The sequence below is a fragment of the Centropristis striata genome, chromosome 17 (genome assembly GCF_030273125.1).
Source record: "Centropristis striata isolate RG_2023a ecotype Rhode Island chromosome 17, C.striata_1.0, whole genome shotgun sequence".
Taxonomy (NCBI): Eukaryota; Metazoa; Chordata; class Actinopteri; order Perciformes; family Serranidae; genus Centropristis; species Centropristis striata.
Window position 1 is genome coordinate 15,697,170 of NC_081533.1, and position 72,089 is coordinate 15,769,258.

The 72,089-nt window shown below is 36.6% G+C and overlaps 2 protein-coding genes across 3 annotated transcripts; one reads left to right on the top strand and one right to left on the bottom strand.

The window, feature by feature from the left end:
- Positions 1-5,489: 5,489 nt before the first annotated feature.
- On the bottom strand, positions 5,490-25,506 carry rab39bb (RAB39B, member RAS oncogene family b). 2 transcript variants are annotated; one of them, XM_059354625.1, is made up of 4 exons: positions 25,153-25,506; positions 18,340-18,624; positions 10,978-11,158; positions 5,490-9,606 (listed from the first exon to the last, which is right to left on the bottom strand). In XM_059354625.1, exons 2-4 carry the CDS (start codon positions 18,552-18,554, stop codon positions 9,361-9,363), a joined length of 642 nt encoding a protein of 213 aa, XP_059210608.1. In that variant the 5' UTR covers positions 18,555-18,624; positions 25,153-25,506; the 3' UTR covers positions 5,490-9,360. The 2 variants fall into 2 exon arrangements, with proteins under 2 accessions (XP_059210608.1, XP_059210609.1); XM_059354626.1 differs by lacking the exon at positions 25,153-25,506 and having other exon boundaries at positions 18,340-19,323.
- Positions 25,507-28,399: 2,893 nt separating this feature from the next.
- On the top strand, positions 28,400-43,681 carry zgc:162171 (uncharacterized protein LOC565931 homolog). Its single transcript, XM_059355036.1, has 4 exons — positions 28,400-28,915; positions 33,196-33,326; positions 38,152-38,301; positions 43,215-43,681. Exons 1-4 carry the CDS (start codon positions 28,723-28,725, stop codon positions 43,416-43,418), a joined length of 678 nt encoding a protein of 225 aa, XP_059211019.1. The 5' UTR covers positions 28,400-28,722; the 3' UTR covers positions 43,419-43,681.
- The last annotated feature ends 28,408 nt before the right edge of the window (positions 43,682-72,089 follow it).

Here is a 72,089-nt window from a genome sequence, read left to right on the forward strand (position 1 = left end):
AGAAAACCCACGCAGCTGCTACTTTGCTGCTTTACACAACAAAACAATAAAAATTAACGGATTTCTCAAAGTTGTCTACATGTTCTCAAAATTAACAGTTTTTTTAAAAGTAATCTAAAATTACAAAGGTATCAGGGTAACCGGAGCACCCGGAGAAAACCCACGCAGCTGCTACTTTGCTGCTTTATACAATGAGTGCCATTAAAAGGAAAGCACCAAGTATACTTGCACAGAAACCCACGACCTGGAGCGCATCTTTCCACGTACAGCGGGTGGAATCTTTCTTTGCCAGATAAGCAGACAGCTCTGTGATGTGTATCTGCAAAGAGTGGACGATGGCTGCGTCGACAACTGGTTCCTCTAACAGTATAACAGACTCCAGCAACCTCTTACCACAGAACTTCTTCTGGAGGTCTTTCAGCACATCCTTGCACACTTTCTTGATGTTCTTGACTTTGGGGCAGAAGCCCTCAGTCACATTGAGTCCCTCCATGGTCTGGTTTACCAGTCTCTTGATGTGGGGGACCCACTCCTCCTGGCTTCGGTTCTGGAGAGCGTGACACTTGGTCATCAGTCTCGCCATCAGCAGGGATACAAACAGCCGGATGTTGTCCTTCTCCGGAACCATCTCTGGTGTATCTTTCTCAGATACGGTACTTGTTTGTGGTTCTTCTGCCATGTTGAATACGATACTTACCTCAGTAATTGTCAGTAGTTCGGTCGATTGTGAAGTGAAATCTGATTCTGTCTGTCTGAGACTCTATACTAAGACTTTGGCTGCTTTGATGTGATGTCATACCTTCATCTACATCACATCTATGATGTGTCATACATTCTAGAACACCAGAATTCTCAACTGAAGCTCCGCCCCCTTAGTTACTGTTGCTGTTTTTGTCAAGTTCCAGGTCTGTGGACAGGCGTGTTAGAGATTCTTTTTGGAGTATTACCTCTGCAATATCTTTGAGATATCACATGCTGTATGTCAACTTTTTTGCTCATAGCACTGGTGCTACAGAGGTTGATAGTTTTGTGCCCAAAAATCTGAGATATTTGAGAGAAAAAACAATACAACACCAACTTTTTGGTGAAATATTGGATCTTATGGACAGTTGTCCTATTAATATAGTGTGGGGAAAAAGTACTACATTGGCTGGGGAGAGGGACGTCTGGAATGCCCTGCTTAGCCTGCTGCCCCCGCAACCCGGCCCCACATAAGGATGTACAGAGTAGCATAAAATCAAAAATACTCAAGTGAACTATCCCAAAGCTGTACTTCAATACAGTGCTTAAGTACATGTAACTGGTCACTTTTAACTATTTCATAATAGTTATAACCTTCTTACAGCCACAAAAAGTCAGTCAAAACTTCATTTGACCCCACTATCCCTTAAAATAAAAGTGCCAATACCACAGTTTAAAAATAATAATAAAAGTCCTACATTTAAAATCATAGGCTACTTAAGTAAAAGGACAGACATATTGTCATTAAAATACTATTAAAAACAGTATGTTTGTGTATTATCAAATAAAAATCCTCCAGTTTTGGAGGAAGAAGGTATTGTTGCCTCAAAACAATTAAAAAACCTAATGAACAGAAATTATATTCTTATAATAATGTCCTTCCTCTTACTATATAATATACTATACTTATACATACCGATACCAGGATAAAAGAAAAATGACCTTGTGTAAATAATAATAATAATAATAATAATTTAACATAATAGCAGTGAGAAGTCCAGTCAGTTTTTCCAGTCACATTTTATTTATTTTTTTAGTACATTTGAGTTTGTTAAGAGATAACTAGAGCAGAGGAAGAGAGACTGTCCGATTTAAGGACACTGATATACAGTATTGTCTGTACAGCTCAGAGGGTGGAAAAGAAGTGTAACATCATTTCAGTTGTACCACGGCTCCTGTGAGAAGAAGGGTTACACTCACAGATACATGCTTTTGACGGCAAGGCTGACACATTGATGACATGTTCCCTGTCAGAGTGGCAAAGTAGAAAAGTCAACTACAGGTCAAACACAAGTCATCTGGTTTTCCCTTTATCCCCTATAATAAACAGTGTGCCTCTGTGCAAAGTCAAAGGAAATAAGAAGTTGGAAAGTGAGGTCTAACATGTGCAATTTGTTTGAAATTTTTAAAAACAATAATTTCTCATTCAACATGTACCCGTTTCAATATAACCAGCTTACGAGAAGGAAATTGTACCCTTCGAATTATTTTCGCTCACCGTATTTGACCAAAATCGTAACATTTCCCATCCTTATTAGAATCCATTGCAGGAACAGTGGCATTATTCATTGCAAAAGTTGTGAAGGAATGATAAGGCTTAACTAAATTTCACAATTCAAGATTTTGACGTTCTTAAAGAAATGTTTTATGGTGTAGAAAATGGTTACTTTCAGGCACAAAAAACACTTGGTTAGGGTTAGGGGAAGAGGCAAAAAACAGTGCAGGGAGCAACAGGTTTTTGTTTTTCAGGATAATGGGCCCCTGGACAAATGGGCTTTAGGGCCAATAGGAAATTCTATTGGGCTGTCAGAATAATGGCATTGCACCGTATTGCATATTGTATTACATTGTATTGTAAAACAAGACTTCAAAGTCATAAAAGTCCTCAAAGACTCTTTTAACCGTAACGTTAGATCCCGGTGCTGGGGTCTTTGCTGCCTGAATTCAAGTTACTAATACAGCGACAAAGTTCCGTGTACGTCATCTTTTCCTTGATGTGTTTCAAGAGAAACTTTTTTGCAATATTTCAAAAACCTTTTTGAAAATATGGCAGTCCCACTCAGGTGTTTTTATGAGCAAATTTTAAATGTGCATAACATGTGGATGGACACTTAATGTGTCATCTTACAATTAGTTTTTCTTTACGGGACGAACAAGATAGAAGTGCAGGTATATGAGGTGAGTGGATCTTTTGATCTCAATTTCTGCCAATAATCTGTGCAGTTTTGATGATAGCACTCTGGAGTCCATGAAAGCGCCAGCAAATTACTTCTTCATGATGTCACGACGTAAAAACAAAGCAACGTTGAACCCTGTTGTCAACTTCCCTCTAAAGTTCTGGCTTGTAACTCTGTGCAAGTTTTGTTTGATGATGATAGACCAAGTACAACCGGAAATAAGGTCAAATATATTTAGTCTCAAAAAATAGAACCAGCAGGTATCCTCATTTTACCTCTTTTATGTAATATTTTCAACCTGCATTGACATTTGCAACTTTTGAAATTCTTCGGAGAGCATGATTGTGTTTTGAAAGTAAAAATAAACATTTTCTAAATCAGACTTTAGTTTTTTGGGGGGCTAAAATGTTAATCCAGTAAATCAAAATGAATTAATAAGTATCAGGTCATATAGGTGAGGTAGTGCTGAAAAAAATGATACCAAGACTGCATGGTAGGGGTGGGCGATATGGATATACAATACCACGATATTACAGGCTCTTTTTGTGATGACGATATTCTTGACAATATTAGGAAATACTTAAAAAGATATAGAAAATATGATTTATTTATTTTTTAGTCTATATAAATAAATAAAAATCTAAAATGTAGTTTGAAGTGCAAATCTCAACAGTTGCCAAATAAAAAAAATGTACTCTTGAATCTTGAGTATCAGCAATAATAAAAATAACCATTCGGGGGTTCTGGGGGCATATTTTAATGAAATTTTGTAAAAGAGAATAAAGGTCCTTGTATGTTTTATTTAAGGAATCTTATTTTGACAGTCTTCTTGTAAATTATGTGGTGGATTCTGTTAACACACTGTGCTCTTATTTTGAAAGCTGCACGTGTTTAGCAAGAGGGAGTAATAGTAGCTTTTTATGATTAAAACAACTTTAACCACTACATCAAGAAGTAGGAATGTTGCCAATATCATGATATGCATTTCTTTAACCATAAAAAAAAAAAAAAAACGATATTATCGTGAACGATAAGATATGGCACACCCCTACTGCATGGTAAACGGTTTTTAAGTGGAAAAATCATTTAAATTTGTATTTAAAAAATGGAGAAAATAGCCCAAAACTCCAAAGGCTTAACTGACAGCTGAAGTGAGTCCAGCGGTCTGTATTCTTGGTGTGAAAGCCTTAGTGAAACCAAACGCTGCCAGTAAAACGCCCTGTACGTTTCTCTGGAAATGAGCCAAAAAGCAGATTGCTTTGCTGTCAACCATTAAACTACTTTCCATGATACAAGTAGCTCCTTTCAACGTGCCCTCGGTTGATCTCTTCATTAGTCCTGAGGTGACTTTAGTCAGCAACTCTGAATTTTCACATCTTTTGTTTGCACCAAACTCTAATCCTCGGATAAAAGACTGAAGCAGCTTTGGGGGAAAAGTTGACGGATCGGACTACCAAGTTGCACAAAAATGCTCCTTTAAAGTTCAGTAACGTCATGTGACTTACCGATGGGAAACAAACTGGCTTTTCTTGTAGACTTCAGTGTCAAGTGAGGCCAAAAACATTAAGTGCCACTCCCAGGATGTTAGCAGCTGATTGGGCTTCGTGGAATGAAGGACGTCTCTCGTGTTTAATTACTGGCTGCTTATTTCAAACACTGATCAAATTGGATTTCACTGGAATCAGCTGATGGTCGATTCAGGATTCAACCTGATTTTTACTCTTAAAACAAGCTTGCCAGTTTTTTTGGTCTTGCTATATTCAGTTAATATGACATTATTCAGCCAATTTTCAACACAAATATGCACAGTTGTTTGATGACATCTTATTACTAGATAAAAATACAAATCCGTCACTTAAGATGTGATGAGAGCAATATTTTTTTATATATATTCAACCAGCTTTCTGTATTTTCTCACCAAGGAAGGTTAATAAAGTTAATTAGTAAATAACATGACTATAATATAACATTTTTGCTGATGTGGTCGACAAACATCAGAGACAGATTAGGAAATGTCTTGAGCATTTCTTCACTACAGAGCCCTTGAAAAGCCATGAGAGGATTTCTTTTGTCTGAAATTATTTTGCATTCCCTAATAAGACTTTTGTTTGTGCTCCTTTTGCATCAGTTTCTCCATTATGCAATATACCCCCCAAAATTATCTTTTAATCTATTATAATAAATCTATTAGATTGAACAATAATGGAAACAAAAATCAAAGGTAATACTAAAAGTTTATGGGAAGATTTTTCGGAGGGAGTGAAAAAGTCAATTTCCAAACATGAAGTTTTAAAGACTTTGTATTTTACTATAGCTACTTCAATGGAGAGTTCAACCTTTTGGTAAGTATGCTTATTTGCTTTCTTACCGAAAGTTAAATGAGAAGATCTTACCACGTTACGTTACCACTCATGTCTGTGACCAGCGGGTTAGCTTAGCTTAGTTAGCTTAACAGACCGGATAAAGTTAGCCTAGCTCAGTCCTACGGTAAGAAAATCCTTCTACCGACACCTCCAAAGCTCACTAATTAACACATATGTATCTTGTAAATCTGTACTAAAAAGAACATGGTTTTACAGGAGGTTACAGAGTTTTACGGTGAGTGAGTTTGTAGCGACACTAGCAAGCTAAGATGCATAACCATCAAGCTACATTTTCACGTTGTTGGAGTACTTGAGCGGTTAGAAAATGCCAAACACTAGAGCTACCTTCTTTAAAAAATTTGTTTTTTTAAATCCTTATTTCAAACTGTCAAAATAAAACTTAAAAACACAACGAAAAGAAAACAAATCTAACACAAAATTCATAAATTATCCCTTGGCCGCTATTGTCTGTTCATGAACGTAATTGTCACCACTGCAGTGTATTGTGGTATATTGACGCTGCTGTCGTGTCCAGTGTTTGTATTCTGTATTATTTCACTGGAAATAATATGCAATTTGCGAAACAGACTGGTCTCTGGTAGTCATGTCATTGTGGTAACTACTTCACTTCCGGCATTTAGGTACATTTATTTACTTCTTAAACGTCTTCTTAAAAGTCTTTTAATGCCTTACCAGGATTTTTTTAACCTAAATCTAAATCAGTGGTTTTGTAGCCTAAATTTAATGAAACTGCTGCCTTTTTTTTTTTTTTTTTTTTTTTTACAACAGCGAACCTTGCGTTTATGTAGTAGTCGCATGGTCCTCGTAACTACTTCACTTTTGGGCCATTTTCTTTACTTTTTAAAATATCTTTTAAAATGCCTTAACAGGAAGCTCTTTTCCCTAAACGTAGATCAGTGGTTTTGCTGCCTAAATTAAACAAAATGGCAACCTTTTTTAGTATAATGACGTGTGCACTATTTTTAGAATGTGCTGTTCTGTATTGACAAACAGCCTGTTCTGTCATAAAGGTTGGAGATCTTGTTGGCTAAAAAGCACTTTGGCTTGGTTTTTTGGACACAGCCGCAGTGTATTGGGGATACTAATTTTTTTTTACTGCTGTACTAAGCAGTATGGTTGTATGGGTATTGGAACGCACCCATACACCAGCAAATAACTCTATCAAAGCCAAACTTATTGTGCAGAATAAACAAGATTTAACATGGTAATTTGTGAGCTTTAGAGAAACCAGTAGGGGGATTTCAATTTTTTGGGACAGAGCCCTTATTTACGGTCTTAATTCATCTTCTTGTCTACTCTCACCAAGAAAGCAAATACGAAAATTTCCCATAATGACTAAGACAATATTTTAGAGTGAAATGGAAGCAAGCTTAAAAGAGCTTAGAGATACCCAACTGGGTGCTGTACAGCAGAGCAGATCTACCAGCTGGCTGACATCTGGTGAAAGAGTCTTGGCGGTTCCACAAGAAGGAGCTGCACCGACACAAGAGATCACATCCACACCCGCCCACACAGACCTTAACACTTCTGAACTGTCAACGACGTTCACTTGGGAACATTTAAAAGTGTTTCCGTAGAAAGCACTTACAGCAGGCAGAGAAAGGAAAACATTCTGAAACCTTCGATTTCAATGTAAATCAGAGGGAGTGGACTATAATTTGAATAATTTGCAATCATTTAAATCACCTTTTTTATCCAAGCTTCTGTAAGAAATGGGGGGTGTTGCTTTGACTCATTCACACATTTCTTATATGACAAGTCGGTGTAAAAAATCTCACCTATTCTGTTGATACATTCATGTCAAAATTAGATAACGGAAGCAGAGCTCTTTGGAGGCATGTAAAAAGAAGGCATATGTGAGAAAATGAAGCACTTACAGTTTCCTCACTGTACTGATGAATTGCAGGGGGAAGGGCAATGGATAAATTAATTTACTATATATAGCAGAAATAATAACAAGGATAAACACTGGCATTCATTTAGGCCTTATAAAACAATAATCCTACTATAAAAAGATAAATTAAATAAGGATTCTGCAAAAAGAAAAAAATGTGTATGTATAGAAAGTCCAGGTGCTTTAGGTCGATAAGGTACATTTAATTGCTAACAATGGTAAAAGTCTCCCCTTGTCAGTTTTTAAATGACAATTTATTGACTTACAGCCTAATATTTCAGTTAATGTGGCTCCCCAAAACATAATATATTTGGTCCAATGCTAATCTCATAAGCACCTACTAGTTGATAACTGGTGAAATCAGTCAAACAGACAAATCGCCACCAACACTCGTGACTTTTTATGTTCCTTGAAAACACAAAACATTTTTAATTTGACGATCTCCGATTTTTCTTGCCATTTAAAGAAACGTTAGTAGCTGGCCTGATATCTGAGAATGTTAATGTAACAGTAAAATAAAAGCCTGAAATCCACTCTGAGCCTCAAAGAGCTAATACTACAATTTAAACCTTTAGAAGCATGTTTCTTGTCTAATGTTTTGCCCCACTTACACTTGCAACTTCATGTGTCTTGCATCAAGATAAAATCCAGATGCAGTTTAATACAGTAAGCCCTACCTTCATGATGGTGAATGTTGTTTGAATGCATGTTTTACAGTTTTTAGTCTCAGAAAGCTACATCATCCACACAAAACACATGTAGTTTCTAAGTGCAAGTGGTAGGAACTATGCCAGGTACATCAATATGTAGCACTGGAGTGTATCAAAAGGAAAATAAATGCTTGATGAGATATTAAACTTGCGCACACACATAAAAAAGGCATATTAACATATTTTACTTTCTCCGGACAACATGTTACCTTTAGTTTCCCTGTGACTGTATCTGTGTTGGGTTGATTTAATGCCTGCCAATTGGACTTTCTTTGCATGATTATATTGTCGTGCATTGTGAATGATGTGATTGTTTTGTGGAGTCCGTGGTCTGGTCCCTCTGTCTTTGCTTTGCTTTTCAAGAAATCTCCACTGTGTTTTATCTGCAACTTTCAGAAGTCCCAAATGAGGCTCCACCGTTGAGGTGGACTTGGCTGTTAAGGTGCTTTGTGGCTCCAACACTCCTACTAGTCCACCTTAACAAGTCCCCAGTTAAAGGCAGACAGTGAGGCGGTGTTGAGCTAGTCCGACAAGTCCACCTCGGTCAGTTAAGCTGTACACGTGTTCTCTTCCTGCTTCAGGAGTCCATTAGGAACTGGATGGGTGATGATGGTTTGTTATAGTGCGGTATTTAGCAGAATGATAGTGGATATAACCATGTCGTCAATGTCATTGAGCTCACTGGAGGCCTAAATTCAAAGAGATATAATGTGGTCTCTAGCAACAAAATCCCGGCTCCAGGAAGGAAATTAGTCTTCCCTCATTAAACTTAGGACATCCAGGACTCCTCCATTGACCTCCAATAGTGGAATGTGAAGCAAAATATCAGCACAAGAGAAACACGACTCTTGTTAAAGCAGGAGGTTAAATCTAAGGGTGCAGCAGTTGATTTTTTTTTGGAATGATATGTGCTTGGAGGATGTTGGACACCAACGTAAAAGTGATCGTTTCATATGTGATCATGTAATTGCATATTGGAGGAGAGGAGAAGATTAAGAAGTAATGGGAGTGGGGAAGAGATGATGGGAGGAAGAACAACTTGTCTTGAGTTTCATCGTATTTTGGCGAAGAACCAAAATTAATCCTCTTTCTAAGGCCTGTCGAGGATGTTCAGGGAGGGGGGTTTTTCAAGCAAAAAGCCCAAACCAAAACTAAAGGAATGGAATCATGGGAGCCCTCGCAAGTAAATGAGCATCTGGGATCCTTCCTCTCCGAGAAATAAAAACGGAAATGGGCACAACCTTTCACTTATGCCACCCAGTTCAAGGTGTTCTCCCTTTGCCTCGTATCTTCATTAAAACTCCTCCAACGTCGCCCTTCTGTATCCAGTCCGAACAAAGAAAAAGAGGGTAACCAACAGTTTCAGTCAGAGGGCTGACACCTCAGTCCGTCTGCCTCTGAATCCTTCCCGGATCCCTCCCCTGTTCACCTTCAGTCCCAAGGCTCTTGCCAGATCAACACAGACAGCGACGGTCACTCTTGGTCACTTCCTCCGAGGAGTGAACCACATTGGGGACAAACCCGCTCTTCACGCCCTCCCAGCCCTCCTGGATTGTGATCTCGCCAGACCGCACCAGGGCGAAGATGTCTCTGGTCAGCTCGGTGAAGGCGTGCTCCACGTTGATGGCGTCACGGGCCGACGTCTCCACGTAGCGCATCCCGTACGCTCCTGCCAGCTTCTCTGCTTCCTGGCGGGTCACCTAGAAGATCAAATGCAATGAAATGAAAGTTTGTCATGTGGGAACTTTGCAGACAAGAGCTAGAAGATGTAACAAACCCTCTGAGAACCTCATTAGAACTGAGCTCTTGAATCCAGATACCGTATTTCCTCAAATAGTAGCCGGGGCTTCTTTTCATAAAAAATCAGTTTGGGACCCGGCTAATAATCGGGGTAGGCTATTATTTGAAGGAGGCTTTTTAAAAAAAAAGAAAATCAGAGCAGCTCTGATCGGCATTTTTTAGAGTGTTTTACACAGTGCATTGTGGCCAGTTAAAATTAAACACCGGAAGTAGGAACTGAAGAAGGTCCCGTCTGCCCAATTATCAAGAAGGTACCATATTTTGCTTGACCTACACTAGTGCTCAAAAGCCTGGGGTCACCCAGAAAATGTCAGTGTTGTTTTCCATGTTTTATTCATGAAATAAGTTACAAAATTAATCAAAAATATAGTTAAGACATTGACAAGGGTAGAAATAATAATTTTAACCTGTACAAATCTCCAGCTTTACCTCTAGACACTCAACCAGCCTGAGGAAGGATAATTTTATTTATTTTTATTTTTTATTTTTTTATTTTTATTTATTTTATTTTATAAAACAGTTTCAGCTGTGCTAACATAATGCTGAGGTGTTTTAATGATCAATGAGCCTTTCAACACTATAAACGGGGAGTAACACAGGACTGATGGTTGCTGACAATATATAATAGATATTTAATAAGAAAATCTGCCATTTCCAGCTTTAATAGTCATTTACCAAATTAACAATGTCTAGACTGTATGTCTGCTTTTCTTTAAAAAAGGACATTTCTAAGTGACCCAAGTCTTCTGAGCGGTAGTGTAATTCATTCTCCTCATAGCTGCCATTGAGTTCATTTAACTCAGTATGCAAAGTGCATCTGACTGCAGGAGGTATTGAGCTCAAACTTTTACCTCGTAGTTGGGTCAAATTGAGGTCGGGTCGCGTTCCCACCACAAACAAACTGCTCCATCATTTATTTTGTGACCACTTCCCTTCCCCAGGATCAGAATGAAGTGGCTGAGACGGGAAACCTTACATAATTTCCTGATTTTACTGTTGTGCCATGTTTTGCAGTGTCATCCTGTAAAGTCTACATTTCAACAGTGGTATTTTTGCTTCCTGTCTGCCAGCTGCCCCAAGAGAATTGAGCAAACAATGACGGCTCGCCTCTGATCCAAATGTGTGCTGATCTAAATGTGAACACAAGGTTATTTTTAATGCTGCACACTTTGAATTTCATATTACATAACAGTCAAATCAGTCACCGTCCCCAGCAACACAATTTTACTCAACCGAATGCTTACTGTTGTTCACTTTTACACTTGACCCACCTGGCGCTGTGCCTCCAAGTCACACTTGTGGCCCACCAATAGGAAGACGATGCTGTGGGGCTGGACGTGGCTGCGAGCCTCCTCCAGCCAATCGTGGACGTTCTGGAAGGAGCGGCGGTTGGTGATGTCGAAGAGGAGGAGCCCGCCCACAGAGTTGCGGTAATAAGCCCTGGTGATGGACCTGCAGAGGGTACAAGATGGAGGGGAAGGTAAATATAACTTTGGAGGCCCATGGCTCCTTAGTGCTGTACTGCTGCTACACCTGCCAAACTTCTTTGTAGTTAACAATGAAAATGGTGGCAGACTCACTACCTTAAAATTCTTGGTTAGTCTTCAGAGAGTCCTTGTTTTCTGACATTATATATATTGGAGGATATTACATACAGCCAGAATGTGGACCGTGGAATGTGTAAAAAAAAACATACGGACCCGAGAAAAAAGTTTACGAGATTAAAGTGGCAAATCTACGAGAAAAAAATGCACCAATTTATGAGATTTAAAGTGTTGAATCTGCGAGAAAAAAGTTGCTTTTTCCCCCCACTTTTTTCTCGTAAATTTGCAACTTTTTTCACACAAATTTGCCACTTTAAATCTCTTAAATCTCCAACTTTTTTTCTTGTAGATTTGCCACTTTAATCTGGTAAATTTGCAACTTTTTTCTCGAAATATTACTATTATATTTTTTTTCTAAATTTTTCACTTTTACATAGGAGGTCAAGGTCAATAAAGTTACTATCATTATATTATTATCATACTGATTGGTCAGATGTCATGGTGTCACCGTAAGATCAGCTGTTTGTATGGCTGCTTAACCCTGAACACACAAGACCGCTGTTTAATGCTTTATAGTGTCTTTGACCAAACTAACAGTTAACGCATTAAATTAGACCTGGGCGATTATATGATCACAATTAGTGATTTTGATAAATTTCAGGTCGATTACGGTGATCAGCTGTATGCATATTTACTCCATCAAACATGTCGGAAATGTGCGTGACAACAGCCAATCAGAATCGACCTTTTCCTGCTCCACTTCTGTTTGTAAGTTGCTGGAGAAGTAAACATAAAGACCAAACATGAAGCTAAACGAGGAGCTAAGGGATTAGGCAATAAACCAGGAAAGGGACAGGTGAATGTTAGGAAATTACAATATGTCTGCCGCTGTGTCAAGGGAAAATAATATTCACAGCACGGCAATTCACACACAGGTATGGTGCATTCATTAGCGTTGGAACGGCTATGGTGCGTTAAAGAGCGTGGGACATATGAAAACTTACAGAGAAACAAGTTATTACTGAATGGGACTTAGTTAAATAAACAAAACAATAAAAGCGTGGGCTTAATATAATAAGTATTGTATTATTATTATATAATTTATATTTATCATAAAAATATATTGTGATCTTTTTTTTTTTTTGCCATATCGCCCAGCCCTACTTTTAACACTAAGGTAACACTGGGTTAGGTTAGCCGGACATGCTAAGGTTTGTAGCTTACAGCAGACAAACACAGATTAGTAAATAAATTATTTTTTGCGCCTGGATTTTTTTGTTTTGGAGAGCATATTGTCTCTGTTCAGGAGAGGCATATTGTCTCACTTTCAGTCAAAGGGATAATAATGTGATAAATCCACAGGGTAAGCTAATCAGAGGGAGAAACTGATGACAGGAGGTGAGAAAGAAAGAAAAGAAGCAGAAGTAATGGAGGTGTCTGGCGGAGGAGCTGAGAAGTTGGGAACAAAATTAGATGGCAGAGATGTTGCAGTGTGAAGGGTTATGCCTTCAAATACAGTATCTGTTTGGGTTATTCTGTGTTTAAAATGCAAAAAAAGTTGGTTTTTTTTAGTTTTCATGCAGGAATAAATGGGCAATTTACTTGTATATTTTAGATATTTTAGAACAAGGAACCTATACTATTTCTTCTCATTACTGGCCATTGTTTAGAACAAATTACCTCTGTTTTTTATTTAATTATTTCGATTTTTATTGCATTTGTGGTTTCATTCATGACCAATTTAATCTTAATTTAAACTAAATATGAAATGGAACAAAACGGCACTGCCACCAGGCCGCTCATCTATAATAAATAACTGTTTGAACAGTGTTTACTTTCATCAATATCGACCGTTTAAAGTTAATATCATCCGAGCTAGAGTGGAAACTAGAATTATGGTGTTTGATTTCACAAAACTGACACTGCAGCTTCGACTGGGAGGAGAATAGCTGCTAGATTTTGACAAGATGTGACACCCCGCATGCACACAAACACACACCAACCCCCTTACAAAGCGTCTATCTTCAGTGTCCTCACAGAGAGAATGTCAACATAAATATAACAAGGAGGGAAAATTACAGACCGGAGACGTGTCATGAAAGAGGAAGAGGGGAGGATTAGTCGACGGAGGAGATACAGTTTGAGAGGAGGAGTAGGTGGCAAACATTCAGAACCAGCAAGTGACTCATTTGTTTAGACACACATACTATATATACCGAATATTCATGGAAGGAACGAACCACGTAGATGAAACAACAGTGACTAAGATGAGATCTGCATCGTCAAAAAGGAGGATGAGGTGGATTCAAGACACAAGGGAAGATGTCCACTCATTTGTACGAGCAGGAGAAGCAAAAAAAAATCAACTTCGGTGTCATAAAATCTAAAAATATGTAGAAATGTCAGTGCTAGTGGATCTTAAATACCTTCCCAAAATGGAAACCTGAGTGGAACTATGGAAGGATAATCCTTGGGAGCTTAAAACTAAATCACATTCAGGAGATATGGAGACACAGGAGGGACAACTTTTCAAACATTTAAGTTAAATTGTCTCTACTTTCTAACTTAAAAACAACTAACAAATACATAGTATTTAATGTTATAAAATGACAAAATGAGTAGTTTCCTGAAACAGCTGTGGCCCAATGCATAGAATTATGTGTAGATTTCCGACTTAAACTGCCTGTTCCCACAAAGACAGTAATATACCTATGCATTCTTTTTGTCAGGTTTGAAAAGACAAATGTATGGCTAGTTCTGTACTATAAATGTCAATCATCATGGATTTTTTGATGTTTAAAACATTCTGAATAAGATCTGTTTCTGATTCGGCCTCGGTGGGGAACGTGTCACTGTTGCCATGGATACACGTATCATGCTGACAGGTGAGACCAGTCCCCTTCTGTCAAGATGATGAGTGTGTGTGTGTGTGTGTGTGGGTGCAAGATGCATTTGAGGCAATGAGATGTAAATCATTTTCTCTGTGTTATATTTAACCTTTCAGCGCAGTGAAAAGAAGTCTTCAGGAATTGTATTAAATTTGGCAACTCATAATTGCTCTTTTGAGTTATCCGGCAGAGCGGAAACAGTCATGAGAGTTAAATGTTCGCTATGTCAGAACTTACACGCATTAACTATCTTTTTCGAAAAAGACAAAAAACCGCCTCAATCGAGTGTAGAAACTTTTATTGAATTTTGGTGTTTTCCATCAAGTTTTTCTCATGAAAATCTTCAAAATATGCAAAGAAATTATTTGATGGACACATGACTAGTGTTGAAAGCAGTGGTCCTCACGCTTGATAAATGATTTTTATTTTCAGCTATATAATGTACATCTTGAAAATCAAATTTCACACATTTTTTCTCCATATTTTAAAACCGAAAAAAAGGAATAGGCTGAAAGCACATGGCTTATTTCTGCCTATCCTATACAATCCAAGGAAAAACCCAGAATATCAGCAATCGAAATTAAAAAATGAAACATCTACATTATAGCCCAATTCATAATCCTTGATTATCATACATGTAAATCTATTTAAAATGTTCAATGTCATGTCATGGAAAAAAAATTAGACCACACTTGTTTTTCTTCAATTTCTTGTTCATTTTAATGCCTGGAACAACTAAAATAGCTCATAAGAGTTTAATTTGAGAGCTGATATCTAGATATTTTCCATGATTTTCTTGATGATAACCAAAATCATCATCAAGAAAACCATGGAAAATGTCTCGATATCAGCTCTTCAATTAAACACTTATGAGCTATTTTAGTTGTTATCATTATTTTTGTCCAAACAAATGTAGCTTTAGTTGTACCAGGCATTAAAATTAAATAAAAAAATAACCTGCTGCCCCCGCGACCCGGCCCCGGATAAGCGGACAAGAATGGATGGATGGATTATTACACAACAAAAAATGTTACATGACCAATCATAAATAAAGTTGTAAAAAAAAAAAAAAGTTCCATGACTGTATTTTGGTTGAAAATGTAGATCCTTAACATTATCTATGTTGTTGTTTTTTATCTGGTGACTGGGTTGGATCTGAAAACTTGTTATGCCACTTATGGTCTGTAAGTTTCTTCCTGCAGTCTTTATATTATTATAATATCTCATGTTACAGATATGCTGCACTAATAGTCATCTGTGTGTTTATTTACCCCTGTCATCATCCTCAGTCCTCACATTAGAAACTAACACCTTAACATAACCTCTAAAGCATGGGTCTCAAACTCGCGGGCCGTGGGCCAATTGCAGCCCTCGTAATGATATTTTGTGGCCCCACCTTGATATGAAAGTTTAATGTGAGTTTTATATGAATGGCAAGGTCCCTTTAATTACTTTTTTTTGGTAATTTAGTTTTTATATATATATATATGTATATATATATATATATGTATATATATATATATATATATATATATATATATATATATATATATATATACATATATATAATTTTGTGTCTTTTTAAATAATTTTGTGTCTTTTTTAAAATAATTTTGTGTCTTTTTTAATAATTTTGTGTCTTTTTTAAAATAATTTTGTGTCTTTTTTAATAATTTTGTGTCTTTTTTGGTAATTCTGCGTCTTTTTTGGGGTCATTTTGTGTCTTTTTTAAAATAATGTTGTGTATTTTTGGTAATTCTGTGTCTTTTTTGGTCATTTTGTGTTTCTTTTCTGTCATTTTGTGTCTTTTTTTGGTCTTTGTCATACTGCCTCCAGCGGCCCCCAGGTAATTTGAGTTTGAGACCCCTGCTCTAAAGTGTATTCCTTGTGAAACAAAACCACCTTTTCCCCCAAAAGCAGGTTTAATTTAGAGGCAGAGCGGCTTTGCCATTTAAATTTGGTGAATTCCCTCAATTAAAAACACTTTAATGTGTTTACGTATTGGAAACAACCCCTCAAGACGTTTTCTCATGTCACCTGAAACCTCATTTGAATAACTGCTCTCTCTTTTTGTGCGGGCAAACAGATAAGTCACAGGTAGTTATTCAAGTTTAAAGGCCCCCAGGCTACGTCATTAGGCTGTTAGTATTCCCTAACATTAAACACCACTTTTTATTTTTTTTAAAAAAGTTAACAAAATACAGGAAATAAAATAAAACATTTTTGTAGTTTATATGTCAGTATAATATAAACTACACAAATTTTTTTTTTTTTTAACTTTTTTTATTTTATTTTATTTCCTATTCTATTAATTGACATATTAAATGTGAGTCTTGATATGAAAATGTACAAAAATTTTAATTATTTGCACTATTTTTTGTCAGGAGCAAGCCTTCTTATCCTGTAATAATGGGATTTTTAATTTTAATTTTATTGATCTCTGAGAAAAAATAAAGGTCAGAGGTCAGCGGAGAGTAAAGTCCATTCAATTCTCAGTTCTGTAAAAGCAGCTCTTTTACAACTAAACCACCACAAGATACGGAGGAAACATTTCCCCCTGAACACCCTTTCAGTTTCATAAAAAAATCAGAAATAAAACCACAGGTTCCTTATTGGGGACATCTGTGGTGCCAAGTGGCCGTGATTCTGCACTACATTTCCCAGAGATCACCTGTGTTGTCTGAAAAATGAACTTTCTGCTGAATCAGTTCCTCTTAAGTTTGTCAGTCAGCAGTTCTTCTTCACGTGTCGACTCCAAATAAAATGCAGTTGTAGTAACATGTGATGCATTAGCTCCTGTTGTGATTTGAAAGCATCTGCACACTCCCATGCAAAACTAAATAACAATAAGAATAATTAATAATGTTAATGAGAATAATAATAATTTGTCTCAATCTTTCCTACTTTGACCCTTTTATGTTTATATATCAAATATTATGAAATATTACATAATAATATCAACTTATATCAATTTTATTTTTAGGTATTTTGCTTTATATTTACTCCAATACAATTTAGAGGAAAAAAAGCTTAACTTATTTCTCTGCTATTTTTTTCAGCGTCCCATTAAATATGACACTTCTCAATGGGTTAAAAACCAGACAATATTAATACAAATTTCAAATTACTCCACTACACGGAAAAGTCCTGCATTAAAGACTTTACTTAAGTAAAAGTACAAAAGTAAAAATACTTGTTATGCAGAATGGACCCACTCAGATTAGTAAAATAATCTCTATATATAATTGGATTATTATTATTATTATTATTGATGCATTTATGTAAGTTTTTTTTACTGGTGTCAAGGTGGGGCTACAGTAGCTACTGAATATATTATTATGTGGCTTCATTTATATTAAAAAAAATACAAATAATGATAATTATTTTTTTTATGATCATGTTTTTTATGTTAAATCTTTTTTCTTTTCTTTAAAAAAATATGTTTTATTGGGACTTCACAGCGTGTGTATAGCTGATAGTAGAGATAGTCCAGTTTACAGTTTTATCTGGTAAATAAGACGAACAGACAAATGAAAACAAAAACAAAAACAAAACACCTCCACCCCACTAAATTAGGTTAAATCTTGATCTAAAAAGTAACTAAAGCCGTCAGCTAAGTGTAAAAAGTAGAATATTTGCCTCTAAAATGTAGTATAAAGTTACATATAAAGGAATTACTCAACCAAAGTGCAAGTAGCTCTAAACTGTAATTATCAGTAGTGGAATGTAACTAAGTACATTTACTCAATTATTGTACTTAAGTACAATTTTAAGGATTTTTTTTTTTAACTTTAAGTACAATTATGAAGGTGTCATAAACATGACATGGGATGTGTCATGAACATTAATGACACTTTGAAGTAACATTAATGCTCATGATACTTGTCATGTTTATGACAGGATTGTGTCCCTCTTATGTAGACTCCTTCAAAATAAAGTGTTACCATATCTTGCTTAAGTCACAAAGGCATTTTCAAAAAAAAAAAATTGCATTTATTGCTCTTAAGCTAAACACAGCGTTATTGCTATGCCAATAACCACCCTTTGTTACATCCTTTTTGAGTGAAATGATCAATAAATGTCATATGTTACACTTTTGGTGAAGTTTTTTGTGTTTCCTGCAAAACTTGAAGAAATGACTCAGGCGGTTATTTTTACCAGGGTGACGACATGTGACACTTTCTCATCCAGCTGTTCTCACCTGAAGCGCTCCTGACCCGCGGTGTCCCAGATCTGCAGTTTGATCCTCTTGCCCGGCTCGATCTCCACCAGCCGGGAGAAGAAGTCCACGCCGACCGTGGGGTCCGACACCTGGGCGAAGCGGCCCTCCGTGAACCGCCGGATCAGACACGACTTCCCCACCGTGGAGTCCCCGATGACGATCAGCCGGAACTGATAGAGCCATATCGCCTCCATGACTTGGCTGAGCCTGTCTGTCTGTCTGTCTGTCTGTCTGTCGCTCTCACCGGCGTGTCTGTCTGTCGGTCTGCTGAGGCGTGAGCGTGCGTGCGCGTGCACGAGAGAGAAACAGAAAGGACATTAGACTCTGCTCCCCCTCATGACCGTTTTATAACATGTGGCAGTTGGAATCAGTGGTGAAACATAACATGTAGAAGTATTTTACTGGAGCACTTTGCGTTTATTCTGCTACTTTATACTTCAATTCCTCTACATCAGGGATGGGCAACTTAAATGCTGGAGGGGGCTGCAATTTTTCATGGACACTACCACAGGGCCACATATAGGACTGTGCACTTCACCAGATATGATGAAACTGCAATTTTAAATATGTTTACAGTGCAGTAACTTAACATATTTCATGCTCAAATGCATGTAGAACAGTATAAATATGAATACAAAAGGTTTGAAGCAAATAAAAAATTACCACTTTGCAAGAAGGAGTTTTGTGCAATTTTAAGATAAGAAAAAAAATGATTCAAAATCACATTTTATGTTGGACTAAAGGACCCAAAAAGACACAAAATGACAACAAAAAAAGACACAAAATGACGAAAAAAGACACAAAATAACTAAAAAGGCACAAAAAAGACACAAAAACATATTTCATGCTCAAATGCATGTATAACAGTATAAATATGAATACAAAAGGTTTGAAGCAAATAAAAAATAACCACTTACAGTGATTTCTTTTTTTTTTCAGTGCAAGAACAGCAGACCAACATTGATTGCAAGAAGTCATTTTGTGCAATTTTTACACTGCACTTTTAAGATTTCATGCTCAAATGCATGTAGTTGTACTGAGGGCCACTTCAAGTGAGGGTGCAGGCCGTATGTGGCCCCCGGGCCTCCAGTTGCCCATCCCTGATCTACATCTATCTGATAACTACTCTGCAAATATAGATTATTGTTACAAACAGGGGCACATTAACATCATTGGAGGCCCCGGGGCTACAGAACTTTATAAGGCCCCCCATCCCTAAGTGGTTGACACTAAGATTATAATCATTTTGGATTTTTCATTAGTTTTAGTTTTAATTTTGTTGTCAATTTTTATTTTTAAATTCAGCTAGTTTTAATTAGTTTTTAGAGTGAGTTTGCTAGTTTTTATTATTTTTTTTATTTTTTTTAGAAAATGCTTAGTTTTAGTTTAGTTTTTATTAGTTTTAGTGTTTTTTTTTGTAATGGGGTATTTGTTGGGTGCGAGGTTCAATAAGGTCACAATAAATGTTGCCTTTATTTCCTTTTATGATCCATCTTAGCCCCAATAAGTTTCATAGTCATAAAACCAGATAGATGAAATAGATTTCATATCAACCAAAAAGGTTTACGTATGAAAAAAGTTGACAAAGACGAAAACGAAGGACATTTTCACTATAATTTTAGTTAGTTTTAGTTAGTTTTGTAACCACACAATACAGTTTCAGTTAGTTGTCACTTTTTTTAAAACTCTTGTTTTTATTTTTATTTCAATTAACGAAAATGTTTTTTCAATTCTAGTTTTCCTTATTTTGTTAGTTCTCATTAACTATAATAACCTTGGTTGACAGACTATATTTTGCCTATAAAAACAAGATTCAAGCTCATCTTTGGCTCTGTGCCATTTATTTGTACCATTGTATGTCCCATTGTAAACCATTAACTATGTGCATTATACTTTAGTAAATGAGCCAACATATACTCACCCACACACACAAAATAACCTCAGCACAATACTTCACTTAGGCTAATAACAACTATTTCATAGGCTATGGAACAAATCAAACATATTGTAAACAAATAACTGATTCATCTCTGTGCCATTTGTTTATCTAATGTATGTAGGCCTAACATTAACTCACACACACATGCATGCATACACAGTAATAATAACTGTTCTATAAACTATGCAACAAATCAAACATATTGTAGGCAAATAACTGAATAAACTAATAAGGCCTTTTATTAGTTAGAGTTGACTGTAGTTGACTATGTAAACTGGCTCGCATGTATTGAGAGAGGGGGGTCCGGGCAAAAGCAGTTTTTCATGTTTAATTTAGAGGCTTCCTTCTGGTCTTTCTACACTGTAAAAAAAAGTCTGTTTAATTTACGGTAAAATACTGGCAGCTGTGGTTGCCAGAACTTCACTGTAAAAAATACAGTGAGTGTATGTAAATGTAAATATCAGCAAAAACTGTAATTTACACTGAATAATACTGAATAATAATTACTTTTAGGATAATTGTGTCATCATGGTATTTCTTCATTAATTTTACCTGAAAATGTTATATTTTACAGCAAAACTGTGTGTTTTCTACAGTTTATGACAGTAGAAGAGAGTTTTATGCTATTCTTTGATATACAGTAATTAAAAGTATCTGCTACGGAGATGTACAATGTTCAATTTTACGACCTACTTCTGATGCATTTTGACAGTGTTTTACTGTCATATGTACAAACATTTTTACAGTGTAGCTGCAAATTCGTTAATGATATCATTGAAATCCAAGGCCCGAAGAAGGTCATATTATTCTCAATTTTTAGAGAAGTTCGTATTTTGCTCAATTAAATGAGGATTGGTAGCAAAATTGTCCAAACAAATGTACCAGGCATTTAAAATGAACAAGAAATTGAAGAAATAGGGTGGTCTAATACTTTTTTCCATGACTGTATATTCCTACAACTTCCGCTGTCTTAAATTTGTGGTATTCTTCGTAAAAATCTACCGTGAATAGCTTCAATCTATCTATAACAACACTGCAAAAAAAGAAAAGTAGGGTGAATTCAAAAATTTTTGTTTTTGTTTTTGAGTGTGCTCAACTCTGAATTCTGATTTTTGTCAACTCAACTGTAAGTTGTCCTAACTTATAATTTTACATTGTAATAACTTTTAATCCTTACTTCTGCTAACTTCTGCAATGTGCTGAATCGGCACGATTGTAACGCTGCTATGAAATGTCAGCTAATGTTGCAACCACAATTTTGAGTTAGCATTGATACGCTAATGGCTACTCTTGTAGCTGTAACAAGCAGCGCCGCTAGCATCAATTAGCCGCTAGCATCAGTTAGCCGCTAGCATCAGTTAGTCGCTAGCATCAGTTAGCCGCTAGCATCAGTTAGCTGCTAGCTTTCGCTAATGACCGAATTTCACCGCTTTCCCGCATTTCACAACAAAGAAATAAGAGTTATCAGAACTATTGTCCCTTGTTGTGAACCCCAACTCAAAGATATAAGTAACAAGAACTCACCAACTTGTTTTTGAGCAGACAACTGGCTTCCTTTGTTGTGCTAACTTACATTATTGCCCTAAATGTCAATAATTAAAATTTCCAAGTTAAACCAACTTAAATCACTGTTTTAGGCCAAAAAACACAAGTTGGCTTTTTTTGCAGTGAAGAACGCTGAAAAGTCATTTTAAAGGCACATATTTCTGGACTAACTCTCCTTTTATATTAATATAACTTTTTTTTTTAATTGGCCACATGCCCACACTACTCACACATAACTGTGCTTCATTGTATTCAGCATGTGATTGAACAAAAAGCACGAGATACAAGAGAAAATCCTCTTAATGAGGCTGCTCTCTGGATTATTGGCTGCAGCCTAATGCCCCTTTTTGATACCAAGCGCTGCCATTTCAATGTGTGACCTTCCAAAAAAGAAAAAAAGTACTACATACAGGAGAAAAACTTGATCCTACTTCATAGAATGTTTATTTTCATTATTGTACAGAAATGAAAACATTGATCCCCCAGTTTCTCTTCATTTATGAGATAATTCCAGTTAAAATAATCTATATTTAAAGACAACTAGGAAATTGTTATTCTGATTATTTTGTTGGGGAAATTATTTATTTTTAAAGCTTTTACTGTGGACTCTAATAATCAATTTAAAGTGATTATAAAACATCACTTTATTTTGGAAGGATGTCAGGATAGTATAAAAAATACTTACTTTATTTCACTATTTCTATTGTATGCCATTTTTTTTTACTTTTGTAGAGTCAAATATTGTACTTTTTGTTACTCCACTACATTCATTTAATGTAATTTTAACTTTAAATTTAACTTTGGTTACTTTGCACATTTAGATTATTGAGAAACATTTTATATCAACTAATAAATTATGATTTATTAGAGCAACCCAGTAGTATATAAAGTAATGAATTAATGTATATACCTTAATCTGAAAGGGACATTTTGATGGTAATACTGTTGTAATTTAAATTTAGTATAATACAGTATTTCTATACGGATACTTTTCCTTAAATATCTGAGTAAACTTTTACTTTCACTACTGGTTACCATGATTGTATTTACACTGTTTTTATACATTTTTTAATTAATATTATTTTATTGATTTTTTTATTGCATTTATGTAGTAACATTTAACTTTATTTTATCCATCCTATTTAATTTTACCAGTTATATTTTTTCGTCATTTTATATGTTTGTCCCTCTAAGCAATTTTACTTCTTTGTATCCATTTATTCTAGCGTTTAATCTTTAATTAATCTTATAGTCATGATTATTCTAAATATTGAATGGTTTGCAGAAATTATTTAGATCATTTTTAAATTATTTGGATTTTTTTTTCAATTAATTTGACTGTTTTTACATGGTAAAATTTCATTGTATCCATCATTTTTATTTTACCTTTTTATTTTAATTTTATCTATGCTTTTTATTGTATCCATTATTTTTATTTTATCTTTTATTGTTATTTTATGTATTCTTTTTATTTTATCCATTACTTTTTATTCCAGTTTTTGTTGCATTTTTCATCATTATATGTTCTTGTTTTTCCTTCAATTTATCATAGTTTTTAGTCTAGTCTTTTATTGCATTTTATTCACCATCATTATTATTAATACTTTCTGAATTTATCTTTTTATCTTTAATCTATTTTTAATCCATTCAATTTTACTACTCTTCCTATAGCTCTGAAGTGTTTTTAAAAATAAATATATCCATCATTTTTATTTTTGTCAATTGGTCTCTAATTGTTAAATAGCTTTTGTATTTTTCTATGTTTCTACATTTATTCTATCCAATTATGGGCTTGTCAGTCATCTATGTTAAGTGTGGTGGTCATGTGACTTTAACAGGAAGTGACTTCTCCAAAATATAGGTGTGACTGGAAACAGAAATGTGAAAAAGTAGCTAATTTCAAAAAGCTTATTTTTTGTTACTAGGCTAAGTTTAAACCCATTTCACAATTCTAATCTGTTAATAGTTTGTCCTGTATTACATTTACCTTATTTTATGTTATGGAAATGCAAACAAAAAGGCAAACTGTTATTTGTTTTTATTTATTATTGATTTATTTTTATTCTGTTACTTAAAAACAAATCTGAAAAATAACTTGTTGTTAAACTGCACTATTAATGTCACAATTTTGATAAATGTTGTGGAGATGCAAAAAAAAGGCAAATTTGTGTCTCTGTAAGCAGAAAATGTCTTGTTTTTTTATTTTAAATTTAGAAATATTGGTAACGCTTTATAATAAGGTCCTTAATAACCATTAATTAACAAGTAATAAGGCATTGTTCTCGCTTTAGATCCGGTAGTTGCAAAAAGCATAGTTAACTAATAGTTAACTTATAATAGATGAGCAATAAAGTATATTTTAATATCAATAAGCAAACAAAATAAGATCAATAAAGGCATGGCCAAGACATAATGGGTGGGTCATGGGTGTTTGTAATGCCATTATTAACACTTATATAAGCTTATAAACACACAATACTGTTAATAAGCATCTTGTAAGGACTTACAAGGGCCTTATTACTTGTTAATTAATGGTTATTACAAGGACCTTAATATAAAGCGTTACCATAATATTTTATAAACATAAGTACCATAAACACCCATTGTAACTTATATGTCACATGACAGATCTTTTTGACATTTAGGGGTAGAATTAAAAAAAAAAAAAAAAAAACATAAATGTGTTCTATGTGGTTCACTTGGTCTGTAGTATATCTTCTATAATTTTCCTTTAAGGATAAATATGTCTGGGTTCTTATGGGTTAAAGCTGCTGCACAGATAAAGTCTGATTGATGTTTTCATGCAAAATCAGAGGAAATCTTCCTCCTGACTGTACTGACCAGGCCATCAGCAGGCAGCCAGCCAGCCACATGCAGCCTCCCATCACCCCCTGCGTGTCTCTGTGGAGTCGGGTTGCGTAGCTCGGTCGGTATGCAAACATTAGTGGCTGAATCCCCGGTGAATAGCAGCTCACACCGGATATCACATATCCAACATCCAAACGTCTCCAAAAAACCTCTAAAATGTCACCATATGTCCATGTGGGGCTCCGTGTGGGCATCTAAACGCGCAAAATGTTTATTTTTCAGCGTCTAGAGTGTAAAACAGACCCGGATGGAGTGTATTTATAAAACGTATTGTAGCTGAGATTGTTTTTTTTTGCATGCTATTATTGGACCAGTGCACATCGTGACTAAAAAAATAAGCAATTTGCTCTTTCGAGGAACCACTTTTCAGCTTCCTGGAGCGATAAATGAGATTTTTTTAAAACAACAGGCTGCAAATGGCGAAAAAGAAAACAACCTACTTGGAGCAGGAGTGGAGTTTTAGGCCAGAGCGGTTTCTTTTCCTTCCTGTCGCCGTTCAGCACCGGGCTGATGTGGGCTCCATGGCACCGACGAGTCTGTGCGGATCGATCCAGCAGAATAAGGGACACTCTGACTTAAGAGGACTCGGTGTTTGGAGAAATGTGGCGCACAGCAGGCCAGAGCTGCTGCTTCCCTTGTTGATGTCAGGCCCGATCCAGAGCTGGAGGAAAAACGCATCCAGAGCAGGTGCAATAAAGAAGGATAATTCTTTGAAAAAAAACTTGCGCTTTTACCCCGCAGCCTCGAACAAACCACGATGAAGTGCGTGTTTCCACGGCGAGACGCGTGGATGTGCGTAAAGGCAGGATGCTGGCTGTCAGAGGGGGGAATCCCGCGGTATCACTCCTGTGTTTGCTGTGTGTTTGTGGGCTTGTGCTGATGAAATGGCAGCAGTAGCAGCAGCATCATATAGCCTGACTCATCCCGCATCAGTACCACTGCCGTAAAGCACCGTGGAGAGGCGCAACACTGAAGAAAAACCACCAGAGTCAATCTCAGACAGAGTTTAATGGGATAGTAATGAGTATAACACACGGACAGCTGCTCTAATGATGGTTTTATTAAGATGACCAATATATTTTCTCCATATCGATGGATAAAAAATAAAAAGAATCCTAATTTTGGAGACATAATAGACTGTATATGTTTCATTATCATTAATATTAACAGATCGTTTTGCTTAAAGATCTGATTAGGCTACTTATTCCCCAACTGGGTAACAGGATGATAAATTGTTTATAGAATTGTTTTATATTTTTATTTTATTTTATTGTTTTTATGTGGTAAAAATGTACCTTATTTGATTTTATTTATTCTCTTTTTTATTGTATCCATTATTTTTATTTGATCCCTTATTTTATTGTATCCATTAGATTTAATTTCATCCAGTATTTTATTTTATCCATTACTTTAAATTGTAAATATAATGTAATTTTATACATTTTTAAAATATTATTTATATTTATATTTTATATTTATTTATATTTTTCTTCTCTCTATCGATTTTTTGTCTTTTGTCCTTATTTTATTTAATCCATTATTTTATTTTGCCCATATTTTTTTTATTTAATATTTTTTATTTATTCATTTATTTATTTTTTATTTTTTTTTAGTATTATTATTATTTTTACAGCTTTTAGTCTTTTTTTGTCATTATTTATTCTTTTTTTTTTATATGATTCTTAAGTCTCGTTTTTATTTCACTCGGTTTTACTACTACACAACAGGCTGCATTTGTCTCATTATCTCTAAAAATTAAAAATGATGAATCAGAAACACGGATGCTCTAGTTTAGGTAAATAATATTATTGTGTTTTCTATAAATACAATAGTGTTTACAACAGGGAAGCTGCACACTCACTGCGCCAGTACGTTGCCTTGTGTGCGCACGCATCTGCGCCCGAGCTGCATGATGGGATGTGTAGTTTTTACACGTGCAGCGCTGAAGCTGAGTGTGTGTTTGATGTGTTTTCCACACTTGTGAGGGCCAGCTGTCCTCTCAAAGATCAGAAGAGGGAATTTATTTTGCTAGGTTTAGATTTTAGGGTTTCCAAGCTGTCTTTTTATTAATTTTATCTAGTTTTCTAGTCTTTTATGCATTTTATGGTCATAATTTTCACACTTTTGTCTTTTTATCAAATTGCATATATATATATATATATATATATATATATATATATATATTTTTTTTTTTTTTTTTCACTCAGTTTCACTAATATTACTCTTATATCTCTTAAATACTGACAGTTTTTTACTGAACTTTTACTTAAATAAATTGCTTCTTGTTTTTTTTTCCTGTGAAAATGCCATAAAAAGGTAAATTTATTTTATTAACAATACAATAGACATTGAAATTAATAAAATGGAACACAATGGATTTTTTAAAAAATCCTACAGTTTACAGTAGTATTGTTATTACAGTATCATATTGCTGAGTGGAAAATTAAGGCAATTTTCTGTTTTTGAACAACTTTTAATTTAATGAAAAACAAAAAATATAAAAAGAAACCGTAAAAAAATACTTAGTCTGGCAGCGAAAGTTGCTGTCATATTAAAGTAAAAAAAACAACTTTAGTTATTCTACATATTTAATATACAGATATTTATTTAAGCCTATATGATCTGTATTTTTAAAGAAATAATCTGTAAAATAACCAACGGTTGTTTGCTGTTATTCGATGGTAAGTAATGGTAACGTTCTGCCTGACTTTAAAGTTTTTTCTACGATTTTTAATTTTTACATTGTACAGTGTACAGATAAAGTTTGATTGCTGTATTGATGCAAAATAAGAGGACATTTGCATTCCTTTTCTGTGATCAAATTTTTATTTGGATTTGAAGGACAACAATCATCATCATTCAACAACACATAAATAAAGTAATTACCATGTATAAACGTTTGCATACCCATGTACGCACACAGATACACACACATACAGATACATACACACCTAATAATAATAATAATAAAATGAAGACATACGAATAAAATGAAGATATAACTGAAAATAAATAAATAAATAATAAAAATACAAAAGGAAAGTCAGTAAAATACATGATATCTGCTATTCCTTACATCAGAAGAGAGATGTATGTTGCTAGGTTACCTACCAAACACACACACACACACACACACACACTTACTCACTCACTCTCTCACACACACACACACACACACACTCACTCACTCACTCACATGTACGCACACACACAGATACACACATGTCTAATAATAATAACAATAATAATAATAAAATGAAGATATAACTGAAAATAAATAAATAAGAAAAAACATTTGATAAATTATGTTGCTAGGTTTATCTACCTACCAAACACACACACACACACACTCACACACACACACACTAGTACTATCACTTGTCGCACTTGTCCTGCTTTATTTCAAATTTTAAAGTTAATTTTACAATTACTCACCTGAATTTGTGCTGCTGGAGTTCCTTGCAAATATAAAAATCGTTCCAATAATGGGTTTATATCTGCATATAACCTTGAAGAATAACACACACACACACACACACACACACACACACACAGCACGGAGGCGTGGTTATCCAGGCAGCTTCAGTTTGTTCTCCGGCAGCGGAACAAGCAGCAGCACAACTTTTTCTTCTCAGATTTGGACACGACAGCGTTTAACATCCAGCAACTTCTTCTTCTTCTTCTTCTTCTTTTAATTCTTCGAAACTTTTCTCCCGGAGCTGACTGACACTAAATGTCCCATGAACGCTTGCAGGACGCTAATGATGACGTGAACTAATATTTTTAACAGGCTTGTCATGTTTTTTTTTTTGTATCTGCATGACTCATAATATGAATATTTGGATTAGTAGTGCGCATTATATTTGTTTTTTCTTCTAAATTTAGCTTAAAAGTATTTTTTAAAGCTTTTTTTTATTCACGTGCCAATTATCACAAGTACAACTCGGTGTTTTGACTCTCACGCGGAGCCAATAATTGGAGACGTCACCTTGCCATCCCACTGAGCAGCGATGCAGCACGAGCGGCTGCTCAAAGTGTTAGTGATCGGAGACCTGGGCGTCGGGAAGACGTCCATCATCAAACGCTACGTGCACCAGGTGTTCTCCCAGCATTACCGCGCCACCATCGGGGTGGACTTCGCCCTCAAGATGCTCAACTGGGACCACAAGACGGTGGTGAGGCTGCAGCTGTGGGACATTGCCGGTGCGTTAAGTATCCACAGAGTGTGTGTGTGTGTGTGTGTGTGTGTGTGTGTGTGTGTGTGTGCGTGCGTGCGTGCGTGTGTGTGTGTGTTCATGTACTTCCTACATAGTGAGGACCAAGACACCAACAGAGTGAGGACATTTTTGCAAAGTGAGGACATTTCGGCTGGTCCTCATTTCTTTAAAGGCTTTTTTGAGATTTCAGACTTTGTTTTAAGGGTTAAAGGTTACATGATAATGATGAACTTTTTTCATGCATAACGAAGATGGATAAGACAAAGGAGATGAAGGCCAAATTTACTGTGACCTCTTTTAATCTCCCACCCAACAAATACCCCATTACAAAAAAACTAAAACAAATAAAAACTAAAGCATTAAAAAAGAACCTAAAACTAACTAACTCACTCTAAAAAAAAGAAAAACTAACGAGTTTACTATTCCAATGAGAGTCCTCATAAAATAGAAGTACAAGTATGTGTGTGTGTGTGTGTGTGTGTGTGTGTGTGTGTGTGTGTGTGGTGTTATTAAGGAAATGGTTATATATTTACAGTTTATTTGCATAATGAAATATGACTGAACGCTCACAGGCCTTTTAACCTTTTGAACCCCGAGCCATTTCATTGCAGGTTCTTTTTTTCTTTTTACATTTTGCTCACTGTGACATTCACTGCAATAGTCTATCTATAAAAGCAAGAAGAGTCTGTGTGTGTGTGTGTGTGTGTGTGTGTGTGTGTGTGTGTGTGTGTGTGTGTCTAGGTCTAGGGCATATCTCGCTGACCGTTAGTCAGACTGACCTAAGACATAAATAATTACATAAATCATGAATAAATAAAAACGCAAATTGAATTTATCTGATAAATTACTATAATAATGGAACCAAGTGACCACAGGTTTTATGAATATTAGAAAAAATATTGGCTCTCCACATGCTATACATATTTTGAACTATTTGCATTTTTACAACCAATAACTTGCAACCCTCCTGTCCTCTCCCCTCAGCTCTGTGTAAACATCCTGCAGTTCTGTCTGATTTTTTCAGTGAATATTTGTCACGTTTGTCTCAGCAGAATCAATCATGGCTTCACAGTGTTGCAGAATTTAATGTTTTTAACAGGATCTAGTTATTACAAACAAAATATCACAATGTTAAGCTTCTCTTTGGTTACTTTTTTCTTGCGGAAACGTACACAGTCTATGATCCGTTCAAGGACTGTCCACGATAATATCAGTTTTTACAGTTTACAAATGCAACTAATGCTATAAAAATGTCCGTTCCAATTCCTTAAAGTCCACGGTGATGTCTTTAAATGTCCAAAACCCAAAGATATTCAGTTTAATGTGATATAGAACAGAGAAAAGCAGGAAGCATTTGCATTTGAGAGGCTTAAATTAGCACTTTTTTATTGCAGTTTTTGCATAAAATATATTATTGATATTGTATTTAACATTTGGGCTTTGGTGCAGCCAATACACAACACTTTAAACATCTATTAGTTTGAGTCTTGCTAGATTTAGATCAGACTACAAGGGTTGTCACGATACTAAAATTTTCAACTCGATACCAATACTAAATATTCGATACTCAATACCATTTTCGATACCACAAGGATAAAAACAAAGACCCCAAAATTTAAAATAAATATTTTTATTAACAAGAAAAATGCAACATGTAAAAATTAACAGAACCACAGGTTAAATATTTAAAATAAAAAACAGTTGTGCAAAAAGAAACTGCAACTATGATAACAAGCTTCAGGTCTGAGGTAGTGCAAAAAATAAATAAATAAATACAATAAACAATTACAATTAGAACAATATTTTCGGCTGTGAGTGTTGCTGTTTGGTTGCAGGTCGACTTTTCTCTGCTTCATTCTGGGAAAATAACACTTTTCAGTAAACAACATTTATGTACTTATTAACTCTATGCTTATGTATACTGACACTGTGTCAATTAGCGTAATATGGGCATACTATGTGCCTGATTTATTTATTATTATTATTTATCGATACTTTTGAAAATGAGCATCGTATCCCGATACAACGTTTTAGTATCAATACTTTTTTGAGTATCGATACTTTTGACACCCCTACAGACTGCAATTGGAGAAGTTTTGATGAGTCATAAATGCTTCTTCTATTTTTTGTCACCTGGTAGTTATTCGCGTGTCAATATTGAACTTTTCAAGTCCAATGCAACCCAGAAGCAAACACACATTGCAGTAAACTGCATTTTCTCACTCGCTGGCTGCATCCTGCTGACTTCATCCATCAATGATGAGGCATGACATGAGAAGTGACCGCTTAGAAAATGTGGCAAACCACAGTTTCTGCACAGGAAATGCTGAGTTTACCCTCTAGCTCCAAGCACACTCTTTAATTAAAACATAAAAACTTGTTGTGTTTTGCTTATAAAACCCATCACGCCTCTCAATTGCATGTAATTTGATGTTCTAACTCTCCCGTCTCTCAGCTGTCTCACACACTCGCTGAGCGTCTGGCTGTTGAATGATACGATCGCTGATAAGAGCCGTCATTTACATGAAGACTTTATGATATAAACCAGTAACCAGTGTTGACTTCCCACTGGAGTCTCTGCAGGAGGCTGTTAAACTGGCTCAGTGTTGACAGCCGTCAGGCCGTCAAAGGGAAAATTGCATCACTTTTTTTGTGAGTATGTGGTTGTTTATCTGGATGAAGTTTAGTTCACCAGCTGCTGACCTTTCTTTACATCATGAACAGAGACTGAATATAAGTAATGGACGTAGTGACCCTGATGTCACCCGTTGGTTTGTGGCCCGCTTGAGGCATCGAGTTCAGCGTTATATTCGTCGCCATCTTGTTTCCGATACAGGGAGCAGACCATATCTGGACTGTGGAGGAGGAGAGGGATCTGATCACTGACTACAGCCTCTCTACACCTCAACCTGACTGAGTGAAGCTGCTGCTAATTCATGTTAGCCTTAACTCGGATGTTAGTTTTGGCTAGCAAAAAAACGAGCCAGTTAGTCCAACCAAACGCTCAACAAAACATTTTAATGAACAAAACTTTCACATAAACTGTCATTAAGTGAAAATACAGTGTGAAAGGGTCAAAGTTATGAGACCAAACAGCTAAACGTCCTTATATATACCGTATATATATATCTTATGATTTGGGGTATTTTGTATATATATATATGTGTGTGTGTGTGTGTGTATATATATATATATTTATATACACATACACATAAGGTGTTAAAAAACCCAAATGCAAAACCTCCATCAGTAATCAGCCAATTTTATCTGGTTGAAGTTAACTTTAAGGTTGATACCATCATCTGCACCGTCAAACAGGAAGCTAGCAAAACCACATTTGTAAAAAAAAAAAAAAAATGCTCATCATGTTGTTTTCATGTTGTGAAAGTTTTTAGTGTTGTGTGTTTAGAAATATGGTGCAGAAAAAGTTTGACATTTTGGCTTAAAACCATCAATGTGACCTTCATGAACAGGATCGGCTGATGTGCTTCTCATGTGCAGTGTGTGTGTGTGTGTGTGTGTGTGTGTGTGTGTGTGTGTGTGTGTGCGTGTAACTTGCTGATTCACGACTATATTAGGATCATGTGGAGGAAGTTAGCGTCCAGGATAGAGACTTATTCATACATTCAGTTACACACACAAGTGCTCAACCTCAACTCACTCAACCTTGCAACAAAAATGCATGCAAGTATTTTTCTGCATTGCAGACATACGGTTTAATAATAAGGTTTAATTTTAACAAATAGTTGATTGTTAGACAAGTAACGGGCAACTTTTTTCATAATAGTAACTTTTAAGAGTTTTTTTTCCCAACCAAAAATGCCAAACAGAAGCTTGTTTCATGTTCTCAGATAAAAAGATTTGATGATTTGTTTGGGTTATGTTTTAATTTAATATCTTGGGATTTTATGTAACTAATTATTTCCATGGGAACTTTCATGTATTTTTAGGGGACTTTTATATAATGATTTATATCACATTTATGATTTTTATTTTTATTTTTTAGTTCCTAATTTATTTATTTTAGCAGACTCTTATTTCATAATTCCACATTTATTTATTTCAGGGAATTTTTTTTTTTACAATTCCTAATTAATTCATTGGACTCTGTTATTAAGTTTAAGGAGCTTTTGTGCAAAGTCATGACGTGACTTTTTGAAAATACTTTCTCAAACTGATACATGTTGAACAAAACCCTTCACAAAATAACTTCGACTCTGTAAAACAGTATTTATTCTGACGTCTTTTCATCTTCTTCTATAAAAGGGCAGGAACGATACGGCAACATGACCCGTGTGTACTACAGGGAGGCGGTGGGAGCCCTCGTCGTCTTCGACATGACCCGACTGTCCACGTTTCAGGCCGTCCTCAAGTGGAAAGGAGACCTGGACTCAAAGGTAAATATGAAGATATGAGAGGGATGAAGGGTGAAGGAAGGGAAAGTGTCTGTGAGCAGTAAGACCAATCCTCCTTCGTATCTGTCATTGTTTTAGTTTAGTTGCTCTTTAGCAGCATCTTCCCTCCACTCGTCTACTTCTGCTTCAGTCATGACTCACCACATCACTCAGGAAGTCTTTTTATACTCTTCACAGAAAGAGAGAAGATAAATAACTTTATGAATAATAAAGTAAGCTTGTACAGTGTTTTCTAATAGTAAAAGTCTTGAAATTTGAAGATGTCACCTCAGCTTTTGTGACTTTATTGATAGATAGATAGATAGATAGATAGATAGATAGATAGATAGATAGATAGATAGATAGATAAATAGATAGATAGATAGATAGATAGATAGATAGATAGATAGATTGATTGATTGATTGATTGATTGATTGATTACTTTAATAATCCCAGAGGGGAAATTAGGTTGTCATAGCAGTCCGGTATTTGAATAAAGAAATCAAAAATAAGATATATATATATATGTGTGTGTGAACAGTGAAAGCAGCAAGAGGTGGACAGACTGGAATTTCTGGCAAAACCATAATACCTATCATTGATCCGACTTCACTTTGAGCATCCCGAGTTCTTCCTGAACGTCTACATATGTTTTTTTCTTAAGAAAAATTAAAAAATATCTTTGTTAGAGCGATCTAAAAAAACTGTTCCATCTCCCCTCTACAGAAATCTTCCTGTGTTTTTAATATGGGACCCAATGAGGCTGTTGGTGGTTTTGGTGGCGCATCTTTGCGTCGTACGCCCAAACTATAACTCTGACAGCTTTACCAGAGGATTGTGAGGGAGAAGAGAAATTTTCCTACGTTTCTATGTATAAATTATTTCTGTAGAGTGGAATTTGCGGCCTGGAGCGCAGTTTTCAAATTTATTTTTTAAAATTTTTTTCCCTCCCTTGACACTCTGGCGATGATGTCACACACTGTGACACGAACATTCCGTGCAATACACACCCATTATAATCTCAGAATTTCTCCAAAAATGATCATGGTCATTGAACAGGGATTGATAAAAAACTATATGACCTATCGAAACGTGGATTAATACACCGATACACAAGACTTGTGTCTACTGTTTAAAGTTTAAATGGAGTTTCTAGGTGAAATTATGCCGGAGAAGTAGACGTTTAAAAATCTCCAATTGACTTTATTTAATCAATTTATTTTAAATCTGATTCAATGATTTTTAAAAACAAAGTGAAACCCAAAATATCTAACAAAAAGTTAGGTTATTACAGTATCTAAATACACTAAAGGTCTTGACAAAAAAAGTTTCTCTTCAAACACTGAATGTTGCTCTTATATTAATAATCAGAGCAAAGCAAGACATGCAGACTAGAATGCAAAGTGCTAATATTATTATTATTTAAATGAAATACTTTTATTTACGTTATTCAATCTATTTATTTTAAATCTGATTAAATTATTTTTTAAAACAAAGAGAAACCCAATATATTGTCAAAAACAACAACAACTAAACAAGTAGATTTTTTCAAATTATTTTGTTATGCTTTATTTTTTATTAATAGATTTATATTGTGATTTCAGAAGTCTCAGTTGTAGTGATGGACGTTGACTCCTCCAGCTCTCCTCCTTCCTCCTCTTCCTAATCTTCTCCGTGCTGTGTTTAACACCCTGCAGTATCTTTTAAGGAGGGGCGAAATCTCCTCCTCCTCAGAATCCTCCTCAGAGTCCTCCTCAGAGTCCTCCTCAGAGTCCTCCTCAGAGTCCTCCTCAGAGTCCTCCTCCTCCTCAGAGTCCTCCTCCCCCTCAGAGTCCTCCTGCTGCTGGTCAGCACCAGAGTCGGCAGCACCTGCATCTGTGTCTTCAGTTTTACTTTCATGCTCTGCAGCTTCTTCTCTCTCTCAGCAGCGTTCTCCTCCTCCTTCTGTCGAACCTCTGACTCCGTCCTGGTCTGCTCCTTTTCCAACAAATCCATCAGCTGCTCCTCCTCCTCCTCCTGCAGGTCGCTGCTTCTCTGATTTTCTAAGTTCTCAGTCTGAGATCCAGTCTGAATCTTCTCCGGTGTCTTCTCCGGTTCGGCCATCAGCTCCACCTCCTCCTCCTCCAGACCGCTGATGAGGGCTTCATCAGTCTGCACCTCAGCCTTCTGCTCCTCCAGCTGCTCCTGCAGAGCCTCCTTTTCCTGCTCGAGGTCTTTCAGCTTTCTTGTCGACCTGCTGTTCTCCATGTTCAGCTGGTAGATGCTCGTCTGACCGTCTTTCTGTCTGTCTGTGTTGATGCTTCTCTTTCTGTGTTGTGATGATCTGCTGTCGTCAAAACAAAGCTGTTGTCCTGACCGCCAGAGTTCCACAGTTTTAAATGTTCACAGTCGTTTCACACATCAATCTAGATCTTGTTGGTGAGAGTTTTCCAGTGGTTTTGGTGCTCAAAACACCCAAAAAAAGGGACTTTTGCTGCATCTCAACACAGCACAGTCAGCAGTTCAGTTCAGGGTTAATCCAGATGTTTTTATCATCTCTACACTCACTGGTGGTTTGTGTTCAATTACATTCACATTTTCTTGATAAGCAGCTCAATGTTAAGATGCTGTTAAGGCCACTTATTTTCCTCCTGATGCAAATTCAAAAAATGCACAACCGGAATGCCCTGTTTTGATTATTATGCACCTCTGGTGTTAGACCATGACAGTGAAGGAACCTAGAACCTTTTGCTCCTGCAGCTGATGACTGTTGACTCTCTGCAGAAAGGCATTATTTGAATTTTTCTCATCAATCAATCTATTTTAATCACAGTGAGGTTGCCCACCTGCTTAAAACATATTTAAAAGGTAGCTCCTAATAAAGCACACAGCTATGCAAGTGGTTATTGAGGGGAGGAAATTGGAAATTAATTTAAAACCAGGAGGAGCTGCAGGGACAAAAGGCATTTTTTCTCTTAACTGTCGTGTCATTTATTAATTTAGATAGATTTATAGGGCTGCAGATATCAGCTATAGAGATGTTCAGCTTTTCTTAAATATAATGGAACTATATCACAGTATGGTGCCAAATATACCTTAAAAAACTTGACAATAATGACTCAAATATTGAAGATAATCCACAGACTTCTTGTTCACAACAAAAGTCATTTCAGGTTTAACTGTAGAATCTCAAGAATTTTACAGTTAAACCTAAAATAAATGAACCTGTTCCTCTTCAAACACTGAATGCTGCTCACTTCAATGCAAAATTTTGGGCAGTTTTTCGCGACAGACGTCGCAAGAAATTCATGTTCCGTAGAGAAAAGTAATAGCACACCGACCCAGAACCGCACATATATAATTTAATTAATTAGTAGCGGGACGATATTGCGTCCGGAAGAGGAAGAAGAAAAAATCCCCAGTATAACAGTAGTGCTCGTTGCGATTGCTCCGTGGCCCTAATAAGTCCTACAGCTCTATAGAATTGTCACAAACATGGCTAGAAGTGAGAGAAACTCAAAAATGTCTCTTATGCAGAATAACAGTTATAATGACATACATCAAAATTAAGTAACGGAAGTTGAATTTCTCTGATAATTAAAAAAAGGAATGAAATGGAATTTATATAAATACAACAACTTTTCCAAGTGTCATTAATATTAGAAAAAAAAGAGTCCCCACAAATTATACATATTGAACTATTTACATTTTTACAACCTCTCCTGTCCTCTCCTCTCAGCTCTGTGTAAACAGATTTTCAGTGAATATTTGTCACGTGACCGTTCGTCTCAGCAGAATCAATCATGGCTTCACAGACATGTAGAATAAAGTGATTTTGACAGAAAAATAATAATTTGAGGCTTTGTTTACTTTTTCTAACGGAAACTTTCATAACAGAAGATCTGTTCAAGGACTGTCAGAAAGATTAAATTTTGACTATAATGCCTGTTTTTACAGTCTTACAGTCTTACAGTCTTTCTACCATTAGTATCCTAATCCATAATAATGTAATAATACATCACCACTTATTATATCTTTTTTTTACATTTCTTTTATCATTTATGTGAATCTTTAAAGTAACTAGTAAAAGTAAACAGTGTTGTAGAAGTACAAATTGCAGTATTGGTTGCAAAATGTGCTGGAGTAGAAGTACAAAGTGATATAAAATGCAAATATAAAAGTACCCAAAAATTGTACTAAAGTACAGTACTTGACTAAATGTACACTGATTAAAAATCATTTGAAAAAAAAAAAACCCCACTTTATATTAAATAACAGCAACAACTGAAAGTGATTTTACAGATTATTTATTTAAAAATATGAATAAAATAATATACAGTAATTATCTGTATTTAAAATATATATCTGCAGAATAACTAAAGTTTTTATTTTTATTTTAATATGATGGTAAGTGTTTGGAAGTGTTTTTTTTTTTTACATTTCTTACACTAAATTTAAAATTTCTCTGTAAAACAACAACAACAGTTGCCTGAATTTAACATATAATGTGTATTTATTTATTTTTTACATAGAATTCACAGTAATTCACATTTAAAACCTTTAAGCAATTAAATATCACAGTTAAAAAAATCTATAAAGACCCATTTTTTTAATTTACAGATTTTAACTTTCATTTTGGTTGATATTTGTAATAAAAGAAATTAAACTTTTTTATGGCATTTGCACTTAATGTAGAAAAAAAACAAGAAAAACCCTGTAAAAATACAGTAAATTTCTGGAATATATATATGTTTATTTAATTTTTTTTTTTACAGTGAACAAACATCCCACCGCTGGTTGATAGTTGATATAAACTATAAATTATAAATTACTCTCTGCTTCCCTCAGGTCGCCCTTGGCAACGGGACGCCGGTTCCGGCCGTTCTTTTGGCCAACAAGTGTGACCAGCGGAGTCACGGTTTGTGCCCGAAGCTGCCCAAACTGGAAAACTTCTCCAGAGAGTACGGCTTCGTCGACTGGTACGAAACTTCTGCCAAAGTAAGACGTGATTTTCTCCTGTGATTCTAACAAAAGGTTAAAATTTATCAAAATCTGACACTAGAAAGGTGTCATTTTCAAGATGGGCAGGAAGCCACCAACACTAGGCAAAGGCATATGAGAAAGGAGAAATAATAATAATAATAACAATAATAATAATAATAATAATAATAATAATAATAATAATAATTATTATTATTATTATTATTATTATTATTATTACTGAAGGGAAACTGTAAAGTGTCTGTGGTGCAAGGTGCTCATGCAGGAAGGCTCACTGGAACTGCTCAGATCTTTGTGGTCGTAAATGTAATAAATAATACGAGTGAGGCTAATAAAGTTCAATTAAATTTATGCATGTTATTCATTTTTCAGAATATATGGACCGTATATGACCTATATTAATGAGTTGGAAATTACGTAAATATATGGTCAAAATGAACATATCTATTTGATCAAGTAATAATCTAGTGATATTCTCAATAGCTTTAAATGATTCATTAGAGCTGTTTCCACTACCGCCCAATACCCAGAATGAGGGGGGTCTCACTCGCCAAAACGCCCCTAATTTGAATATGTTGGGAGTTTTTTCGTCCCTCTCGAAAAGCCCAATTACTGATTGGATATATCGCTAAGCGGGATGTGACGTAGCACTCTACATGACAACAACACACACCTTTTGTAAAATCCGGCAAAGCAGTGTTGCCAACTTAGCGACTTTGTTGTTATATTTAGCGACTTTTCAGACCCCCATAACGACTATTTTTCAAGTAAGCGACAATCCAGCGACAAATCCACAAACAAATCCAGCGACTTTTTCTGGTGTTACTGGAGACTTTTGGAGATTCGTTCTTACTCTTCTTAATGAGCCACGGGGGCCGGTGGCTCGTTAAGAAGAGTAAGAAGAGTCGAATAGGCACAGTCCTCCTGCAGCAGTCTCTCCCAGCTGCAGAGCCGGGGGGGATATTAACCCCTTAGCGTCCAGTCTGCAAATAGCTATCAGGCTAACAGTTAGCTCTGTAGCAGTACAGTGTGTATGTGCTGCTGCTGCAGGAGGTGTTCACTTAGCGATGTCTGTTTGTTTACAACAAGCACCAGACACTCTGTGCACAGTTAGCGATGCCGGTTAATTCACAATCACTATGTTTATGATCATCAGAGACGCTGTGCATAATTAGCCATGCTGCTTTCAGCTGCTGACGTTGTGCACAGTTAGTGACGGCGGCCACAGTTGCATCTCCTGAGTTTAATCTGTTGCGTATGTGACATCACGGTGGAAACTGTTGCTAAGCGATTACGCAATGGTCGAAAACCATACGTCACCTCCGGAGTCTCTAAATCCCTCCGGGGGCCAACTTGTAATGGAGACACGCAGAGTGAGCGGACTTTTGAGAGGGTGTGGCCTGAAACATTCCCGGTGGACACTTTTCCCCCTAAAGGTGTAGTGGAAATCCGTTGCAAATACATATATAAGAAAGTAATGCATGGTTGCGTGACCTGGCACAAGTTAGGATTTCAGTTTTATGGGAAAAGACAAACTCATTAGACAAATCACCCTAGCATATCGTAAGCGGATGCTCTGGTTGATACGATAACATCAGAATAGGAATTTGACCTCTCAAGTGTGCTCTGATATCAAAAGTGGAACATAACAGGACATTAAACCTTAGTTACACAGAAACAATGACACACGAACCTGCAAAATAAAAAGAGACACAGGGTGTTGTCTCGCTCAGAGTTGTTCTACCATTTGGATTTGTCTGTCACCTTGACATCTGTATCTGTTTTTGATACTTGCAAAATAAATCCTGCACAAAGACTGTTATTCGAAACACGACTACTGTGGTAACATAAAAAACATTAATTTCCGAACTATATTTAAACTATAACGAGAGGTCTTGATTTGGGGTTAATTATGATTCAATGTTTGTTGGGAATCCTTCTCGACACACAGGAAGCAGCACATTCACACTTCAGAATTAAAGCCCAAACTTGCTCCTAAACCTCAGAGAAATTTGCAATATTAAGAACAAATTTAGGCTAAGCCTCTTAAATGTAATTAATTCACATTTCTTTGTTTCTGAGTCTTCTAAAAAGTCTTCTTCATGCTGTTTGATGCCGCTGCCGTGCAGTAACGTGTTTATCTGCTGCAGCTAAAATAAGCAACACTAAACCGTTTTTATTTGTAACCTGCCTTTTAGAGTTAAAGGGATTTGTGGACAGGGAGCTTATTGTGCAACATCTGTTCTACTTGGTTGATTCGATTTTATTTATCTGCTCATTAATTTGGTTTATATTTAAAGGTGCCACACAGAAGCTTTTTATAGTTCACAGTGAAGAAACTGTCGTCTGAATCTTTCTGCTCTGCTTTCTCCTTTTCCACACAAATAACTTCCTTTACAGTGAAGAAATAAAAGAGATTAAACTTAAAACATGGTGAAGTAATAATCTCGCGAGTCAATCTTTGGACTTGGAGGGAGAGTTTTAATCCTCTGAACCCCACGAAGAGTATGTTTTCTTTAAAACATCGCCAAAAATACATCATTTATCGTAGAAAGAAACTGTCCGACAGTCCTTCAAAGGATGCAAAACTTTCTATTAGAAAAGTAAACAGTCTATAATAACTAGATCCTGTTGAAAACATTAAATTCTGCTCCTCAGCGACACTGTGAAGCCATGATTGATTCTGTTTACACAGAGCTGAGAGGAGAGGACAGGAGAGGTTGTGAGTAGAGGCTATAAAAATGTAAATAGCTCAATATGTATATATTTTTTTCCATTATTCTTGATACTTGTAGGCACTTGGAAAAGTGTTAATAATTCACTTTTATTCCAATTTTAAAAATAAATTATTAGAGAAATTCAACTTGCATTTTTCTTTTTTATGTCATTATAACTGTGTTATTCTGCACAAATGACATTTTTTAGTTGTTCCCACGTCTAGCCATGATTGTGCTGACTTGAACCATTTTAAAATATTTTTCTGCTCATGCATCTTAGCGTTACATTATCCTTCTTTTTTTTCTTTTTTTATTTATTTGCTATTATTTTCCATAGAGTTGCAGGACTTATATACTGCAGTGAAATACAAGGTCACAGTGAGTAAAATGTAAAAAAGAGCAAAAAACGCAGTGAAAAGGCTTGTTGGGGTGCAGAGGGTTAATTTTTATACATCTATATTTTATCATGCTCTACTTTTCAATTATTTATTTATTAATTTCATCTTTTTTATCTAGCTCTTTTACTTTTTTGTTATTATTATTTACTTTTGTTTTTATTTTATTTTATCTTACCTTACTTTATTTTTTATTTATTTTATCTAATTAATTTCTAACCTTCCTCCAGTGTTTCCTCACTGCTCCACGTTGAGATGTTGTTTCCTCAGTTTGTGCTTTCTTTTTAATTGGGTGGTTGGATGGAGGGCTTTTGCTTGTTTCTATGTTTTATTATTATTATTATTATTTATTTATTTATTTATTTTTTCCCTTTTTATATGAAGCACTTTGTGTTACATTTTTCTTGTATGAAAATGCTTTACGAAAAAAGTCTGATTGATTTCACAATACAAATATCTGGGCGTCTGGTTAGATCAAAAACTCAAAAAAATTCAAATTTCATATTGACATACTTACAAGTAAATTAAAATTAAAAAGTACACACACACACACACACACACTTACAAGTAAATTAAAACAAATTATCAGATACTTAAACAGAAACAAAATAACCTTTGCTCTGTTCTGTAGGAAACGGACCATTCAGGCTGTCTTTTTATCAGTTCTGGATTATGCTGATGTTACCTATAGACATTAGACATGCTGCTGCCTCCACTCTCACCTCACTGACTCTGTTTATCACTCTGCACTCCCATTCATCACTGGTGACAGTTACTCCACCCATCATTGACTCCTATACAACAAGGTGGGATGGGCACCTTCATCCGTGAGACGAGACATGCATTGGTTCCTTTTCATTTATAAAGTATTGATAGGTGACATGCCACCATACCTCAGCACTTTATTAACCCTTAATAGGGCACTCATCGAAATTCCAAATTCCAAATTTCAACCCTAGAGAATATTGGAGAATGTGTAAAAAACCATACAGACCCGGGGGAGGGGGGTAATATTTTGAGAAAAAACGTTTACGAGATTAAAGCGGCAAATCTACAAGAAAAAAAAAAGCGCAGATTTATGAGATTTAAAGTGGTGAATATATGAGAAAAAAGTTGCTTTTTTCACTTTTTTCTCGTTTTTCGAATAGATTTGCCACTTTAATCTATGAGAAAGAATATAAGAGATCCATGTGGTTCTACGACCAAACAGAGAGACATGGGGACCTCATTTTGATATCCACTGAAGTTACCAAATATAGTTCTTCGCCTGATAAAGGGTTAAACTGGTCACATAGTAATTATCCAACACGCTCTAGTGATTAATGCTTAATGCTCAATGTTCCTCGGACAAATACTGAATTTGGAAAAACTGCTTTCAGTTTCTCTGCTGCATCTACCTGGAACATCTTACAACATTCACTCAAACTCAACACAATTATAACTATGATAATCAATAACTCTGCCTTTCACTGTAACTGTTTTTAATGTTTTTGCATGTGTTTTGTCTGTGCTGTTTTGTGTTTTCTCTGTACTCTGTTTTGTGTTTTCCCTGTACTCTCGACATCATTGTAAATGAGGGGTTGCCGTCAATGATTCCTCGAGAAATAAATAAAGGATAAATGAAAAAGAAAAATGATTCTATAGAGTTGCAGGACTGATATATTGCAGTGAAATACAAGGACACAGTGAGTAAAAATGTAAAAAGAGCCAAAAAAACCCACCCTGAAACGGCTTGATGATAAAAGAAAATAATGATTAATTTCATCCTCTAACGCTTCACTTCTTCGTCTCTCTGCAGGACAACACCAACATTGATGCGGCCATCTCCTGCTTGGTGAAGAGCATCATGTCTGTGGAGGACGACCGAGCCTTGAGTGACGCCGCGGCAACCGCCGGCAAGACCGAACCGGTTCTGGTTCTGCCTCGCTTCGACTACAGCGCAAAGGAGAAGGGACTCAGTGGGTGCTCGGGGTGCACCTCGCTTAAACCCAGAGACGACTGAAGGACGGGTCCGAGCCAGAGACTGAAAGGACTTTGTTAAATTTGTTTTAACGCTTTATAGGGCGAAGAACTATATTTGGTGACTTCAGTGGATATCAAAATAGGGTCCCCATTTCTCTCTGTGAGGTCGTAGAACCACATGGATTTCTTCCAGTTTATCAGCAAAGATCAGGGTAATATTTCCAGAAAAAAGTGGCAAATTTACTAGATTAAAGTGGCAAATCTACAAGAAAAAAAGTTGCAGATTTAAGAGATTAAAGTGGGAAATCTGCTTGAAAAAAGTTGCAGATTTACGAGAAAAAGGTGAAAAAAGCAACTTTTTTCTCGTAGATTCACCACTTTTCATAAATCTGCAAGTATTTTTAATGAGTGCCCTATTAAAGGTTAAAGATGCATCCAGCCATTTTCTAGGAGATATAACAGAAAGTTTTCTGAAACATCCTTTTTATTAAATAATGTAATTATTGTATTTTTTAAAGCACATATTGAGCCAAAATTAGTCCCAGTAATGCAAAAATTGTATTATTTCCACAAAGAAAAAAGTGATACAACAATGTTTTACATATTTGAAAGAAATCATGGCCCTGTGAAACAGAAAGACACTTTGCAGAAGACATTATATTCATCAAAGAGCACTTTTAATCCTTTCTGTTTCTCTGATGCTCTGATGTCTACGCTGTTTTAGTGCTTTGAAAGCAACAATTTTCACAAACAGAAATACTATTTCCTCATGTTTACTCTGTCTGTCACTGTTCATTCACCTTTTGGCTGTATACAGTAATGGAAAAAAATATTAGACCCTTGTTTTCTTCAATTTCTTATTCATTTTAATGCCTGGTACAACTAAAAATACATTTGTTTAGACAAATATAATGATAACAACAAAAATAGCTCCTAAGACTTTAATTCTAGCCACTTTCCATGGTTTTCTTGATAATTATTAGGGCCTCGGGGCAATCGCACCGAGCACTGGTCCCATACAGCAATAGCTGTAGGGACCAGTGCTTGTCACTACTGTTATACTGTGGATTTTTTCTTATTCCTCTTCCGGACGCAATTTTGTCCCACTACTAGTCCTACAACTTGAAGAGTTGCAGGACAAACTATATATCAAAACGTGCGGTTTGATCGGGATTGGTGTGCTATTACTTTTCTCTACAGAATACTTGCGTCGCGAAAAACTGCCCAAAATTTTGCCTCATTGGGTCCCATATTAAAAACGCAGGGAGATTTCGGAAAAAAGGAAGATAGAACAGTTTTTTTAGATCGCTCTAACAAAGCTATTTTTAAATTTTTCTTTAAAAAAATCATATGTAGACGTTCAGGAAGAAGTCGGGACGCTCAAAGTGAAGTCAGATCAATGATAGGTATTATGGTTTTGCCAAAAATGCTTTCTGTTGGAGGCCAGAAATTTCAGTCTGTCCACCTCTGGCTGCTGTCACTCTTTCATTAACAGCTGCAGTTAATTCTGTTGACTGCTTTGATCTGATTGCCTTTGATTACAGTTAGAGATACACACACACACACACACACATGCACTAAAGTGCGCACACTCCTCACACATGCATACACATGCTTCAAACACACACACACAGGTAACTTTATGTGATTTTAATTACACACACAGGTCATTTTATGCGAATTTCACTACACACACACACACACACACACACACACACACACACATTTTGAGGTTAAAGGGCATAGTTTGAAATCTCTGAAGAATCTCATCATAGTGTACACACACTGGCAGTAGCCCCCGTGGCCCTTTCAAAATTTCCCCAGGGGAAATTTTCTAGTTTAGTTTATTATTAAGAAAAACATTGAAAATGGCAAGATATCAGCTCTTAAATAAAACTCTTATGAACTATTTTCCCTTTCTTTATATTTTTTCTTTTTCCCTTTGCTTTTTGTTCTCTGAGTGTGTTTTCCAGCCCTCACAGCTGCATCACAAGAAAAGTACTCTAATTATAAAGAAGGCTGTCAAAGGCGACGCATTTCTGTGTGTGTGTGTGTGTGTGTGTGTGTGTGTGTATGTGTGTGTGTGTCGTCAGTACTTTGTGTTCTGCCTGATGGTGCACTGTAATTGAGCGCCCACTCATGTGAATTCATCCCCATTCACTGTGCCAGAATAGACATTATACTCACTCTCTCTGGGAAAATTGCTCCTTTTTTTGGCTTTATTCACACCGAAACATACATTCACAGTCCTCAGACTTACAAAAGGTTCAATTTAGGTTTACTGTAAATGCTTTTCAGGAAAGAACGGGGAAGGACCACCAATGCATGGTGAAAACATACAAAATCATCTGCATGCACAAATGGATCACTCTATTATATTCAAAGTCAACATGATTTGAAGAAGTGCAAAATATTTTAAATGGAACTTTTTCTGTCCTGGTTTATTGTGTATTTAACATTGTTCAAATTCTGTGTCAGTAGGCTAAAAATGCAAATGCTCACATATAGAGGCATTGCAGATTATTGAACAATCCCTTAACTCATTCTCTCTCAAATACAATTAATATCATTTGGGTTTTTTTAAAAAAACAACTATTGCATCGTAAAATCTGATACAGACGCTCATGTTTCCCTCAGGGATATTGTCAAAAATCCATCGCTCTCCATTAAGTTTTTTATTAAATGAGGGAGCCTCCTTGTTAATTCCGTCTATAGCAAACAGGAACATGTCTAAAAGCAGCTGTGTGGTGAAATGTACTACCAACAGGATAAAGGAGCCATAACTAAGTTTTTAAAACCTGATGAACTGAAAAACTGACCTTTTAAGAGGACAAAAGTGGATATAGACTCAATATATTTAAGGTTAAATTACGTATGCGGTGCATTTTGCCACCAAGTCATTTATCAGTTTTAGGCTAATTATATTCCTCTATGTTAAGCTAAATCATTTTAACAAGATGTACATTTCCTTGTGGTGGAAAATGGCAATAAATCAGAAAGCTATGCAGTATTTAGACCCTCAGCTTGCTAACACATAGCTAACATTAGCTTACCAGCAGCTATCTTATTCTCTCTGTTAGACATTTGAAATGTTTAAATCTAATGTTTGTAGCTAGAAACATTTTTTTTTAGCTCTTATTGTATATTGTGGCACTGATAGTTTTCCCCCTGGTGAGCGTGGTCTTCACAGTACGACTCTTTCTTCATTTAAAAAGCAGAAATAAGCCTCTTTTGTAGTTTCTGTTTAGTGCTAATTAGAAAATGTTGGCATGCTAATAATCTAATAAACCTTTTCGACCAACGCAAACCTAGTTCTTTTGCTGGTGCTGGTGCTGGTGTCTCAGAACAGTCATTAAGTTCCTGTATATGACTATAACGACAGCAGATTACATCATCTCTTTACAAATGTTGCTGCTGGCTTTGTGAGTCTACATTGGCATCCAAACACGACTGGTGCAACACATTTGTTCTGCCCGTCTTGAATGCCATGGACAGTGACTACCTGCTTATTAACACTGAACCATGAACTGTAGAAATAGTGTACGTGGTGACCCTGAAGTCACCCGTTGGTTTGTGGCCCGTTGGAAGCATCGAGTTCAGCGTTACACTCGTCTCCATCTTGTTTCTGATACGGGGAGCAGACCATATCTGGACTGTGGAGGAGGAGAGGGATCTGATCACTGACTACAGCCTCTCTACACCTCAACCTGACTGAGAGAAGCAGCTGCTAATTCATGTTAGCATTAACTGGAGCATTAACTGGGATGTTAGTTTTGGCTAGCAAAAAAATGAGTCAGTTAGTCCAACCTGAACAAGACATTTTTAATGAACAAAACGTTCAAATAAACTGTCCTTTTTTATGTCGACTTTTTTTCTCATTTTGACTTTTTTTCTTGTGACTGACTTTTTTCTCGTTATTTTGACTTTTTTCCTGAAAAAAAAATCCTCTCTCAAACAGCTAAATGTCCTTTTTTTATATCTATATAACATTATATATAACTTTATTGACACGTTGCCGTGGGTACACATTGTTCTGCTTTTCTCCTGATATATATCGTATGATTTAGGGCATGGCGTGGCCTACCTTTGATTGACAGGTCGCTAACAAGCTCTTAACACAAACACAAAAACATGTTATCATCAAGTTGTTCCATACCTGAGTGCATTTAAAGAATATCACAATTGCATGACATTTCTAATGATGTCTTGTACAAAAGCCCATACAATGGAGTCGACCTTCACAATCTGTGCCCACACAGTGTTTATTCTAATTAAACCTATTTGACATGGACAAGTGTCCTGAGATAAAGGCCTGGGTCCTTGATGTGAAGGCCACAGAGATACACATGCACAAAGCAGCGTGTATGCTCTGCTGCCCTTTTTTCAGTCCACTTTTGAAAAAATCCTCTCTGAACACTATGAACTAAGGTTCATGTTCGATGGCTTTTATCTGATCCTCTGTGCTGTCTGGATCTGTACGGAAGAGGATTAGGACCAGGTAGGAGCATAGACTGTATAAATAATGGACGTAGTCACCGTGATGTCACTCGTTGGTTTGTGGCCCGTTGGAAGCATCGAGTTCAGCGTTACACTCATCGCCATCTTGCGTCGCCATCTTGTTTCCAATACGGGGAGCAGGCTATATCTGGACTGTGGAGGAGTGAGAGGGATCTGATCACTGACTACAGCCTCTCTACACCTCAACCTGACTGAGAGAAGCTGCTGCTAATTCATGTTAGCATTAACTGGAGCATTAAGTGGGATGTTCATTTTTACTGAACAAAACGTTCAAATAAACTGTTATTAAGTGAAAATACAGTGGGTCAATGACAAGGGTCAAAGTTATGAGACCAAACCGGCAAACGTCCTTTATTATATCTATATAATGCTATACATAACTTTATTGACAGGTTGCAATGGATACACATTGTTCTGCTTCTCTCCTGATGACGGCTGGCCTTGTTACTGACCTGTCAATCAAAGGTAGCCACGCCCCAAGTCATACGATTCTTTATCTTCTGTTTTCTTCAAAATGGGGCCATTATTTACACTATTAACATCAAATTGTCTTGAAGAAAATTTTTTACTAGCGATTGAGACCATAGTGTTGTCCTAAAAAATTTTCTGAGGCAATAAATCAAGTGAGAAGTTTCCTCATTTTATATTGAAATGAATGGACTCAAATGCTTCTGCAGACGCAGTCAGCCCCCTGTTGTAATTTTTGGTGGAATGCAGCTTAAGGCACTTCCTGGTTTGCCTCCCTGCTCAGACCCGGAGGTTGCCGCCTGCACTGAATATAACATGTTAATGTTAGCCTCTGTTGTAAGCTAACACTTGCCTGCTAATGTTAGCCCACTAACACTAGCCCATATCAATCACATTGCAGTTAAACAATTAAAATATAATTAATTCTACACATTTTGGTTGGTCTTGTTGGTCACGATAATCCCGCCCCCAGCCCCTGATGTAAGTGGTTTGTGGTTTGAGACCAACAAAGAGTTGGTGCCACTCTGGAACCAGTTTTTCTGGCCGAGAGTCGGTTCTTCGGCTGTCGAAAAGCGAATAACTGGTTCAAGCTTAGGCACCGGCTCCAGCCTGCCCTCGAACTACCTTGGTCGAATAAGGGTATCAGATGGCAATCACATATTATACCTGCTGAAAATCTTACATGTTAGCATTATCATTGTTAGCGTGCTAATGTTAGCTCAAATCACTACTGTGCTTAACGCTGCATTCATGCATTATTTCAAGCCCTTGCGCTAAACCTTATAGTCACACCAGAAAACTGGCTTGATAACAAAAAAGTAATTTAGCAGTTTGTTAGTTTTCTCAGTAAAAAATTGTCAGAATTCATTACTAGGCCTATTGGTAGCCTAATAATATTTTGTTTTATTTTGATACGATTTCCGATGGTGATGCATTTTTACAATTTGTTTGCAGGTCTGTAGTTCTTTTTAATGCTTCGGAGATAACAATATTGAGTCATAGCACTGAGAATTCAGATGCTGGGAGGCTTTCATAAAAGGTTTTTCCCCACTCAGCTGCTTAAAATGATGATGATTCATCTTTTCCACCTCATGAATACAGGAGAGCATATGCTTAAAAGCAATCCAGAGTGCCAGGGAGCCTAACTGCATTATATCCCTTTTCATTTTTATACCTTGAATTGTCACCTGGCCCCTGAGTGTTTTTCTTTATATGAATAAAGAGATTTCCTTCATGAATGGATGCTGAAAAAAAGCACAATGGGTGCATAACAAACAACAACCCCACATCAAAATGAAAAGATGACTGAAAGAGATTGCGTTTAAGGAAAAGTTGCACATTATACCTTTAATAAGAGGACAAATACTGTAATGTTCACCTATAGATTTAAAGTGCACTGATCCCCTCCTACCACTTGTGGTGCTGTCCTTGAAATCCTCACTGTCTAAGAATGGTGTGAACCACTAGAGGGAGTAGAAAATGTGTGTTCACAATATTTCCAGTTGATCAGGGTGTTTGTGTGTGCATGTGTGTTCACTCTACATTGCTCATGTTTTGGAGGTTTTTGAAATAGGCTGCATGTTGCTTTTATTTTTTCTGCTCTCCTTCCTCTTCCTCTCTCTGTTGTTTCTGCTCCACTGGCTTCTATTTTTGGATGTAGACACTTCTCTCTCGCTCCTATTTTTTCCAGTGCACCTGATTTCACACTTGCACGATCCTGCAAAGCTGAAAGGCTGAAATCAGTGCTCGAAGCAGCCAAGGATCACCAGAGAGTGACGAGGGGGACTCATGACTCCTCACAGCTGGCTTCATTAGCAAAAAGGTCGCAATTAATCCCCCCCCTAAAATAGGAAGGCGGTCATCAACCTGTGCAGATGCTGGTTGCAAATCCTCTCAATGTCATCGATTTGTTTGACTTCAGGCGTCTCAAGAAGAATATGGATATTTGTGCTTTCTGTCAAGGCACCTGTTGTGTTTTGGAGGAGTGAAGGCAGCGAGGGAGGGTCATTTTATCATGTAAGTTGAGACTTCAAAAAGAAAAATGATATTTACAATAATGCTTCTTGTGTCTTCTCACATATCAATCTCATATTCGGTTAATTGCCATGCAGGTTTTTGTCTCTGCTCACATTTTGTTTGGTTGGCATGAAAAGTAAGCAGGTTTGGTGTTATTTATGTCAGCATATGAGAAAATCAATTTACTCTATTGTTTAATGCCTAAATTCAACAATTTTCTATTGTAAAAACAGTAGAAAAGCAGATTTCTTTTCTTGTGTTTTGAATTTCAGTTGCATTTCAAAAGTCTTTTCCATGAATTGAATTGCAAATATGCTTCTTTTCTTGTCCCCTGAGTTGCATCATGTCCTTGAGTCTCTTATATGCTTCTGATGTGTGAACTTTACTTTGACATGCGTACTGTGTCTGCACTGAATTATATATAATGAAAATCATGTAATCTGTTCATACAGTCATGGAAAAAAATATTAGACAACCCTTTTTCTTCAATTTCTTCTTCATTTTATTGCCTGGTACAACTGAAGGTACATTTGTTTGAACAAATAGAATGATAACAACAAAATTATCTCATAAGAGTTTAATTTAAGAGTTGATATCTAGACATTTTCCATGGTTTTATAACCATGGATAACCAAAAAAATTATGAAGAAAACCATGGAAAATGGCTAGATATCAGCTCTTAAATTAAACTCTTATGTACCTTTAGCTGTACCAGGCATTAAAATGAACAAGAAAGTGAAGAAAAAGGAAGAAAAAGGGTGGTCTAATATTTTTTCCATGACTCTATCAGAAGGCAGAGAATGAGAATTTTTAAATTCAAACTGATTTTTACATTATTCACTCTTTCATTCAGATGAACCGGGTGAGGTGAATATAATAAGTGTTTTTCCCTTGGATACGTTTCCTCGCAGATAATTATTGGTGCTGAATGAACCCAGTCCACCGTGAAGATGGCCACTTGCGTCAAGGTCCTCATCAGTCTGCTGCTTATTCTGCATCTCAGCAGGGGTAAGTGCAGGTTCATCTCTAACGTGTACTCGCAATTGATTCAAGGCCTTTTACCACCACACTGATAATTGTTGTTGCCCTTTTGAGAGGTTTTTCCTCGCTGTGGGCATGTGGTTTGAGGAGCAGTCTCTATCTAGCTAAAATTAGACACACTTAAGTCTTTACTCTGAGAGTGTCGTTTGGTTTTTCATTCTTGAAAAATCCTCATTTTTGTTCTTTTATCATGTATTTCTGTTATTTTGTATGGCTGCTACCTTGGACAGGCCTTTCCTGCAAAAAATAATTTAATTTCAAGGATTTGCTGGTTAAATAAAGGCAAATTTAAAAAGGTAGGCCTATTGGATATTACAGATAATCATGTTTTTCCTTTTTATTTTAATGATTAATTGTAGTAACTTTGATCTTTTCATATTTTTTATTTATTGCCCCCATTGTCAAAGTTTCAATGTGTCCAATACTTTTGTTTATGACAGTATTTGTAAAAATAATGACATTAACCTCATCTGCACTTTGTAATGTTTAATGCAGATATAGTTTCTAGTAATATGGGAAGAAAGGAACTTTTGCATGATCATCAATAATCATATTGTTGCTCTAAACTTTTTTTTTTAACTATCCATCGAAATTACACATTCACTGTAAAGTGAGGATACAGACTGTATAAAAGAAGTGGAAGACGGCACCCAATTGGCTTGTGTCATTTTACCTGTTGCCACTGACATGGATTTCGCTACAATGCAAGTTAATGACAGTCATATCCCGTGGCTATTGGTTTGTTCCAAGTCACGTGACTTTCAAGGTTCAAGGAAAATTCAAAGAACCACCAAAGTCACAAGTATTCATCCTCTTTGCACCTTGAATGGCTCCACCAATTTTTAAAGCAGTCCATACAACAGAGGTTGAGATATCTCATCATTACCATCCATGGAGCCTCAAAAGTGAGAAATAGCTTTATGTGTATTTCAACCTCTAATAACAATAGTTACGCTAAAAGAGTCCACTCACAAAAAATCAATCTTTATAATGAATCTCTTTCTTGTTTGAGGGCATATTTTTCTCATCAGTGCAGCTATTCAGCAAGATGGACAAAATGCAATTATCTACCAGTTCCTGCACAAAAGAGCTTAATATTGAAAAGATATTCAACTCTCTAAAGCATCAGTAAATTGCTGGTTATATGTCAGCGCCTCAGAATCAAAGATAAAATGCTTCTTGCCAGACACATTTCTCTCTGTGTTGAATACTTACAAAGGCAGAAACGATTTGGGAATTTTGTCTTCCCCTGGATTTTCATTTTCTGGGTTTATTAAGCATTAATGAATCAGCAAAACCCCATGTGAGCCAGTACCATATCCATCTCTGAGAGGATAAAATGTAAAAATGCATCTAATGTTTTATTCTGTGTTGGCCTTTCAGAAGTGGATGAATTTAAAGTCATGTTGTTGTATGAAATAGAAAATGAGAAACTAGAGCACTGGTGTGTGCATGTTTATGAATGAGTGTCATTTGATAAACAGTTCATCAACAAGCAAGACATGCTTGCACTGTGCAGCGGAGTTAGGAAACCAATCCGCTGTCGCTCTCGGCATGAATGTATTTAGTGTTTCAGATCACAGGCGTCCACAGCTGCATGAACCTGCAAGGAGGCCCTGGGGGGAAAAAATACGACTACTTGACCACGTAATCCTGTCCGCTCTCTGTGCATTGTGGAGGCACTCATCTTCAAGTACCATTCAAATGTAGTGACAGGGGAACTCGGAACATAGCCTTGATTGGATAATAATGGAGGGGGGAACAAAATAACATATTTTTTAGGCCAACTTGGAAGTTCATCATGGGGGGCATCACCATGGGGTCTATTGAGAATTCGTCTTTGGGATTTTTGCATTGGATTGGATGAAAATAAGCTCTGTGGCAAACACATGTTTCTGATGCTTACAGGTTTTGTTCAGCAGGATAATCTTCACATATTAACACCACTTTTATTATTTTTGAAGTGTTAATACAGCTGACAGAAGTAAAAAGCTAATGTTATGCTATAGCTAACTACACCACGGTCGCATGAGTTGAATGTCACTACCGTTAGCTTCAGACACTCTCCCACAAGCTAACCAGCGGTTTTGACAAGCTAGCGAATCCGTAGCCTAATAAATTGTTTATTAGTTTATTAACCTAATCTAAAATCTAGAAGAGTTTGCAAAAGCACTGAAAAACACGGCAAAGCTCTCGATTTACCGGTCCATCTACGTTCCAATCCTCACCTACGGTCATGAGCTTTAGGTCGTGACTGAAAGAACGAGATCGCGGATACAAGCGGCTGAAATGAGCTTCTTCCGTAGGGTGGCTGGGCTCAGCCTTAGAGATAGGGGGAGGAGCTCAGACATCCGGAGGGAGCTCGGAGTAGAGCCGCTGCTCCTTCTCCTCTAAAGGAGCCAGCTGAGGTGGTTTGGGCATCTGGTAAGGATCCTCCCTCACGTCCAACTGGTAGGAGGCCCCGGGGAAGACCCAGAACACGGTTTTCGTTAAGTTTATTATTAAGATCCCCATTAGCTGCAGCAAAGCCACAGCTATTCTTCCTGGGGTCCAACAGTATCAAATATACTGTTGAAAACATAATAAAAAATAAAAAACAAAACAAAACAAAAATTATTCACATATTAATCCATATTACACACATTTCTACATATCATATATGTATACATCATTACAAAATCTACTAACACATAATACATATGCTGTATATACACATTCGTTCTACAGCATATACATTATAATAACACATATCATATATCTATAGAAATATACTACATACGGTGGAGGGATTATATCTCTCTCCTGGCCTGGGAACGCCTCGGGGTCCCCCAGGAGGAGCTGGACGTTGTGGCTGGGGAGACGGAGGCCTGGAATGCCCTGCTTAGCCTGCTGCCCCTGCGACCCGGCCCCGGATAAGCGGAAGAAAATGTATGGATGGAAAAACACGACTAGAGGCTGTGAGGTGGTCTGTCTGTCCGTCCGTGTCCGGTGCGTTGATGTTTAATATCCCTGACAACCACTGTCATCTCATTTAGCCACTTGTTAGCAACCGCCTTTTTAAGGACACGTAAAATTTCAAAATTCATTCAAGTGGGGGTATTTACTAGCTTATCTTATGTTGTGCAACAATACACAAACTTCTCTTCAGCTTGTGTTAACCACAGAACTTATTTCTTCTTACATCTAGCATCTAAACAAAAACACATTAAAAATCCTCATTAGGTTTAAGAGGAGAGACGCCAGAGAGCTAAAATGCTAACTTACTTCCTGGTCGCCCTATATACAGATCTGTTTCCTTATCATATCTTGGAAAGTTCTCTTTTCTATTTAATTCTGCAACAACTCAATAAACTGCTGTTTTTTAGCCTTACAAGCACGGTGCCTCCATGTGTTGCCACATTGGTCCACACTGAAACATTTCCACAACGACTGGATAGATGGCCATGAAATTCAAGGTCTCAAGTTTTAGTCTGAAACCTCTCAGTTTATTATTATTTTCTGAGGGGTGTTATGAACATAGAACCCACCAAAACCCATCCAATCCGCTGAGCTCTTGTTTTATTTGCTCTGGTAGATGCATCTGGTCGCTCTCCCATTCAGACAGATTTCCGATCGATGTTGTCCCCGCCGGGACAATCAAAACCGTTTATCTCATATAAATGGATAATAGATAATAGATATCCAGGCACAGACCTCCTCTTCTGCTCTCCGGTCATTGTTTGCAGTCTTAGATGACATTTGCCTGACCTCTATAAATGGATATCTGTGTATGATTGAAGATTAATAATAAAAAAATGATTAATATAAAGCTATGGTAGCCAATGGGTTCTGCCTCTTTTGCTGCCCACTTTGTCTGCATGAAACCAAAGCCCACAAAAACTCCCTGGTGGATAATTTCTTTTTCTTTTCTTTCTTTTCTTCTTTTTTTCTATTTGCTCTTTTACATATGCCTACCTTTCCCAGTTTGTTCAAAATTCTCAAATGTAATACACTTAACTTTCTGTATCTTGTTTCTTGGTTTGTAAAACAAAAAAACCTTGATTGTGAGTGGCAGAAATACTATTGTATATTGCCTGAAAGTAAGCACTGTATTATAATGCTCTCACAAAATAAAAATAAAAAATGTAAAAAAAAATAAAAATGAAAAAAAGAAACCAAAGCACTGTATTATAATGCTCTCACAAAATAAAAACAAAAAAATGTAAAAAAAAAAAAAAAAAATGAAAAAAAGAAACCAAAGCACTATATTATAATGCTCTCACAAAATAAAATTAAAAAGAAAAAAAAAAGAAAAAAGAAACCAAAGCCCCAAAAAGTTTTAAAAAAAAAGAAAAAAGAAAAAAAAGAAACCAAAGCACTGTATTATAATGCTCTCACAAAATAAAAATAAAAAATGTAAAAAAAAAAAGAAAGAAACCAAAGCCTCGAAGGCAAAGGCAAACATGATTGGTCAAATCTACCCAGACTAAACTCATGTGACTCATTTATTTCTCTCCTGCTTCTTCTTCTTCTAGCCCTGAACCCCAGTGATGACACCACCATGCTGTTCACTGTGAATTCTCAGTCCCTGATGAGCCTCCTGCTGCTGGGCCTGACCGTCTTTCTGTCCAGCTGCACCTACCTCTGGGTCCTCAGATACGTTTGCATTGGCTGCTGTCAGCCCGTCGCAGTGGGCGTTGAAACAGAAGCCCTCACCGACATAGTGTGAAGCCATCAGCCTCCGTCTGAGCGTAATCACTGAAGTCACACAGGATGTTTCACTTTCTTCACACATGGAAATTACACCTGGGAATTGTTTCTATTCACAAGAGACCTGCGACATTGACATAAAAAGTCTCAGATGTGACGTCAGGCCACAATGTGAGACAAAAAGGTTCCTTGCAGTTTATAGACAATAATTTTTTATAGAAGTAGTAGAAGACATGTGTGTTTTGTATGACTTATTTAATGAGGCCAATATGTGTCATGTGCAGAAAATTCATTCTCAAATAAGTAATTGTAACATGGTCCCTGAATTCTGAATTGCTGTTCACATTCTTAATGTTTTTCAGTGGTTTCATTGAGGTTGGAAATTAAATTATCCAGTTAATAAAAAGTTTGTTGTTGGGTCTATGAATAGGGATATTATCTGTCTGTGTCCGAGCCAGAAAACTGATCAAACAGAACATTGACAAAAACAGGTTTTCAGTCAACTAACCAGGCGGCAACCTCCGGGTCTGTGCAGGGAGACAAACCAGGAAGTGCCTTAAGCTGCATTCTACCAAATTTCCAGCAGGGGGCGCTAAGTGTGACTGCAAAAACATTTCTGTCCATCCATTTCAATGCAAAATGAGAAAACTTGCCACTTGATTTATTACCTCAGAAAATGTCAATAAAGTTATATATAACATTATATAGATATAAAAATGGACATTTAGCGGTTCAGTCTCATAACTTTTCATTAATTTCCACTTAATGACAGTTTATTTGAACGTTTTGTTCAGTAAAAATGTCTTGTTCAGCGTTTGGTTGGACTAACAGACACTCCAAGGAGTCGCTGGTCATTTTTCTGAGGTAAGTAACAAACATTTTGTTTTTGTTTTTTGCTAGCCAAAACTAACATCCCAGCTAATGCTCCAGTTAATGCTAACATGAATTAGCAGCAGTTTCTCTCAGTCAGGTTGAGGTGTAGAGAGGCTGTAGTCAGTGATCAGATCCCTCTCACTCTTCCACAATCCAAATATGGTCTGCGTCCTGTATCGGAAACAAGATGGCGACGCAAGATGGCGACGAGTGGGGGCGTCCCGGTGGCTCACACCGGTAGAGCGCTTACCATGTAGGCTGAGTCCTTGCTGCGGCGGAGCCGGGTTCGAATCCGGCCTGAGCTCCCTTTGCCGCATGTCTTCCCCTCTATCACCCCCTTTCTATCTATCACTATCAATAAAGCAAAAAAAATTCCAAAAAAATAATCTTAAAAAAAAGATAACAAGTGATAACAAGGCGACAAGTGTAACGCTGAACTAGATGCTTCTAACGGGCCACAAACCAATGGGTGACTTCACGGTGACTACGTCCATTATTTATACAGTCTATGCAACTAACAGAAAAAAATAACTCATATGGTATGTGCACATTTCTTTTCTCTTTTTTTTTTTTGAGTTTTAAATCTGAAACGTACTGCTCAAAGTGATGTGGGCCATTCACTGAGCTAGTTAAGAATATTAAATAATAGAAAATAGTAGTTCAATTTAAGTATCAAGCTAAATACATTTCTAACCATTCATCCATTTTCATCCACTTATCCGGGGCCGGGTCGCGGGGGCAGTAAATAAATGTATACTCTTGAATTAAAGCAGTTATAATTTATTGCTTTCCTTTCAGCCACAAGCTCCAAACACAAACACAAAAACATGTTATCATCAAGTTGTTCCATACCTGAGTGCATTTAAAGAATATCACAATTGCATGACATTTCTAATGATGTCTTGTACAAAAGCCCATACAATGGAGTCGACCTTCACAATCTGTGCCCACACAGTGTTTATTCTAATTAAACCTATTTGACATGGACGAGTGTCCTGAGATAAAGGCCTGGGTCCTTGATGTGAAGGCCACAGAGATACACATGCACAAAGCAGCGTGTATGCTCTGCTGCCCTTCTTTCAGTCCACTTTTGAATAAATCCTCTCTGAACACTATGAACTAAGGTTCATGTTCGATGGCTTTTATCTGATCCTCTGTGCTGTCTGGATCTGTACGGAAGAGGATTAGGGCCAGGTAGGAGCGTAGACTAGCCTGGCTAACACCAGACCAAATCTCATTGGAGATTAGGTCTGGACACCTTCAATGCTTTTTTCCGTAGAGGAGTTGTGGTTTACGATCCTCCAGAGCCGTTTATTGGGAGCTTAGAATGTCTATCAAAGCGTCTGTAGGTAGCTCTTAGCCAATCAGATCAGTTATACCAGATGACGTAGTATAGCAACAGAGATGGATGTTTGTTGTGTGTGTGTCTGTGAGAGTGTTGTTTGCTGCTTTGCTCCTCCAGTTCTCGCTTTCTGCAAGATTATTTATTTTCACGCTTTATTCCCCCTCATGTCATTCTGCCACACACATCCACTGATTTTATGGGCAACAAACAAGCTGCTGCGGGTCTCTCGGCAGCTCCGCTGTCCGCCGGCTGGTAGCGAGATCACCGGTGGTGACCGGCGGTCTCGGCGGCTCGGCGCAACGAGCCGCCGAGACCGCTAATAGCCCCGCTACCGGTGATCTCGCTACCAGCCGGGGGACAGCGGAGCTGCCGAGAGACCTTTCGCCTTTCAACTTTCGCTCTAAACTATTTAAAACACCATCTACAGCTAAAGAGAGTTTCGCGTCTGCAGCAGCCATGTTGGATCCGGAAAGCTTCCAAGTGCCGAGTAGTACGCGTCATCGTCTCACCGTCCCTCCCCGCTCTGTGATTGGATCCCTAAAACAGGGCTAAGATCTCCCTCTAGTTTCCAGACCGTCTGGAGGTTCGAAATTAAATTCGAGCGCGCCAGGCAGTCTGGGTATACCCAGGCTAAGCGTAGACTGTATAAATAATGGATGTAGTCACCGTGACGTCACCCGTTGGTTTGTGGCCCGTCGGAAGCCTCGAGTTCAGCGTTACACTCGTCGCCATCTTGTTTCCGAGCAGACCATATCTGGACTGTAGAGGAGTGAGAGGGATCTGATCACTGACTACAGCCTCTCTACACCTCAACCTGACTGAGAGAAGTCACTGCTAATTCATGTTAGCATTAACTGGAGCATTAACTGGGATGTTAGTTTTGGTCAGCAAAAAAACAAAAACGAAATTTATGTTACTGACCTCAGAAAAATGAGCAGCGACTCCTTGGAGTGTCTGTTAGTCCAACCAAACACTGAAAAAGACATTTTAATGAACAAAACTGTCATAAAGTGAAAATACAGTGAAAGGGTCAAAGTTATGAGACCAAACCGCTAAATGTCCTTTTTTAGATCACTTTTTTTCTCGTTATTTTGACTTTTTCTCGTTATTTTGACTTTTTTCTTGTAACTTCGACTTTTTTCACGTTATTTTGACTTTTTTTCCTGAAAAAAAATCCTCCTCTCTCAAACCGCTAAATCTCCTTTTTTATATCTATATAACGTTATATATAACTTTATTGACACGTTGCCGTGGATACACATTGTTCTGCTTCTCTCCTTGTTAGTGACCTGTCAATCAAAGGTAGCCACGCCCTAAATCATACGATTATTGATCTTCTATTTTCTTCTAAATGGGGCCATTATTAGAACTATTGACATCAAATTGTCTTGAAGAAGATTTTTTACTAGCGATTGAGACTGTAGTGTTGTAATAAAGGTAATAAATCCAGTGAGAAGTTTTCTCATTTTGCACTGAAATGAATTGACAGAATTTTTTTGCAACCAAACTTAGCGCCCCCTGCTGGAATTTTTGGTAGAATGCAGCTTAAGGCACTTCCTGGTTTGCCTCCATGCTCAGACATGGAGGTTGCCGCCTGGGTAGGAAGAAAAAATAATGACAGGAAGGGGGGGAAAAAATTCATTATGCAGTTAGAGAATGAAGTCGAAAAGATGAGAAAAAAGGTCTCGTGACTTTGACTTGTTCCTCGTTATTTTGACTTTTTTTCTCGTTATTTTGACTTTTGTGTCGTGACTTTGACTATTTTTGTCATTGTGACTTTTTCGTGACTTCAACTTTTTTTCTCATTTTGACTTTTTTCTTGTCATTTTGACTTTTGGGGGGAAAAAATCCTCCTCTCATTATTTTACTCTTATTCTACCTGTAGTATCTGTCCCTGAATGAATAAGAGAACATTTTCAGATGAAAGAGGAGTGACCTGGTGTTCTGAATAATGGGCAGAGCGTCTGTGAAAGGAGGCTATCACGTTTGCATCTTAACGGATCTAATTAAACGTGATCAGTCTCATAATCCAGCAGCTTCATATCTCCTGAAAGCTTGAATGAATAAGTGATCTGAGAGAATCCCGAGCAGGCTGAAGGCTTCGCAGCAGCACCAGGGTTTCTTATTTTAGCCTATAATTATGCATGTACACACACACACACACACACACACACACACACACATACACACACACTCCACATGCATATATCATGTTGATTGAAGAATATTTTTGAATGCGGAGAAGGACATAAATGAGTGAACTGTTTGCAGCTCCGTGTGTTGACAGCTTTTATTGATTCATGCAGTATTCAACATTTATTGCTCAGAATCTGAAATCTGCCAAGTTCGGCTTGTTCTGAGCCTGACGTTACTGACAGGAGCAGAAAATCTTCATCAGACGAGTTTAGACTTTCTACAAGAGCTGCTTTATGCAAAAAAAAAAGAAATATATATGATATTGATTTTTTGTGTGTGTTTTCCTGAGCTAAATATCTCTTTGGACCTGATGTCTGGTTAGCTTTTGCACCAGCAGTCAACAAGAGATATTAAACTGTGGACTGAGGAACTGTGGCGCTCTTGCTGTATATCAGCTCATCTGCTCTAGTAGTAGCTATTCTAGGTGGAAACTTTCATAACATGTTTCTTTGTAATTGTTTTGTGTCTCTTTATGGTCATTATGTATCGTTTTGTAGTCATTTTATGTCTTTTAGTAATTGTTTTGCCTTTTTGTGGTCATTATATGTCATTTTGTGGTCATTTTGTGTCTTTTTGTGGTCATTTTGTGTCTTTCTAGTCGTCTTTTGACGTTTTTTAAATCGTTTTATGTCCTTTTCGTGGTCATTTTGTGTCTTTCTAGTCGTTTTATCTCTTTTTGTGGTCATTATGTGTCTTTTTGTGGTCGTTTTGTGTCTTTTTGTGTCTTTCTAGTCGTTTTATGTATTTTTGTGGTCATTGTGTGTCTTTTAGTAGTTGTTTTGTGTCTTTTTGTGGTCTTTTTGTAATTGTTTGTGTCTTTTGTGGTCATTTTTTGTCATTTTGTGGTCTTTTTGTAGTCGTTTGATGTTTATTTGTTGCTGCTCTGTGTTCATTTTGTATCTTTTAGAGATTGTTTTGTGTCTTTTTTTTTGTCATTTTGTGTCTTTTTGTTGTCATTTAATGTTTCTTTGAAGCTCCTTTGTGTCTCTTTATGATCATGTGACATTTCTTTGCTGCTTTGTGTCTCTTTGTGGATGTTTAATGTTTCTTTGTATTTCTTGTTTTCTCTTTGTAGTCACTTTGTAATGTGCATCCTTGAGGGGCCTTCAGTTACCCATCAATGCTGCTAGGTAAGAGGGGAGCTCTTGTGAACTATGTGCCCATTAAATCATCATCCTTCCATGATTATAATTATGCAGAACAGAGTGTAATTGGCACTAGAGGAACGGCACTGGGCTGGTTTAAATCGTACTTATCTGACCGTTCCCAGTTTGTTCATGTGAACAATGAATCCTTTATATGCTCCCTCTAGGTAATATAATTAGAAAACATTCGATTCACTTTCATTGTTATGCTGATGACACTTATATATATCAATCAAGCCAGGTGAAATTGATCAGCTAGCCAAACTTAATGCATGCCTTAACCCTCTGGAGTCCATCTATTTATTAAAAAAATACATGTTTTATTTACACTAATAACTTTATTTATATAATGTATGTAGACAAGCTGAGAAAGCCAGTTGAAAGTGCATCATAGGAGCTTTCACAGTGTGACGTTTATGTTTCTAGACCATTTTTAAATTGTGAATTTTCTTAATTTACATGCAAATAGACTGTTTTGTAGTTTTATTATTTATTATTTTTTCTGCTGTTTTTTGTGCATAAATGGTTAAAAAACATACATATCCATTTACACCTGTGTCTTTTGCTTGTATTTTGGGTTCCTGGCAGCTTTATACTTTGTTAATTAATATAAAATGAAAAATCTGACTGATAGCCAAGTTTGTGCCTAGAAAAAGGAGCCATGCATGTGCTGTAAGGACAGACTGAAAGATGCTGAACAGAGACAGAAATTAATGCATAGGAAGTTGACAAATTTGAACCAAAATCTCCTGGACTTCAGAGGTTTAAGGACATAAAAACCTGGATGGTCCACAACTTCCTAATGTTAAACTCAGATAAAATGGAAGGGATTTTGCTGGGACCTGAACACCTCCGAAACTCATTATCTGAAGACTTAATTAGCATCGATGTCATTACCCTGGCCTCCAATACCACCGTAGGGAATCTATGAGTTATCTTTGATCAGGATCTGTCATTTAATTCCCATATAAAACAAACTTCAAGGACTGCATTTTTTCAGTTACGTAATATTACAAAAATTAGGCCCATCAGGTCCCAAAAGGATGCAGAAAAATTAGTTCATGCCTTTGTTACTTCAAGGTCTCCCCCTCTCAACCGTCTCTCTCTATATCTACTCTTTTCTACTCTGTTGATCTGCCCTGTACAACGACATCCATTGCACGTCTGTCAATCCTGGGAGATGGATCCCTCCTCTGTCTCTCCCTGAGGTTTCTTCTTCTTTTTCCCCTGTTAACCCTCTGGAGTCCACAAAAGTAGCGGAGCGCGACTTCTTCATGACGTAAAAAACGAAGCAGGATGGAGCCCTGCTGTCAGCTTTTCTCTAAAGTTTTGGCTTTTCCAGAAGTTTCCTTGTGTAGTAACATGATTTTATTTTTTTTGCAGAGATTTTTGTAATTTTGCAGTGTGCATTCAGCATTTTTAATGCAATCTTTTGTGTTTACTGTTTTTTTTGTGTGTGTTTTTGGAATTTTTTTGTTTTCATGTATTTCTTTTTATGTGTGTATTTGTGTATGTTTTTGTAATTTTTTGTATATTTTTTATGTTTTTGGTGTGTTTTGAGTGTGTTTTTATGTGTTTTTTGTATTTTCTTGTGTGTATTTCTTTTTTTTTGTAATTTTTTGTGTCTTTATGGGTTTTTTTTTGTCATTTTTTGTTTTTTTGAGTGTTTTTATGTATGTTTTTAGTGTTCAAAATGTTGATCCAGTAAGTCAAAATGAAAGAAATAATCATATAGGTGAGGTTGTCCTGAAAACAATGACACCAACACGTCATGGTAAAGATTTTTAAGTGATTTATACAGGCAGAATGAAAAGGAGTCAAAAACCAACAAAAGGGCCCAAACTCCAAAGGGTTAAAAGGGTTTTTTGAGGAGTTTTTCCTGGCCGCTGTGAGGGTCTAAGGACAGAGGGTGTCATACCATGTACAGTCTGTAAATCCCTTTGAGGCAAACCTGTGATTTGTGATTTTGGGCTATATAAATAAAACTGACTTGACTTCACTTGACTAGTGTTCAAGACACTTGTCAAAGTTGTCTCTATCTCACGCACTTCACCTGATTTTCAGCCACTTAATCACTCGTAGCCATGGTGATCCTCCCTGACATGATATTTATTGTTAATAAGCTGTAATGAAATCTGGGTCCTCCACGCTTTCTCTTTGTCTCTGACCCGTCCCTGTCCCTGCGTGGTAATGGATTTATTCCTATTTCTCGGAGCATATTGGCCTCAGGCGAGGCCGCGGCTCATACCGTGATTGACAGCCGCTGATAGGACTCCAGTCCTGGTCGAGCCTGTTGCCAGGGGCTACAGGGGGGCTCCCCGCATCCTCGCAGTTGCCATGGAAATAGGGAGTTCTGCCATTACGCCTGCAGGTGGAGACAGCGCACTCCAAGTGAGGCAGCAGGAGCCAGTGTGAGAGAGAGCAGGGTGGAGGTTTGCATGTTCACCCTGAGTTCACCTCAGTCTCCTCTGGGTGCCGCAGTTCCCAGACTGCACATCCCCTGCAGGCATCAGGCCGACTGTCTGCCTGCTGCCTGTCTTTATGCTGCTGTACATCAATTCTTCATGTGCATTATGATCAGATATGATCATGTTTGTGTTTTCAACTGATATCAAACATGTAAAGACGACAACAACTGCAGCATTTTATCAAACCTTCAAAAACTTTAAGCTTCACTGCTCTGAATATTTTTGAATGAAACAAATAAAAAAAAGCCTAAATTTGGAGCGTTATCTGACAACTTCGATATCCTGACACACATGGTGCCTGTAGATTCCTTAGATCTTCTAGTTTATATGATACCAGTATCTCCAGAATATTCCAAACAGTGAGCCCGCTACGGCCTCCAAAAATACTGCCGGCCAAACACTAAATATCAATACTTGGCGGCCATGAATCGATATAATATCGTCACTCAAAATATCGCGATACGATGCCGTATCAGCTTTATCCCTCCACTTTACCCTGTGATTACAGTTTTGCTGATGATAAACCAGCTAAAACATCCAATACGTTTTCTCCACAGTGTTTTGTAACACCACTACAGACAGTGCCCTTTATTTTGGAGCAAAGTTATAGCTTATTATTATTATAATTATTATCTGTATTATATATTTTATTTTTCCAAGTTCCTTTAAGAGTCAGCCATGTCAAATATAGACCATAACGCTACTACAAAACCTTTTTTTTAAGACTTGAGTTGCAATTTAAGATTTTTTTTTTTTTTTACAAAGTTAATGACAAAATCAAGATAAAACTTAAATAAATATCAAGTAGTAAAGACAATTTATACAAAAGAAAAATATTAATAAAATAAAATATTTTTTAATATTTATATACACTATATACAAAAACAAGACAAATAAATAAAATAGTTCTAGAAACAACTTACGGGAAAAAAAAGAAAAATAATAAAATTAAATAAAAATAAATAACATGGTTGTATTCACTAAATAGAAAATAAAAACAATACAAATTTACAAATAAAATAAAATAACTATAGACACTATATGTACAAGATAAAAACAAGATACAAATCAAATAAATATAAAGTAGTAAAGACAATATATACAAGATAAAAATAAAATAATTATATACACTATATACAAAATAAAAACAATACAAATGTACAAATAAAATAAAATAAAAATAAAGTAGTAAAGACAATGTATACAAGAGAAAAAACAAATAAAATAAAAATAATGATATACAAAAACAAGACAAAATAAATAAAATAGTTATAGACACAATTTACAAGATAAAAAAGAAAGAAAAATAACATGGTTATATCCACTATATTCAATATATGTATAAGATAAAATCAAGAGAAAAATGCAAATTAAAAAATAAGTTATACACTATATACAAAAACAAGAAAAAAGTACTATGAAAAATAGTAATAGTTATGGACACAACTTACAAAATAAAACAAAAGAAAATACCAATAATAAAAAAGAAAAGAAATAGCATATTTATATCCACTACATACAAAAGAAAAACAATACACAAATATAAAAAATAAATACTTATATACACTATATACCAAATTTAAAAAAGGTACAAATAAAATTAAAAAAACTATGGCTACTATATGTACAAGATAAAAACAAGATAAAAATAAAATTAAAATAAAGGAGTAATGACAATATATACAAGATAAAAATAAATAAAATAAAAAAAATTATATACACTATATAACACTACAACTTACGATAAAAAGAAAAACTTTAATAAAATAACATGAAATAACATCATTATTGTTCATTGTTTATTGTTTATTGGATCCCCATTAGTTGTCACCATGGTGACCACTATTCTTCCTGGGGTCCCTAAAAAGCAAGACACATAACAGTAACATTCACATGCATCATGCATACACAGTACAAGTATATACATACACAGTACAAGCACCTACACATACTCACAAATATACACAGACACATTCAGAGATCAGTTCATTAAGAGCTGTCTCTGTACAAGTTTAAACACAAACAAAAAATATAAAATAAGGCATTCTGCAGCTTTACAGATATCAGTCAACTGAATTTAACCTAATTTCTTTACTCAAAACAGCTTTTTTCAATTCCCTTCTAAATCCTGATTTCTTACACTTAAGAATGAAGCAGTACGGAAGTCCATTCCAGTATACAATGGCTCTGTACAATACAGTTCTTTTCAATGCATTTGTCCTAGGTCTAGGTAGTCTGAAACGACAGCTTAAGGCCTGTCTGGTATCATAATCATGTGTGATCTTGGTAGGTACTAATAGAGAAAACAGGCTGCTGGGTTTATGCAAAGTACAAATATTATTCAAATACAAAATAAGACTGCAAGACAATCTCTCCTCAACTTTCATCCAGGAGAGTTTATCATGCATATCATTTACATTATTCCTAATAGAACAGTGAAGTGCCAGTCGTGCAGCTCTATTCTGAGCGAGCTGGAGTTTAGCAAGTTCTTTTTTTGAGGTGCCAGACCATATTGCAGGGCAGTAGTCAAGGTGGGATAAGACTAATGATTGAATAACAAGCTTGATTGTTCTGTCAGTTAAAAAACAGGCACATTTTCTAATGTTTGAAATACTTTTACCCATTTTACTAACTATATTCTTTATATGTATAGACCAAGATAATGTTTCATCTATAGTAATGCCCAGCAATTTGGCTTCTCTAACTTGCTCAATAGCTGCACCATGTAATGATATACACTATATACATATAATGTAAAAACAATAAGAGACAAATACAAAAACAAAAGTACAAATAAAAAAGAAAATAATGACACAAGATAAAAACAAGACACACACGCAAAAAATGTCCATCCATCCATCCATTCTCGTCCGCTTATCCGGGGCCGGGTCGCGGGGGCAGCAGGCTAAGCAGGGCATTCCAAGCGTCCCTCTCCCCAGCCACAACGTCCAGCTCCTCCTGGGGGACCCCGAGGCGTTCCCAGGCCAGGAGAGAGATATAATCCCTCCACCGTGTTCTGGGTCTTCCCCGGGGCCTCCTACCAGTTGGACGTGCCCGGAACACCTCTAACGGGAGGCGCCCGGGAGGATCCTTACCAGATGCCCAAACCATCTCGACTGACTCGACTGACTCCGGCTCTACTCCGAGCTCCCTCCGGATGTCTGAGCTCCTCACCCTATCTCTAAGGCTGAACCCAGCCACCCTAAAGGAAGCTCATTTCAGCCGATTGTATCCACGATCTTGTTCTTTCGGTCACTACCCAAAGTTCATGACCATAGGTGAGGGTTGGAACATAGATGGACCGCTCCTTCTTCACCACGACGGTCCGGTACAAAGCAAGGTTATATTTTTTGCTAACTGTGAACAGAGTGTCAGGTGCTTGTTGTAAACAAACAGAGATCGCTAAGTGAACACCTCCTGCAGCAGCAGCACATACACACTGTACTGCTACAGCGCTAACTGTTAGCCTGTTAGCAATTTGCAGACTGGACGCTAAGGGGGTTAACATCCCCTCCGGCTCTGCAGCTGGGAGAGACTGCTGCATGAAGAGTAAGAAGGAGTCTCCAAAAGTCTCCAATAACACCAGAAAAAGTCGCTGGATTTGTCTCCAGTCACTTTCTTGAAAAATAGGGCCTCTGAAAAGTCGCTAAATATAGCAACAAAGTCGCTAAGTTGGCAACACTGCTTCGCCGGCTTTTACAAATGGCGCGTGCTGTTGTGGTGTCGAGTACTACGTCACATCCCGCTTATCTATCCAATCAGTAACCAGGCTATTTTCAGAGAAGAAAAAAGATCCTGCTCTTCAACAGGGACGAAAAAAGTCCTGACAAAAGTCCTCTCTGGACGGCTCATATTCAAATTAGGGGCGTTTCGGCGAATGAGACCCACCTAACGGTGCGTTCAGACCAGACGCGTAGCGAATATTTCGTGCGACAAGAATACATACAAAGTCAATGCAAACACGCGAATAGACGCAAATTTTTGCCGGCGGCGCGAATCGCGGGTTTCGCGCGACGCGAATGCCGCGATTGACGCGAATGTCGCGGCGCGAATGAAACAACGCGAATTCGCGTGAGTTCAATAAATTCAACTTTGGCGAAATATTCGCGTGACGCTGTGTCGGGACAGCCTATCAGCGTTGAGATTCTGGACGACAGTGTCCGAGATACATACATGAGAGAGAGGAGAAAAGAGGCAGGAAGGAGGAGTGGGTCGGCAGGAGGGACAGGAAAAAGGTGGAAGTACTCTGCAGTCCTCTCTCCGTGCTGAGTGCGCCTCCGGATGATGTCACTCACCCAGACACGACGGCGTGTTTTCCGACGTATCTCGGACTTCCAGAGCAGGTACAGGGACGCTATGCTTGTCATGGTTGATGACAGAATGAAATGGAGGGAATTATTTGGCGCTAAATAGTCTCTTGGGCGAAAATTCGCGAGTTATTTACTCGCGCGAGTGACGCGAGTTAAATTCAATTCTAACGCGAAAATTCGCTACGCGTCCGGTCTGAACACACGGTTATTCCGGATATTGGACGGTAGTGGAAACATCTCTTTGGCCTCAGACTTGGATGGGCTGACTCTCATAACTGCCCCAATGAGTAAAAAAATTTACATGTTACAATAAAATAATGTTTGTGTTTTTGGTTTATATCTCGTGGCACTCATGAGAAAATGCACAAGGAGACTTTGATTTCTGCACGAATGCTGCAAATCCTTCTTTTATAATAAAAAGCAGTTGGTTTAGTGGCAGATGTTAGTCATGACACATGAAAGACTGCATGTTCAGCTGGGACACAGAGCTTTAAAGAACCCTGGGAAACGAACCGTCTTTGGTGGCCTGTAACCACTTCCATCCACTGTGGTTGCATTTCCTTTTTTCTGCACGTCCATGCATGTTTCGTTTACGACACACACACCTCATTAGATCTGCTAGATCAGATGCAGACAGACAGTTGCTTATGCCTGTAGTTCTCAACCTTTTTTACCATTTAACATGCATGTTGTCTGCGACCCCCGCTCACTGAACAGAATCTCACAGTTCAGATCATACAAACTCAGTTGATACGACGAATTTTGGACAAATAATGAAGCAGACAACAACTAAAACATCTCTCTGTCTGTGCATTTATCTTTTTTAATATTTTATTGTTGCTTTTAATCTAAGTCCTTTGCTATAAGTTTAAAGGTCCATTCTGACCTCCTGAGTGTGTAACAGTCAGCTTCAAGCCAGAGACTCCTTGGAAAGTAAGAACTACTACATATACCGCTACTTTGGGATTTTTCAGAAAAGACACAAAATGACCCAAAAAAGAATCAAATTGACCACAAAATGACACAAAAATGATCAAAAAAGACACAAAATGACCAAAAAATGACATAAAATTAAGCAACAAAGGACTCAAATTTACCACAAAATGACAAAAAATGACCACAAAAAGACACAAATTGACCAAAAAAGACACAAAATGACCATAAAAGGAAACAAAATGACCACAAAAGACACAAATTGACCATAAAATGATCTAAAAAAGACACAAAATGACCAAAAAATACACAAAATGATAAAAAAAAGAAACAAAATGACCAAAAAATTACATAAAATTAAGCAAAAAAGGACTCAAATTTACCACAAAATGACAAAAAATGACCACAAAAAGACACAAATTGACCAAAAAAGACACAAAATGACCAAAAAAGGAAACAAAATGACCAAAAAAGACACAAAATAACCAAAAAAAAAGACACAAAATGACCAAAAAAACACAAAACGACCAAAAAAACCCACATTAAATGACCAAAAAGACTAAAACACATTAACACAGTGGAGACAGAGCTGACTTCTAAAATGATTTGGCGACCCCCAGAAATCATCTCGCGACCCCAATTGAGGTCAGGACCCCAAGGTTGAGAATAGCTGGCTTATGCACACTTTCAGCGTGTGCTCCTGCCTGTTCATCATATCAGTCATCTCAGCTTGGAGAGACTTTTCTCTGCTGTCGGGAAAGAGAAACAGGAAAGGTCATTCGAGGTCGAAAAGCAGTGGTGGATTCCAGGAATTCACCTGCTGCTGCTGCTGCTGCTGGGGTCTGTTTGCAGTATTTCACAACTGGGTGGGAAATACTTCAAACTGCAGCTGCTTCTGTGAAACTGAGAGAACCTGACACACACACACACACACACTGCAGGAGAAATGCACCTATAGTCATATATGAGTTATGGTATCACTCAGCTCTCTCTTTCTGCCATAACTCACACACCTTGTGTCCTCATGCACAAAATCTGGTTTGATATACAGCATCATGAAATGCAGCTGTAATCAATGCAAACCACTTATGATGGCTGGGAGCAGCAGGCTGCTATCTAATTACATCCTATAGCTTACAATATGTGAAATATAGTCAGTTATTTGATTTATTCATCTCTCAGATTCGGTTTGATGCCCACTGGGTTGTGCACGGTGCAACACGAGCGGTTTCCCACTGATTTTTCAGCACACCGTGTTCCACATAGTCTGGAGTCAAACAAGGACACGGCGTCTGAGGAATAATTTAATACGACCTTAAATTTGATTCAGCTCGGCGCCGAAAAAATGCCTTTATAAAGAGGCAGCAGCAGGGATTAAAGTCAGTTTGTGGTTGTGTTGAAACACAATGCTTTTGTTTTGTGAAAATATGGGAAATTTGAGACGTTTGTTTCATAAATTCCGCTACAATTTAAAGCGTGACACCTTAAAGGCTACATTTACTCCTCAAGTCTCGGCCAATAGACTAAAGAGGCGTTCAAGAGCTGCCGGAAATGACACATGCACAATATGAAGAAGTTATAAAAACACTAGATTTTTCCCCTTTTTCTATTCTTTTCTTTTCTTTTTGTTGTCTCAATGTACCTAGACGACTTTACTTCACAAAAAATATGAATCCATTTTTACTATTTTTTTTGCTATTGCTACTGCTTTTTCTTTTTTATTTTTTTTTGGTACAGTTTTATGTTGCTTTGTCCCTCTCATTTTACTCTTTGGGTACAGTTTTGTTTATGAAAAAATATATATATCCGTAACTTTCTATTCTGTTATACTTTTACAGAGTTACAATATACTCATTTTATAGATCAAGGCCAATTTTTTGGCATGATCTATAAATATCCATATATATTTATTGGTGTTTTTTAATAACAGGCACTACAAACTCTGTTGTTGACTCATTTAATTTGGAAAAATGTTATAGCCTATTATTATTATTATTATTATTATTATTATTATTATATATATATAATATAATTATATATAATATAATATATATAAATATAATATAATAATATATATATATTATCTTGACTTTCTACTGATTGACTTATAACATTTTAGTGTTTTATTGTTTATTTTAGGCTTGCAAAACAAGGTAAGATAAGATGTAATTTAATAATTTATTTTATAACTTGTTACAGCAGCTTGAATAAAAAAATGCAAATGAAAAGAGTGACTGAGGCATTATTAAAAATGAAAAGATATAGATTAAAATAAAACAACATAGCTATAATAACGCGAAAGACAAAATAAAAGCAAAACAAGTGTACGAATAAGATTGTACATAGACAAAATACATAATAAATATCTATAGAAAATAAATGTATGATAAAAATAAAATAAAAATAAAAATAAAAATAAAATAAAAATAAAATAAATAAAAATAAAATAAAATAAAATAAAATAAAATAAAATAAAATAAAAATAAAATTGCGTTGATAATATACACAAGACAAAATCAAGAAAAAAATACAATTAAAATCAAAATAATTAGATACACTATGTACAAAAAACAATACAAAAAACCCAATTTAAAATTGAAATAGCTGTAGACACTACGTACAATATAAAAACAAAAGAAAAATAACAATAAAAAAACAAAATGAAATACCAGTTACATATACTACATACAAAATAAAAACAATACAAAA

Coding starts and splice junctions, on each gene's coding strand:
- rab39bb (XM_059354625.1), bottom strand. CDS start 18,554: ATGGAGGCGATATGGCTCTATCAGTTCCGGCTGATCGTCATCGGGGAC. Junction 11,159..18,339: donor GCGGGTCAGGAGCGCTTCAG/GTGAGAACAGCT, acceptor TACCCTCTGCAG/GTCCATCACCAGGGCTTATT. Junction 9,607..10,977: donor ACTTGGAGGCACAGCGCCAG/GTGGGTCAAGTG, acceptor TTGATCTTCTAG/GTGACCCGCCAGGAAGCAGA.
- zgc:162171 (XM_059355036.1), top strand. CDS start 28,723: ATGCAGCACGAGCGGCTGCTCAAAGTGTTAGTGATCGGAGACCTGGGC. Junction 28,916..33,195: donor GCAGCTGTGGGACATTGCCG/GTGCGTTAAGTA, acceptor CTTCTATAAAAG/GGCAGGAACGATACGGCAAC. Junction 33,327..38,151: donor AAGGAGACCTGGACTCAAAG/GTAAATATGAAG, acceptor TGCTTCCCTCAG/GTCGCCCTTGGCAACGGGAC.